Consider the following 72,089-nt stretch of genomic DNA (forward strand, 5'->3'; position numbering starts at 1 on the left):
CGCACCATACGAAAAACGATAAACCGTACCCTGAAAGATGACGCACTTCTGTTCCAGCTTATTTCTTTAAAAAAAGGATAAAATCTTTGAGTTTACATTAATTTTACAACCTTTAATTATCGTGTAGCTATAAATGTTAGGGGTTATATAAGCAAATATTCTTCGATAGAACCGAACATCAACAATTCTACAGACTTATAACGCTTCGATTCCCTGCAGCTCATTGTGGATCAGCCTTACATAGAAAAACAACAACCCAGCAATCAATGAATTTAAGCAAAATTAAGTGAGTAAGACGAAAACAAATAGTTTTAATATCATCAATCTAAACTTTTTTATATCAGAATTTTATTCTAATGTATTTCTCTATAAATCAGTGCAAAACTGCTGGTGGATGTATTGTTTAGCGTGAGAGTAGCTTATCGATGTATTAGACACAACAATGAAAACAAAAATCTTTGAAAAGTAGATTGTTTTCGCTTATCTACTATACAGTAGCTGAGTCAGTTTTCCAAGAAACATTGTTGAATTTAATTTCGATGAACTGGATCTCTACAATTTGTGCACGTTTCAGTTTTTACCTAACTTTTTTATTTTTACATACAGTTCTAAAGGTAACGTCATGCACTAATGACGTCAGAATTATATGTAGCAAATTTTCAACTTTTGTTTTTAAATCTGAAAGACAATAAAATAATAAATTAAGGTATGAATTTTAAAAATATAATTGAGAAAAACTTCTTTCAAGTTAACCATATAAAGAGTATCTAAATATCAAAAACAACCAATATTTTATGTGGTCAGTTATCTCGTTTGTGATCCTATAAAGATTTTACTGGTATTAATTACAGTGACATCACTAGCAAACCCTTCATGTTCCACCTACGATCTATTATTGTTTTAGTGATAAAGATAAGATAGAAAATTTTAGTTTTGTTGCTGTTAATCGAACGCTGCACAATGACGTATTTGTGTTCTGCTCACCACCGATATTAAAAACCGATTCTAGCATTTTAAGTCTGCAAACTGACTGCTAAGCTACAGGGCAGGAGGAAGGTGGTGGCTAAGATAAAAAAGCACAAGCAATAAACCTGGGGGAATCTCCAGAGGAAAGATTCTGCCGTGAAAACATAGTTGTTATTAGTGATGTCGAGAAAACCACTTGTAGAGAAATATATATGTAAAAACGACTCGTTTGGGTTGAGAAAATATTTTACGTTGTTCGCTCCTCTACGTAAAATATTTTCTCAACCCAAACGAGCAGTTTTTACATATATAATTGTTATTACATGCGTTATTTGTGGAAAAAAGACTGTTGTAAAAGTTGACGAAACTGACCTTAATAGAAAAAGAAACAATTCTAGTCTGCACCAAAATATCAAATGATGATGTATACAATCGACTAATTACGTTAGGTGTCATATAGGAAGAGCTTCATAGAATCTTTACGATATCGTTCCGAATGCTATCACAGTTATATGATACTACAAGTAAAGGAAACGTTTCGTACACACAGGATACTTCCACTAGTGACTGCAGTATCATGTCAAGGTAATCGTCACTTATGACAGGAATTAGAAACTTTTCATCAACACGGATGTTTTATAAAGTTACTTCAGAGCATAAAACTGCTGGTAACTTTTAAAGGAAAGAAGATAGTAAAACTTGTCAAGTGACAACATTTTGAGCACAAGAAACTCTGGAATCAGACGTAAAATTTATCAATGACGAAGAGCTGCTCCATGAAATTGTGGATCAGAATGTCATAGATAAATATCGTGGTAATTGTAGGTGCGTTAAATTTGAAAAGATGTTTTCACCAAATTTTAGTTTTAAGCTTCTCCCAGGTGATAGTTGGTGTGGGAAAATTGAAACATGTTAGGTTTAACTAAGAAACTCATGTTGCATTTGTTATCTATAGTTTTAAGCTTATGATAACTGTGGATACTTTAGAAATGACATTATATATGAGTATTATTTTTAAAAAATAGATTTTATAAAGACAAGTAAGGATTGATGTATACGTAAACTGAGTAGCTATTGTAGAACAGAAAGTTTTAATGCTAAAAAAATATTGAAGCAAGAAAGTCAAAGCTAAAAAAACAGAGTTACTTAAAATTTAAAAAAAATGTCTCTAGTTTGGCAAATTACTGTAATTGTGTCAGTTTGAGCCAAAGTAGGGATAATGTGTTTTTTTTTAATTTTAAGTAACTCGTTTGTTTGTCTTATAATTAAGTACAAAGCTACACAATGAATTATCTGTGCTCTGCTCACCATGAGAATCGAAACCATGGTTTTAGCGTTGTAAGCCCGCTGTGCAACTAGGGGACAAGTAACTGAGTTTTCGTAGTTTTGACTTTCGTGTTTCAATAATATTATATTATTAAAGATTTCTATATTACTATAACTGCCTGGGTTACGTATATATCAGCTTAGCATGGCCAGGTGGTTAAGACACTGGACTCGTAATCCGAGAGTCGCGAGTTCGAATGCCTGTCACACCAAACATGCTCGCCCTTTTAGCCGTGGAAGCGTTATAATGTAACGTACAATCCCACTATTTGTTGGTAAAAGAGTAGCATGAAAGTTGACGGTGGATAATGAAGACTAGCTTCCTTCCCGCTAGTCTTATACTGTTAAATTAGGGACGGCTAGCGCAGATAGCCCTCGTGTAGCTTTACGCGAAATAAAAAAAAACAACCAAACGTGAGTATAAATTCCTACTTGTCTTTATAAAATGTAATGCTTTATATTATACATGTTTGTCTTCTTTTTTATTAGTAATATTTTTGTGGGCCTGCAATACCGCAGAACCCCAGCTCGTATACTCAGCTCCAATTTCGTATGAAACGAATAGTAAGTGAAAGGCTAACAACAAAGAAATGGAAAATTAGTTTTTATGAAGATATATTTCAGTAAAACTACATTGTTAATACTGTTAACAGCCCACTAATTATTTGAATGAGGAAATGATAAGGTACTTTCTACAAAGAGAAAGAAATACCCTAACATATGTGAAAAGTGTGTAAAAGAAAGTCAGAGTAATAGGTATCTTCTTTAATCTTTTTAATCTAAGCTAGACCTTTTAGATATATCTCTCAATGTCTCATATTCTATAGATGGCAAAGTTCAAGTTTACATTTAATAACAGTGGTAGTATTATGCCTAGTTTGATTTTCCATTCCATTGAAACAACTTACTGAGAAATATTACTTTGATAACGACTATATCTGTGTTATTTTATATTTGTGGACACAATTTGTTCATTATCGATTTTCACCTGAGTTCATCCATTTATATAGGTACTTGAAAACGTATCGACTTTTTTTTTTTTTTTCGTCTTCATCAGGTCTGCGTCTCTTTCTCATCATGACTGTTATTGGAGTACCGTAGCCAGAATCCACAAAAGGAATCATTTTACCTCAAAATCCCAGATCACTGTATTTTTTAAGTAGCTTTTTTTTGTATCCTCCAAGGCATTTCTCTTTGTTTCTCATTTACGGGAATAAAACTAGAAATAGCGTAACCATCTTTTATAAATGGACATTTTCTGTATTTGTTAGAGAACTTAACCTAGACACGCTTGCAACAAAACAGTAAGGAAGGTTTTTATTTTGTCATCGAAACAGTTTCTCTGCATTTATTAATTAAATTAATATGGAGCATACTTTGTGTTGCACTCTTATGACAAGTTTGTCTAACTGTCAAGCTGATGTGGTGTGACAAAAAAAAAGAGGAATTCGATAAATTATTACTACACTTACACAAACTCGTGTGACATATTAAAACACATTGTACCAAAAACAGAACATTAAAACAATTAATGACTCCAAAACAAGAAAACAGCTATGCAGCAGTGGCTCAGTTTTTGCACCTATTATGGCGTTTCCTCACAAAATTCATTGCTGAAAGACAACTTATAAAACCTGTTGAACGAAATTAATGCAACTAATGGAATATGTAAATTCCTGATTCATATAATTTCTCCCTTTAAGGAGTGTGTGTGTTTTCTTATAGCAAGGCCACATCAAGCTAACTGCTGAGCCCACCGATGGGAATCGAACCGCTGATTTTAACGTTGTAAATCCGTAGACTTACAACTGTACTAGCGAGGGGCTTCTCTCCCTTTAAGTATTATTTTATTATACTTGAGAAAGTTCAACTTCTTTTTTTTTGTGACATGTGTTATAATTTACAGGAAATTCATAACAAGACTATGTTTTATTTTTTATTAGCTTTCACATTCAAAGTAACTCCTGCTATAAGTCATTTCCAAATAGAATATTTCAGACTTCACTATCAATTTTCTCACTGGAACAGCGGTAAGTCTACGGATTTACAACGCTAAAATCAGGGGTTTGATTACCCTCAGTGGACTCAGCAGATAGCCCGATGTGTCTTTGCTATATAAAATCACACACACACACTTTACTGTCAAACAGAAACAAGTGTAACTGTTGTACAAAATATATTAATACACGGTATTAAATTGAAATAAATGAATACGAATTTTAGTTATTTATAGTATTAGCGGTAGTAATATATTTGTTATTAAATGTATTAAATAGTAATAACTACAATAGCCATATGTGACAGGAATGGTATATGAAGAGTTACATGTGGCAGTTCTACTTCAGTGCTTGATAATTACGCTAAGAAAACCAGATTTCGTCAGTTGTTCTTGGGTTAAGGGCCGAAAACACCGCTAGCAACTTGATTATCCAGTTGATGACTTTAGATAGAATGGTTATAGAACCTTGTTATAACTTGCCTGTTACTTATGATTAAGATTATTTACTCTAAATTGTTATTATTATTTAAGAATATTAGCAACGTTTTTGCTAAAAGCTATTACTTAATAATATTCTTGCGCGAATTTACCGTTGTAAGTTAAAATTCATAGTAACTTTGAAATATTTGAAATAATACGTTTCGTATTATAATTTATCTCGATCGAGTCTCCGATTTATCACGTTACGTATTACGATTTCAAATAGCCTGTTATTTGAATTTATGAGTTAATTGTATGTCCATATGTGTCAGATTTAAGGTATTTTCCAACAAGGTTGATACATACAATTTTCTTTCTTAATACATATTTATTTTAATATACCAACAACAATACAATTTATAATAATGGTTATTACAAATAATTATTTATATACAAAAGTTTTACAAACTCACACCTCCTTCCTTAGCTAATTGAAAATTAGGATTAGATCATTTTAACTAAGATATATATATAAATAAAATTGTATTAAATATAATACTTTGTTAAAAATTATACAATTTTAATAATCATCACAGTATATAACACAATCAATACAAATAACCTTATGATAACAAAATTATACAGTACGTGAAAGTGCATCAACACAACTCATATCTTTTTTGGTAAAGACTCAATACAATCAACACTCACACAACTGAAGGATTCTTATAAAAATGGGATACATTTCAAAGGAGCAACAGAAAATTTCTGGTTAGGTTTTCCAACTAATTTACAAGTATCTCAGGTTTTACAAAATTGAGAAACATTTTGCCTAATTTTTGTCCAAAAGACATGTCTCATAATTTTGTCACATCTTGTTGACACCTAAATGACTTCCAATGGGAAGTTCATGAGCAACTTTCAATATTTCATAACGATATGCTTTGGGAACAATGTTCTGATAAACTACGGCACAGTTCTCTGAAGCTGGTGCATCTAGTGGTCTCCATTTCCTCATAAGCACACAATTTTGGAAAAAATAACCATTCGGAACGTTCTCCAGATCATCTTTTGGAGTGGATATTTAAATAGTGAAGAGATCTGTGGATCTTTTTCTTGTTCGGCGATCAGTTTACTTCTAGCAAATGGATCTTCATCAACTGAACCAGATTCTGCACGTCCACCATTGGTATTTATCAATTGATTGTTAATAAGACAGTTATTCACAAGATCCCCATCGGATCCAAAAAATTTCTAAGACGAATTTATAAGATTATTCTCTGAACAAGTGTCTATAATTTGTTTTTGGCTTAGTTTCTTCATCTAAGCTCGAATCACAGCACACGAGGAAAACACGTCTGGATTCTCCTAAACAACAAAATCATCCTTAAATGAAACAGTAGTCAGCTCGCTAACCATTTTATATTCAGCAACAACCTCTTTCTCAGCTGAATCGCTTCCCAACAATTATAATGGTAGACACTTAATTGGCAGAAAAGGTCTTACTGCAACTACAACTGGTCCTAAAAACTAGGTCTGATGTTAAACAAATGTTATGAAGAGGAAAATTAGCAAAGCCACTCTCAATACCTTGAGCAATAACAGACTCACTAGTGACAGAATTTGAGCCTAAATACAGTATATCTTGTAACTATAATACAATGATTGAGTCACGATAGTACAGATAGAATCGTACTGGTATGGGATTAGCAGTGTCATTTGTCAATAGTACAGAACCAACAATCTAAATTCCTCACTAACTACATCAGTCTTTTTAACAGTGGCCAAATCAAGAACATCAGATGATCTGGTAAAACTGCGTCCATATGTGAACTGGATGTTGCCTCCTTTTCTTTTTCGAACTCCAACAATTAGACATAACATGATCAGTTTTTTACAAAAATGGCAAACAGGTCTTGATGAAATTATGTCCTCTCTGTAAGTGACTTTGAACTAGAGAAAGTGGATTTTTAAAACATTTCTCAACCTTAGTGGATTGGTTAGATACAGGTTTGTGTGGAAATGGTAGGAATTTCTTTTGATGAGAAGTGGTTTTATGTGTTAAAGTGTAATTATTGAAAGAAGCAGCTGCTTCCTGCAGCGTTTCAACTTTTTTTTCGCTCAAATAAGTTTTGAGTCTTCACTTGTACAGCGTTTAATTTCCGCAATGAGACATAATTGCCTTAGTTTGTCAAAACATGGAATTCTCACAATCGATCAAAATAAATCTCCTTTTCATGGGCGAATTCCATATATGTTTCATTATATTGTTTGAGACAGCCTGGAAACTTTTGGCGATAAGCCTCAGGTACTAATTCGTGGGCCCGGCATGGCCAGGTGGGTTAAGGCTTTCGTCTCGTAATCTGAGGGTCGCGGGTTCGCATCGCAGTCGCACCAAACACGCTCACCTTTTCAGCCGTAGGAGTGCTATAATGTTACAGTCAATTCTACCATTTGTTGGTAAAAGAGTAGCCAAAAAGCTGGTGGTGGGTGGTGATGACTAGCTGCTTTCCCTCTAGTCTTACACTGCTAAAGTAGGGACGGCTAGCGCAGATAACCCTCGAGTAGCTTTGCGCGAAATTCAAAAACAAACAAACTAACTAACTAATTTGTAAGCTTTAAGAATACCTGCTTTAACCTTATTATAATTCGTACAGTCTTCTAGAGAGAAAGTGGCATAAGCTTTTTGTGCTATACCAGTTAAAACACTTTGTAACAATAATGTCCATTTTTCGATGGGTCATTCCATGGTTTAGTCAACTTTTTCACAATGTTGGAAGTATTTATCAACTTAATTTTCATAAAATGATGGTACTTTAACATATTGTCACTTGGCCTTGGTCATTCGTAATTTTCATTTTTTTAGCCTAATTTCTTTCTCGACTTTGATATGGGCTTGTTAGGTTTCGAGACGTTTACTCTTTCCATTTCGATACGGGCTTGCTCTTCCTCTTTTTCGACTTCCATACGGACTTGGTAAAGCTCGATTTGTTTGAGTTGTAGCTGGATCTCTAACTTATCTCTATCCCTCAGTTTTGATTGGCTAGTGGAGACACTAGGGTATTCCTCTAAAGTTTCCTTACACAACAAATTATAATCGACTAATATTTCAATAATTCGCTAGCTGCGTCACTGAGCATACGTAGGTTTCTCACCGACAAAAATATCTAATGAACTTGTAGAAATAATAATGTCCAAATTTAATTCACTTAAACTGAACGGGTGGTAATGTTCGAAATCTATAAATGTTCCTGTTCAAATATCTGTAGTTTTCTGATTAATAAACGTTTGTCATATCTATTATTTTCTGAGACTTACAGTAAACTAACTGTAGCAAGCAAATAATATAACACTGTTTCCCCACGTGTTGCGATTTATAAACTTTAAGGCGAGCTTTTCGAAAGTTTAGTCAGCAATAATGTGAAACATATTTTGTTGATTCTTACAATCGAGAATCTTCTACAAATTTAGCGAACGGACGGGACTTTCGTAATACACGTTTAACAATATTCATGCATTCCTAAATGTATAAACTGAAACAAAGGTAGATACTAAAATAAATATCAAATCCGATAGAAATACCTGGTGAAGCATTTCACTGAAATATGTTGCACTTTAAAGAGGACCCTAACTTAGTACTTTTTATTTTATTATCATGTTTAGTATATCAAAATGAGTATTCAACGCAAAAGTTAAGTGATTATCATAAAACAAATTTTCAGGTAGTATTTACTAATGAGTATTCGGATATCATTTATTACTGCTTGGCAGTTTATTCTAAATGTTTGACCATTCTGTACGTTTCTCGAATAATAATTGTTATTTTTTAAATTTAGAAATTGATATGCGTCTCATGTTATTAAAGTAAAAACAAAGCGTTTGACAGTTGTACTTGCAATGATTAAATTGTTTAAAATATAAAAATATAACTGATATCTAATAAAATAAAGTTTGTTCGTAAATATCCCCCTTAGTAATGATACTTATATCTAGTGTGAACAGTAAAACGCACCTTTTTTTGTTCGCTCCTTCGAAGGAACAGCTGTAAGTTTATTGACTTGCAACGCTAAAATCAGTGGTTCAGTTCCCAATGCTATACATAGAATGGATAGCCCTGTCAAGTAGCTTTCTGTTGTCTGCAGACACATTCACGTTTCTGAATAAACAGACTAGAGAGAGAAGTCAGTTCGTCAACAACGTTTACTGTTTGAGCTAATATTTTCTGATTTATGTAGTGTCGACAGCTTGAAAGTAAGGAGGGCGATTTTACAACAACGGGATAAGAACCTTGAATTCTAGGATTCAGAGTTCGAGTACACTAACCGTTAGCCAACACCCAGTCCATACGAGTTGGGACGAATGATGTAATGTACATTATTGTTTTATTTCAAACAGTGTAATCTGCTAAAACAAGTAAAGGAACTCTTTAAAAAATTACCATAGTTTAAAGTACGAAAGTGGTCCAACTGGTGCCTTATTATACAAAATAAGTGTAAGTTGTTTATTTGACTAAAATCATTACTTATTCCTTTAATATCAGCATAGGTTTTATTTGACGATGATATAAATTTTTAAAACTGGAATGACATATTAAAGGTAAGTAATAATATTATTTTTTATTTCAAATCGATAAAACCAATGAAGCTTTGCTCCCCAGTGGCATGAGGGGTTATTGACATATCTATTGCATGAGATGATAATTTCGATCAATACCAATCAATGATATTCATGCAGTAGATTAGATACACTATTACTAAAACTTAAAAAAAAAAAAAAAAAACATTCTGTATAAATAATAAACGTCATCGTTTCCATTATTCCACTGATATTATTCTGGTCACTTGTTTCATGGATACCCTATAAGAACTAGTTAAGTTTCCTAAAATCAGCAGGTAGGCTTCTAGGTTTCCCTCAGTATTTTGCACTGTAGCGGTGTCCAAGTTGATCGTTACTTAACTTACTACCTAGTTCCTGTCGCCCTTCCGTTCAGTGTGGAGTTTTTGTTACTTCTCGTATTTTTTTTCAACTTTTTTATAAGATGTGCACGAGACAACGTGGGAAATTTTGGCTTCAATATAAGCATGAAATTACTGTACTTTTTATTTCATCATATACAGCCGCTGTCTATTTCATCATATACAGCCGCTTGTATCAATTTCTCTGTCTATTGTGTGTGTCCTCTTTCATAAGCTACAAGAGAGTTGTATATCAAATCACGTAGAAAATCGAGATCCTAAGTTATTTTCATATGACAACTCACAAGGTTTCGCATTTTAAATAATTTGATAAACATTTCCATGTAATTATTACAATTACCCACGCCCACATCTGGCAAGCGTGTTGTCATATATCAGCGTCATTGACCAAAGAGTAATGTTTTATGCACTGAATACTGACTTTTAAGCTTTTTGTCTTCTTGAGTCATCTTCTCTAAAACAGCCAGGATCCATTCGATTCTGTCTGATATCTTATCACATTTATTCAGTTCTTTCTTTAGTTATCACAGCAAACAAAAGTACATTAGGAAAAGAAGAGGACAGACGGATAGAAAAAAAACCTGTTCTGTTATTGATGGACGCAAATAACGAAGTTGACATGTTGAATAGTTTCCTTTGGACAATTTCTGTTTTGTATCTGGTATAGAGATGACATTATGTTTTGTATCTGGTATAGAGATGGCATTACGTTTTGTATCTGGTATAGAGATGACATTATGTCTTGTATCTGGTATAGAGATGACATTACGTTTTGTATCTGGTATAGAGATGGCATTACGTTTTGTATCTGGTATAGAGATGACATTATGTCTTGTATCTGGTATAGAGATGACATTATGTTTTGTATCTGGTATAGAGATGACATTATGTTTTGTATCTGGTATAGAGATGGCATTATGTTTTGTATCTGGTATAGAGATGACATTATGTTTTGTATCTGGTATAGAGATGGCATTACGTTTTGTATCTGGTATAGAGATGACATTATGTCTTGTATCTGGTATAGAGATGACATTATGTTTTGTATCTGGTATAGAGATGACATTATGTTTTGTATCTGGTATAGAGATGACATTATGTTTTGTATCTCGTAACGAGATGACATTATGTTTTGTATCTGGTATAGAGATGACATTATGTTTTGTATCTGGTATAGAGATGGCATTACGTTTTGTATCTGATATAGAGATGACATTATGTCTTGTATCTGGTATAGAGATGACATTATGTTTTGTATCTCGTAACGAGATGACATTATGTTTTGTATCTGGTATAGAGATGACATTATGTTTTGTATCTGGTATAGAGATGACATTACGTTTTGTATCTGGTATAGAGATGACATTATGTCTTGTATCTGGTATAGAGATGACATTATGTTTTGTATCTGGTATAGAGATGGCATTACGTTTTGTATCTGATATAGAGATGACATTATGTCTTTATCTGGTATAGAGATGACATTATGTTTTGTATCTCGTAACGAGATGACATTATGTTTTGTATCTGGTATAGAGATGACATTATGTTTTGTATCTGGTATAGAGATGGCATTACGTTTTGTATCTGGTATAGAGATGACATTACGTCTTGTATCTGGTATAGAGATGACATTATGTCTTGTATCTGGTATAGAGATGGCATTACGTTTTGTATCTGATATAGAGATGACATTATGTCTAGTATCTGGTATAGAGATGACATTATGTTTTGTATCTGGTATAGAGATGACATTATGTCTTGTATCTGGTATAGAGATGACATTATGTCTTGTATCTGGTATAGAGATGGCATTACGTTTTGTATCTGATATAGAGATGACATTATGTCTAGTATCTGGTATAGAGATGGCATTATGTTTTGTATCTCGTAACGAGATGACATTATGTTTTGTATCTGGTATAGAGATGACATTATGTTTTGTATCTCGTAACGAGATGACATTATGTTTTGTATCTGGTATAGAGATGACATTATGTCTTGTATCTGGTATAGAGATGACATTATGTTTTGTATCTCGTAACGAGATGACATTATGTTTTGTATCTCATAACGAGATGACATTATGTTTTGTATCTGGTATAGAGATGACATTATGTTTTGTATCTCGTAACGAGATGACATTATGTTTTGTATCTGGTATAGAGATGACATTATGTCTTGTATCTGGTATAGAGATGACATTATGTTTTGTATCTGGTATAGAGATGGCATTACGTTTTGTATCTGGTATAGAGATGACATTATGTTTTGTATCTGGTATAGAGATGACATTATGTTTTGTATCTGGTATAGAGATGGCATTACGTTTTGTATCTGATATAGAGATGACATTATGTCTAGTATCTGGTATAGAGATGACATTATGTTTTGTATCTGGTATAGAGATGACATTATGTCTTGTATCTGGTATAGAGATGACATTATGTCTTGTATCTGGTATAGAGATGGCATTACGTTTCGTATCTGATATAGAGATGACATTATGTCTAGTATCTGGTATAGAGATGACATTATGTTTTGTATCTCGTAACGAGATGACATTATGTTTTGTATCTGGTATAGAGATGACATTATGTTTTGTATCTCGTAACGAGATGACATTATGTCTTGTATCTGGCATAGAGATGACATTATGTCTTGTATCTGGTATAGAGATGACATTATGTTTTGTATCTCGTAACGAGATGACATTATGTTTTGTATCTCATAACGAGATGACATTATGTTTTGTATCTGGTATAGAGATGACATTATGTTTTGTATCTCGTAACGAGATGACATTATGTTTTGTATCTGGTATAGAGATGACATTATGTCTTGTATCTGGTATAGAGATAACATTATGTTTTGTATCTGGTATAGAGATGGCATTACGTTTTGTATCTGGTATAGAGATGACATTATGTTTTGTATCTGGTATAGAGATGACATTATGTCTTGTATCTGGTATAGAGATGGCATTACGTTTTGTATCTGATATAGAGATGACATTATGTCTAGTATCTGGTATAGAGATGACATTATGTTTTGTATCTGGTATAGAGATGACATTATGTCTTGTATCTGGTATAGAGATGGCATTACGTTTTGTATCTGATATAGAGATGACATTATGTCTAGTATCTGGTATAGAGATGACATTATGTTTTGTATCTGGTATAGAGATGACATTATGTTTTGTATCTCGTAACGAGATGACATTATGTTTTGTATCTGGTATAGAGATGACATTATGTCTTGTATCTGGTATAGAGATGACATTATGTTTTGTATCTCGTAACGAGATGACATTATGTTTTGTATCTCATAACGAGATGACATTATGTTTTGTATCTGGTATAGAGATGACATTATGTTTTGTATCTCGTAACGAGATGACATTATGTCTTGTATCTGGTATAGAGATGACATTATGTCTTGTATCTGGTATAGAGATGACATTATGTTTTGTATCTGGTATAGAGATGGCATTACGTTTTGTATCTGGTATAGAGATGACATTATGTTTTGTATCTGGTATAGAGATGACATTATGTTTTGTATCTGGTATAGAGATGACATTATGTTTTGTATCTGGTATAGAGATGGCATTACGTTTTGTATCTGGTATAGAGATGACATTATGTCTTGTATCTGGTATAGAGATGACATTATGTTTTGTATCTGGTAACGAAATGACATTAGGTTTTGTATCTGGTATAGAGATGACATTATGTTTTGTATCTGGTATAGAGATGACATTTTGGATCCCGTTCTTAATTCTTCATCGGATATTTTTCTATTATATTAAAAATAATTTCATTTTGAGTATAATTTGTATTAAATGTTTTTGTGTCTTCGACAACACAATTTATATTTTGCCAGCACTCAATGGAAAAAACGTAAAAACTAATATTAGGTTAAAAGAATAGCCTGGGAGAGGCTTTGTGGTTAGTTGTTTAGTTGTGAATCAAGGGGTTCAGAGTTCGAGACGTTATGTTGGTGAATATTTTTCCAAATTTTGAGCTGCAGGAGAGTTCTAAAAGTGACAGTCAATTCTGTTATTCATTTCGCAGAACCAGACACAGTCCTTGTGGTTCAAGATGTTGTTAGTTACTTTTCATTTTTTTAGTCATCGAAACTCAGGAGTGACTGACCAAACTCTTGTACTTTTTCTTCTGGTCGTTTAATCTGTATGTTAGTAAGATTTTGTTTAGGCTCATAAAAAATAATTCCGACAAAAATCCGTTTTGTTATTCGATAAATGAACGTAATATATTTGAATATCCTTAGATGAAACTTATAACTCTATTGAATTTACTCTTCTAAATAACTTTCTAATGAGATTACTTTTATTACCTGGGTTTATTCATGATTTTGTTTCGTAAAGTCACAATGTATAAAATAATCATTATTTGAACTAATCACTTGACTAGATGAACCTTAGCGCGCATTATTGTAATGTTATTCTTCCATTTTAAAACTAACTATATAAATGTCAACATCCAGTTCGAATACTAGAGGAAGATGCGTAACGGTTAATGTCCGGTATGACCAGATGGTTAGGGCGCTCGAGTTGCAATCTAGGAGTCGCAGATTTCATTCCTCGTTCCACCAAACATGTTCATCCTTTCAGTCGTGGGGCATTATAATGTTACTGTTAATCTCACTATTCGTTGGTAAAAGAGTACCCCGGGTGATGATAACTAGTTATCTTCCCTCTACTCTTTTACTGATGAATTAGGAGCGGCTAGGCAAACAGACAAACCCTGGTGTAGTTTTGTTCGAAGTTAAAAAAACAGACATGACAGTTAGTTAATAATATGGGATGAAATTCATTAATATATTTTTTTTTATATCTAATAGAGTTAATTTATTGTGTTTGGCTGTATTCATTAATATAGTTTGAGTCTTCTAAACAAAATAAGATGTGTGGCTAGCAAAAATTGTATCCATTGTAAGAACTCAATATTTTATAGTGGAAAGGTAATTAAAAGTACTATCTAAGGTCCAAATTATTTTATTAATTAGTGTTTTACCATTTCTGATAACAATATCATGCAAAGTATTGAAAGAGATATGAAATATATCACAAAAAATAATGCTATTGGTTATTCAGGGAAGTTGTTCACTATTAGAAGTGTATAATACACTAACAAAAACTTTGGTGTTATTTTCATGAAGATAATTGACGATTTTAAGGAAAATCCTCATAAAGAGTCTTTGATCATGAAATGTTGCTTGTAAATCTTCTTTTTCTCATTGCTGTGCTTCTTTATGATTATTTTAAGTTACCGACGGAGGATTTGACATTAATAAACACGACTAGGGGGTTATTTCTAAGACAATCCTTAATCAAATCAAGCAGTAGACGAATAGCCATCTCCGATATCCAAGATGTCCCGAGGAAAGTCTTCCAAATGGAAAGGTTTTAGTGGTGATCATTTAGAAATAATCCCAGTTGACTACTGATCGACTTTAGCTTGAAGGTGTGGCTATAGTTTTTTGTTCTCTCCACTCTCAGTGTGGTTCTTATAAACTCTAATCTATTCTCAGAGCCCTCGAGAGTGCAATACGTTAGTATACATAAATATATTTGAGTGTGTGTGCTGATTTCTTGTTATAATTGAAGTTAGCAAATCAGAAACGTTTTTTGCAATTAACCACAGACAGTACTAATAAAAATCAGTGTTTGTCATACAACTCTCTTTTTTTTTTTGAGGGGGGGGTCTTAAGTTTCAACCATCTGTCTAACCTAGTATTCTTCTTTCTTCTTGTTTGTGTTTTGTTATCCCGTCTTTCTAGAAAAGTTGCATTCCTAGAACTTTCCATCCGACTTTTCTTAGATTCAAGTATCTATGGCTACATTACATTGTACTAAGTACATCTTGCAACACTAAGTTATTTGTAAATTATTTATCCAAATTTCTTGCATAATTTTGTTCATTGCTAAAGTTAACAAGAATTTTCTAAGTCTTGAAGTTGCCGCATTCTCTAGGTGTGCGATCCAATTTTGACCATCCGCCATTGTTTATTAAACCCACGGTGGATTAGAGATCAGTTTAAACTCATACCACTAAAGCTTGTAGTTCGATTCCCGAGGTGAACAGAGTGCATATTATCCACTGTGTAGCCTTGCACTGAGAAGCAAGTTATTTATTATTAGAAAATACATTAAGCATTTCCCACTTTCGGAACGTCCTCTGGAGGGACAACAGTAAGTCAAAGGACTTACACTAGTAAATCTGTGTTTCAATCTCTTGCAGTAAATATAGCAGATACCTTAAAATAGCTTTGCTCTAAATCTTACAAACAAAGTAACTTTTAGAACAACACCTAGAACATTTCAAGCTTTTGCAATTTAATACAATTTTTTTTTATCTTTCTAATAATTTCCTGAAAAAAACTTTCTTTCCAAAGAATTACCTGCAAACCATTAATTGTTAATCAAGCTGTTTCGCTGAGATTGAAAACTGTTAATTTTCCGAGGTTTTACAGTTTTAACTCGTAATCATTTTAACCCGTGGTTTCGGTTGTCTAACTCTTTTCCTCTGTTTCACTGCTTGAGATCTGGCACTTAAACGATTAAGGTTTAATAGATAAAAGGTTATTTTTGTCGTCTATATTTATAATAGGCTATCTGTGCTCTGCCCACCACGGGTATCGAAACCTGGTTTATAGCGTTATAAGTCCATAGACATTTAACAGAGACTTTTTATTATTTTGGATCTTGACGTCAATTTCAATCTGCGTTAGAATTAATTATCGTGTTTTTGACCTTCCTCTTTGTATTTCCTAATACCACAAGACTGATTAAAATCAGTCTATTTATTCTGTTTGGAATAAAATAAATAATATCAGTATTTTTAAACTAGATTACTTTTTCAACAAAAATATGTGGTAAAATTAATTATAACAGACAGTTTAACATGAAGTTGTAAGTGTTTAAAGGGCCTACATTGTAGAAAAATCGCGAGATGCATTTACATTTTAAACATTCAGACAATTCAGAGGTATTGTACATGACATATATCCTGGTACTTTGTGAAATAATTTTACTTGAGCCAATTACATTTTACTCCAAAAATAATATGTTCTCGATATCATATGTGTAGGATCAACTATAAAGATAAGTTGGGATACAGTATTTCAGAAAAAAATCCGCGCAGTTATCGTAACATACGTTTAGTGTTTATTAAATTTCTAAACAAGTGGTGTATATATATTTCGTCTCTGAACGTTTCACTATTTTAACTCTGATATTTATAGCGTACGGTTTTAAGGTACTAATATCTTGTCACTAAATAGAAATTACAAACTTCGTTCGTTAAGTTGTATACTCAAAGACTATTTATTTATACACACCAAAAACAGGGCAGAGAACAAAAAATATATTACTGTAATTTATTTAGTATTTTATAATCAGCCATAAGCAGTACAAAACAAAGGATACTTGCTGTACCTAACAAATATAAGTACTTGAGGAAATCAATCACGCAGGTAAACTTTAGAAGTGTTTCTCAGAAACAGTGGTTTTTTTTTTAATTCAGAGTCTATAAAACTTCTGTGACGTAGCACAAATTAAATTTCAGAAAACTAATAGATACACACTTTGACAAGACGAAGCATCTTTGGTAATGCGCTCAAATGATTTGAAATCAATTTATCAAGAAGAATAGAACAGAAATATTCACGTAGAGTACTCTTCCTTTTTGATTGTTGTGTTAACTTCTGTTTAAACATTATTTTCCTCTCTGGTCTTCATTCTTTTCGTTACGCTGTTTTTTCTTTCCTAAATTCTAACGATACTTTCTAGTAGACCGTTCTGTGTTGCGTTCGATAAGACTTGGGAACTAAACACAGGATATAAAAATTCTTAATAAGCAGCAGTTATTCGTTATGCTTAGAAAAGTATTTGTATCTACTGCGTGATGTTATTTTTAATTATCATTATTCTTACTAAACATTCATTGACAGGACAGACTGGCAACAGGCTCACCGAGAGAGGGGGAGGCGAGTATATTTCCCTGTGGACTATTCCCCACCAGGGGGCTTATGAGAGTGGTGAAAGAACGTGTATTGAATTTGTCCAATCAGTACGGAACGTTTAAGAAAATATTAATCCGCGTCTTCAATCTCTCACGGCCTGGCATGGCCAGGTGATTAAGGCGCTTGACTGGTAATCTGAGGGTTGCGGTTTTGAATCCCCACCACACATGTTCGCTCTTTTACCCGTATGGGCGTTATAAGTTACAGTTAATCACACTATTCGGTGGTAAAAGAGTAGCTCAAGAGTTGGAGATGGATGATAATGACTAGCTACCTTCCCTCTAGCCTTACGCTGGTAAATTAGGAACGGCTAGCGCAGATAGCCTTCGAGTAGCTTTACGCGAAATTCAAACCAATTCCACCCCCTTTTGTCTTGAAAGTGATGTCTAACTGTATACATTTTTATTTGTCATTCTAATCCATAGCCTAGCCTGCCAAACTGTATCTGATGTAATAGAATTTTTTTTAAATTAGAAATGTTTGACAGACGAAAAGATTGACAAATGTTAAATGTACAGTTTAAAAAATAGATGATCCTTGATTAAGATTAATTATTTAAATTTAGTAAAAGAAAAACGATGCAAAATCGTTTAGTATTTGAACTCTCGTAGAAATAATTATTTGTATTTCGTTTATCAGATCAGTTCTCCTACTTTGATATTTAACTACTTTTGGTGAATACCAGGTAATTCTGTACGTTTTTGTTATTTTTTATGTACAGGAATGACAAGAACAAACATCTTTACTGAAATAACAACACGTATTTTTAGCAACTCGTTATAAAATAACAAACTTATTATTTAAAAAATAAATATTTTCGAAAAGAATATTGGATTTTCCTCTTCTTTAATGTATAAGTTAAAACTGACTCTAATACTTATTTCCTTTGTACGTTTTAATGACCGTTTACTTTGAAAGTATCATATATCTCACTACATTTACCAATTATTAAATCACCAACATTGTTAACAAACAACATGCCATATCATTTATTGTTATTCATTATCTAATGGCGTAAGGTATTTATAGTATACAAAGAAATAATGCTTACGTTTCCATTTCACGCCACCAACTGAAGAAGTGATAGCGATATAATTAAAAGAGCCATATTCACACTCACAGCAACATCGTGTCCACCAGTAGCATCTATAATATAAAAAAACAGGCATATATTTATTACTGTCTTAAGAAGACCTAAACTGGTTGCTTTCATTGAACAATTTGTACCCGAGACATATCCAGAGTGGATGTATGATAAAAAACTTATGTGAATGCTTCGAAGTTGTACATTGATGTGCGTTCTAACTTCAAATCAATTAGTATTGTTCATCCTAAAACAATAAAATATTAATGGATATACCAATAACACAAAAAGGGGAAAACGAATATTTTGCCCCCGGAAATAGTCACCAGAGGGCGATACATCTTCTTAGTGCAACAATTATTCATGTCAATGACGGTCTACGTTCTCGTTTTAAAAGCAACTAAAGGAAGTTATTAGATAATGTTACATGCTGTCGAATGAACAGCTTGATTAGTATATATTGACTGTGTAGATACCTACAGTCAGCTGTGTGTTGTGGAACGCCTTCTGTGATGAGAGACTTAACAGATTACAACCGACAGCATCTGTCCACATTGAATATTGGGCAGCATTATACTAAACTGATTTTTCTATTGGTTATACCGAAACAAAACCAAGATAATTAGAATTCAACGTCTCTCTCATTATTGTCTATTGGAATACTTACTAAAGACACTTTATATTTGATAATATAAAAATGTTATTTATTCCACTCCAACTTCAAACAAGTTTAGGTTTTCGTATGATTATAACAGTTTCCAGGTAGCTAGGTATGACCAGATGATTAGGGCGATCGACTCGTTATCTGAGGGTCGCGGGTTCGAATCTCTGTCACACCAAATATGCTCTCTCTTTCAGCTGTGGGGGTGTTATATAGTAACGGTTAATCCCACTATTCGTTGGTAAAAGAGGAGCCCAATAGTTAGCGATGGGTGGTCATGACTGGCTGCCTTCTTTCTAGTCTTACACTGTTAAATTAGGGGCGGCAGATAACCCTCCAGTACAAAAAATGAAATTGCCACCATGACCTCAAATTTTAATGGACATGAAACTTTAATATTTTCCGCTGTCTCAGAGTTTGCTTTGTCAATTTGATTGTAACCTTTAATGCAAGTCTTTGAATAGGTTTTACTGACTCGTTTAAGCTTGGTTTAAGAATATTGTAAGAAACCCACTTACATATATAAGTTCATATATTCCTAGCTTGGTTATTGACTTTATCTTCTCCAGTTCTTGTATTCTTCTATAAATCTAATTACAACTACGTTGGTAAAACTGTTGAAGATGTAAGTGATATAGACAGAAGAATAGGAGATAATTAACTGAAACACACAATCACATGATTTGACAACAATCTATTCCCGTGTAATAAATGTAGAAATGGCTACATAGAAGTGCCATTTCACACTATCCACTGTTCGGAATTATTATAAAATTTGTGTGTATGGTGGTAAACCAAACAACTGTGTAATAAATTCCTGTTCAACTTGGAGTTTAAATGTTTGTTTGTTTGGAATTGCATAGGATTTCAAATGCAGTAGTCTTTCAGATCTCCAGTTATATACATTTCACTAGATGGCGCCAGGGTAGGTAATATAATCTTTGCGCCGGGTACAAATGTATTATTTCAGTGAATATCTTTCTAACTGGTATAAGTGTTTCACTCAAAATTTGGTATTTAAGAAAATATCTTTTTAAAAATCGATCAAGACATTAAAAACAAAAAGAAACAGGAGGGACACAATCAAAAATCTTTTTTTTTTAAGTAACGTCACAATGGGCTATCTCTTAAATCCACCGGAACGGAATCAATCCCCGTATTTTAGGGGTTGTAAACTCTTTGACTTATCATTTACACATCAGGCCACAACAAGACACAATCGAAGAACTCCAATGAAACACCTGGGCGTTTTGGATAAGTGAATCAGTATTCCTCAGGCTTATTTGTTTGTTTTCTTGTTTAAAGTCAAGCAACTACACAATGGGCTATCTGTGCTCTGCTCATTACGGTCATCGAAACCTAGTTTCTAGCGTTGTAAGTTCGCAGACTTACCGCTATGCTACTGGGAGGTGGGTCTAATGCGTACAAAACAAACGAGTTCACCTGTCGAAAGCACTTGGTTTTCGTCGGATATCATGAGGAACTGTATTGTCCATTTGTTTATATTATAATACAAAACTATATTGTCCATTTGTTTACATTATAATGGGGAACTGTATAAAAACCCCAAGAAAACCTTACTTTATTGTTTTACATTTCGATGTAGGCTATTTTTATATGAAAAATTTCCCATGAAAAACATTTAAAGAATATTTTATAATGAAAGATATAAGTTGATTCTCTATGTTGTTATTCTCATAATGTTAAGTTTTTTTTATATCATGTTCTGCAGAGTGTGATAGTTTTTAAAATCATGGCAAGATTCAGCGAATTTACTATAAATAAATTACCAATTATACATTTATTATCGTGCTGTTTGTTCTGTAGATCTAAGTGGAGATTTTTATGGACTGCATTTGGTTGTCGAGTAGAAGACGAAGTTTCGGAAATGCTAGCAGTTCAAAATGTCTTCTCAACTCAACAGGCAGATGTCACTCCCTAAATGTTTCCAATCGAGTACAGCCTAGTCAACCTAAACTTTCTTTAAATAAACCAAATCTGTACATTAATATTGTGAAGAAGCTACTTTCAAGAATTTTCAGTTAAACTCTGACGATACAAAGGATTTACAGAAAGAAATGTTGGTAATGCTTCTATTAATTTAAAAATATCTAAATACAAACAACTTACATCTTAATGTTATTACAAACACACTCATAGATATGTGTGTTTCTAGCTTTAAGAGAAAGCCAACCTATGAGTTGATGCAGTATGTTAAGCGTCTAGTTACAGACTTACATCATATTTTTAAATATACTATCATATCCCCAACCCCTAGTGACTTAATGGTACGTCTGAAGGTTTATAACGCTAAAAAAACGTGTGTGTTTTTTATACCCGTGATGGGCATAGCACAGATAACCCACTCCGTAGCTTTAGGCTTAACTATAAACGATTATCACATATAGATAGGAGCAGAATAACGTTCTTATTGCGTCTTTTTTGTTGATGTAATTGTATAAATAATTAAAAGAACTGACATGAAATGGGCGAATATAAATTGTTGTTTCTTATTAATTTTAAGCTATTCTTAATACTTTCCTTAATCAAAATCACAATTTAGACATCCGCGAAGTTTCATATGTGGCGTAAAATACCGGATAGTTAATGTCAAATGTAGCTGATGTAAAAATTAAAATGGCTTCGAGGCCTAGAAAAAGTAATTTAAATTTTGAATGTGATACTCACTTCGTGAAATCAGTTTGATATCTGAATGAATTCCATCTTCTTTTGATTTTAAATTCATGTTCAAATGAGCAAAATGTTTTTTTAGATAGAGATATATGTAAAAAATTGTTATCGATTCGTATTATACTAGTCACAGTTCGTTTCATCCATATCATCACTGAAATGTTTTCCTAGCCAGACCTAGTTGCTTTAGACCATTAAGACTTGTCTCGTTCTAGAAGTATAATATCTGTGCTTTGTTACTTTGTCACAAAAGTCGTTATCTACGTATTGATAGCACACGAACGGAGGACAACTAATGTCCTACTAGTGTTATTCCAACATCACAAATTTTATGTGTGCTTTAGGAGATGTGTCCTATCAAATATTTAATGCGTTTCAGTCCTTTCATCTTGTAAAAACTGCAGTTTATCTTATTTAGCTATTTTGCCTTGACACTACACTGTAAGATAACGACCACTTCAATACTCAGTGAAATATTATTTTCCTGTTTGATATTTACATCGTCGAGAAAACGTTTAGGTAATAAGAGACATTGTAAGTTCTGATTACGTTAATGTGGAGGTGTGTTTTGCCGTTCATTATTTTCATCTGAGAAAAAAACAAACAAAAAGAGATCAATATCTACACAAATACATAGTCGCCCAATTAAACAGGTAATTTCACTTTATGTCTTCTTACCACATATAAATAAGAAAGAAGTTTATTCTACTTGAATGATCTTATGACAAATGTACATATTGAGCTTGAATTCTCTCCTTTTCATTCATAAAAAATGTGTTAAGTTGGGGTTTTGATACTTGTAAGTTACATATTTTTAATATTGGGATCAATCATTTTGAGATTGCATCAGCAAGTTGAAGTAATTTTCGTTTATAAGAGTATTATTTCTGTTTCAAATAAAAGCATAAGAAATAAAAATAAACAAGCGTATCTGTGAACCAGCAGACTACTGTGATTTCGCAAAACCCTATCATCCTATATGTTCATGCTATATGTGAACTTCTTTGTTTGTTTATGATTTCTTTCCACTGTTTAGAGCTAGAAAGAGCAAAATTGGTACGTGGGTTCGTGAATGGAAACTTGTCTTATCAATATGGCGTAACCTCTTACACGGGAGACTGAAATTAGTTGGTAACGTTACCTAGACATGGTGAGAATTTATAAGCACGTTTTTATGATTGCTAACTCTAATCTGGTATCGTATTTTGAATCTCGGAGTGCCATGCTTGAAACTAAGTTCTTACTCCCGTTCACACCCTATCGGAATCAAACTCAATACACTTTCTCACTTGCTGAAGTACCACAGGCCCTCGTCCTAACTTTTTATCAGGTACAGAATTTCTCGCCTTTAAGGTAGCAATAAACGTAACTGAGGATAATGTTGAAACTTGGCTAGTACACTGAGAGCCACTAAAAATCATTATGGGCTAATAATGCCTAGAAGGAAATGTGAATATTTTATGCTAGTTATACTAAAGCTAATTAATTATTATTATTTTCTTATGGACAACTTGATATGGACTGCAACAACTTATTTTCCCATTTGTTGGGGAATTTTCTTAAAATATTCAAATTATATAGTTACCGAAACGATGGTGTTGAGTTTGTTGTAATCCCAATGAATCTGCATACTAATAATTCAATGAAAATGTTCACACAGACTACAGGTTAAGCTTTTTAATTCTACGGTACCCCAGCGTGTCAGTGGTAAGTTTAATGACTTATGATAAATTCTGGATTCGATTGTCCGTTGTGGACAGAGTGCAGATAACTTATTGCAAGGCTTTGCTTTAAAACAAACGCTTCTTATCCTAAGAATAACTATTTGGATAGTTGAGCCAAACACTGTTAAAGTACAGAACTCTTCAAGTATATAACTTGGGGCTTCCACAGACGCCAATTTTAGGGAACCGGAGGGACAACCTTCTCTCAAAGAAAGTTAAACTAATCTAAAAACAATATACCATTTCTACGTTTTCACTGGGCCTGGCATTGCCAGGTGGGTTAAGGGGTTCTACTTGTAAGCTGAGGGTCGCGAGTTCGAATCCCCGTTGCACCAAACATGCTCGCCCTTTCAGCCGTGGAGGTTTTAAAATATGACGGTCAATCCCACTATTCGTTGCTAAAAGAGTAGCCCAAGAATTGGCGGTGGGTGGTGATGACTAGCTGCCTTCTTTCTAGTTTAACACTGCTAAATTAGGAACAGCTAGCGAAGATAGCCCTTGAGTAGCTTTGTATATTATTATATTGGTTTTCTCTTTAACAGAATTCAAGAGCTTTTAGAAGCTTAGCTGTCCCTACATATCCATAATCATTTGTTCTCTAAAATAAATCTTAACTAGCTTTGATCATATAAAATTTTAAGTTGTATTAAAATAACTATTAAAAGGTATAAAGTGCCATGGAACAAAACAATTAATCTATAATAGGCAGTTGATGAAAATAAACAAATACCCAAAGACCAGTCGATGACAGTGATTATTTTGTTTAACGTATGGGTTTAAGTCTTTCGTAAGAAAAAAAAAAAACTCTTCTATCAGCTTATGTATCAAACGTTGATTAATACAGCACCACCTGCCGCTTGAGTGCTTATTTATTTTCATCAAGCTCTTTTTATATAAACTACTTAACTCCTTACCGAGATAGATTTACTGTTTGCTGCTTCAAGTGTCAACTCACGAGACAGATGACTCGTTTTTGTTACAAAATGTGCTGCAAAAAACACCTTAAACGTAAGACTTAGTCAAATATTCGAATACTTCCCCAGAGAAAAGCACTCATAGTGCCATATTATTGACGCAAACAAATCTGATTGTTTTCTCCTTGCAACTATGGACAGTGAAGGTTTGATAAAGAAGGGTATCACGATATAAATTTAAGGAAGCCAAAAGCATTAAACATAAAAGGATTAGTTCAACCGTAAATATAAGAAAGAAGAGAAAGATGTCACGAGTATGACAAGCTCGGGTAAAGATGGGACAAAAAGGAAAATGAAAGAAATACTTTTAGAAGAGTCTAAAATAATACCCACATTGAAGAGGCGAAATATATAAAGTACGTTAGATATAAAGAAAAGAGAATTTTACCGAAAGGACAAAATATATTATAAACTAGAACATATTTTACAATAAATTAAATAATAAAGAAAATGAAGTAAATAAAATAATAAACAAAGTGCAAATAATACTGAAACAACAGAAGGATGACAGCAAGTTAGAGAGGGTTGAATTCGATGCAGAAAGTAGAGTTTTAGGCAAAAAATATTAAAATGCTAAATAAAAAATGATGAATTAGAGAATCAGAGTAGAAGGCGGCGTTTATTATTTTATGTAGTTCAGTTGAACGGGGGAATCTTGGGAAAAGGCTGAAGAGAAAGTGGAAAAATAAGTTTCGTCCCAAAGCGGAATGTCTCAAGTTTTCAAACAGGTTTCAGAAAAGTTAGTAACCAAGACCATTATCAGTTACAGTTATAGTTGAACACAAAGAAATCAAACTTTGAAGAAAACAAAATGTTTAAACGTAAAGATATATGTGTTGAAGAGAAATATTTAGTATGGATGATAGGTATAAGAAAGAAATAGTTCGAAGAGGCCAAAAGAGAAAGAGAGGATAAGAGGTTTATTTGTTTGTTGTTAAGCACAAAGCTACACAATGAACTACTTGTTCTGTAAAATGTGATAGTAAATATGACTAGAAAGTAAACTGGGAGAGAAAAGAAGAAAAAAAAGCAAATCGTTATCTGATAGTATGAATTAAAAACTTTCGAAATGGAAAGAAAGAAAGGAGGAGCAAAATATAGAAATATCACTTGTGTACATACAACAAAATAAGATATTTTTTCAGTGTATTATTGTAATAATAAAGGAATTGAACAGATAATAGAGAAAGTATTTATTAAAGAAAGTAGAGGAAAACTTGAGGAAGAAAAACATATAATGTCAATAGGAAATCTGAATTCAAGAGTTAAAAAAGAACAGAATGTGATACTGAAGAAGAAAGAATAAGGGACGGAATATCTATGGAAAGAAAGAATAAAATTACAGAATTGAATAATAGAGGGAATTATTATCTGAATTTTGTCGAGCTTTGGAATTGTTGTGCTGAAGGGAAAAGTGGAAGAAAACAAGGAATGAAACTGAAATCACATAGAGCAAGAGGTGCTTCAGTGGAAGATCATACAGGGTAATTATAAAAAAAAATATTTCCCTCTGTTCAGCGAGTCATGTCTTACAAATGGTATGGCGTAGAGAATGAAATGGCATAGGATTGTTAAGGATAGCATCCCGATACAAATGCCACAAATGTTACATGTTTCCATGAAGGAATTACTTCAACACATTTTCGCGAGTATACATTGCTTTGTCGACACCACTGCAACTCATTCAATAAATACAAAACTGGAAAGTTTGCAGAGAGGTAAATTTATGAAGCAGCTCTCAGAAAATATGCAGAGTTCATAAAACTCGCAGAAAGTCTTATTCTAGTGTTGCCTTTTGCCCATTTATTAAAAAAAACAGAATTGAGAAGACAACGTAACCTGTAATACGCTACGTACAGATAGACCATCGAAATCTACTAAACCTACTGCTGACATCAGCAATATGTTAGAAGAACACGCCAGCAGTAATTGTTCTCTCCACTGGCCAAGTTAAATTGCTCCTTAGTTTAGTGGATGTTACTTTATAAGCTGTATCATGTTCAACTACTGAAAGAAATGGATGATGTTACATTGCAATTCTCGACGTAAATGGAAATCGATAACCCAAGATTTGCGAATACCTAAGGAACTATGAAGCATATTTCACCATTTATGAACATTGGAGCACGCGCAACTGCTTTATTTGGTCATAAACTTATCCATCTATAACATTTTTTACACACTTTCATGATGATAAGGTGACAATGTGGTGTGGTTTCCCATCCAAATTCGTTATAGGATTTCATATTTTTAAAGGACCATCAGCATGGAGACTACAAATATGCACAACCTATGCTACACTACACCATGCAATCCTTGCAATTAATTATATTTCTAATGTTATAGCAATAAAATATGATAGGCATTACTGATTTCATGCAGGATTTCAGTCGCATTGGTAACCAAAAGAAATGCATCTTGTGGGAGCACTCTTAGGACATAACCATCTAGTGATTTTTCCTTGTGAATGGTCACCTCATTCACTGGACGTAACATCACATAATTGCTGGTTGTGAGGGTATTTGAAATCACGCCCTTGCAGTGGGAAGTCTTGACAGATCCTGACCTCAATTATGCAGTTGTCAGAAAAGTTGCTACGAGGACATTAGATATCTTCCTCAGTAGAAGGTAAGTTTAAAAACCTTGTGTATCCAACCAAGAACAGAGCTAGCTAACTTTACCATCAAAAGGAGTGTAACAGTATCGATTCAGAATTAATTCGCTCGTTGTGGACCAGAACCATCGATAAAATATTCATTTCCAGACCAGATAAAAGACTGAATAGTGTTTGTAAATTTGTAAAATATTTGTATGTAAATAATTATTCGTAATAACTATTATTATGCATTGTATTATTGTTTGTTTATTAAAATACATTTGTGATGAGAAAGAAAATTGTGTGTATCAATCATGTTGGGAAATATAAATTTAATACACATCGACATTAACTTAACTTCTTAATCATAATAAAAATTTCCAGGTATCTGAAGTCGTAATACATAACATAATAAATCGAAGACTCGTCCGAGATAAATTACACCATGTTACAATTCAGAGGAAAGAAAATGGGAAAACAGTGAACGTGGAAGAACAGAGATAATAATTTAAATGTATTCTCGAGTACAGAGGATATAACGGAAAGTTACGAAAATGGAATGTTTGTGTTTTTTATAGCAAAGCCCACCGAAGGGAATCGAACCCCCTGATTATCGTGTTGTAAATCCGTAGATTTACCGCTGTACTAGCGAGAGAGAAGAAAATAGAAAATTAAATCATGGATAAAAATTAGATGGTTTGTGGATAGAAGAGAAATTCGAAGAGCAAGTGAAACGTTTAAGTAAAGAACAGATGGAAAGAATTCAGAACAAAATTGATGAGCAAAATAAGTATCATACAAATTTAATGCAAAAAAAAAACTATTTGTATTAGTAAATAATATTCATAAGATTTGGGATACAAAAACATTGTGAAAACATAGAGGGATGTTGCTATATTTCCAATTTAAAATTAAGAAACGGCGCAGATGTGAGGAATTACAGAAGGGTGTCATTGTTTAAGTTACCATACAAATTAATGATTGTTTGTTTTGAATTTCGCGCAAAAGCTACTCAAGGGCTATCTGCGCTAGCCGTCCCTAATTTAGCAGTGTAAGACTAGAGGGAAGGCAGCTAGTCATCACCACCCACCGCCAACTCTTGGACTACTCTTTTATCAACGAATAGTGAGATTGATCGTGACATTACAACGCCCTCACGGCTGAAAGGGCGAGCATGTTTGGTGCGACGTGGATTCGAACCCGTGACCCTCGGATTACGAGTCGAACGCCTTAACCCACCTAGCCATGCCGGGCCAAATAAATTAATGAATGGAAAGATGACAAGAAGAAAATAGTGTGGTTAGGTGAAACAGAAATCATAAGAGTGTCGTACAGGGTTTAAGAAAGGATGTACCACCAGGAATAATATTTCCACTTTAAGCACTTTAATAGAAGTAAAGTTACAAGAAGAAAAAAGTAAAAATTATGTTTTTCATAGTCTTGATAGAAAACAAAATTATTTGATATCATGGAAGGAAACAGAGATAATTGAGAGAATGTCAGGTATGGTAATATATATGGAGAAACGCTAACCAAAACGAAAAGAAAAAAGATCATAAAAAGCTTTGGACAAAGAAATTAGTTAGAGATGGATGCTCGTAAAATTCTAGAACATTTTCGAAAACATAAATGACTTAGAAAAGACGTGAGAAATAAAAATAACAGTGTAGCTGTAATTGGAAAAACCAAACTTTCTGCCTAATATATGTGAATTATACTGTGTTCTTTGAAAGTAGTTATAAAACATCCAGGAAATAGAAAAAAAATAAGTTTGTGATATTTAAGATGAAGAAAATGTTTGAAAACAGCCGGAATCTTGAAATTTGTGGAATGAAGGAAAACAACCTGAAAAACTGATAAGACGTTTAAAGAGGAAATAAGAAAGAAAGTTGAACAAGGTTTTCAGGATAATTGGAGAAGGATTAAACATTTGCAGTTTCCTATAAACATATAAAATAAAGGCTGTAAGGATATAAAACAATAAAAGAAGATATGGAAAACAGTGGAGACATAGCAAGAATAAAGTGTGGTAATGTTCAAAATGTATGAAGCAGGAAGATAGAATATTTAGGGTGTTTAAAGTAAGGCAGAAAAATATACCATTTATTTGGAGTTATATGGAAATGCAAAAAATGTATATATATTGTGATTTCTGTTTTTGATCACTTCTTTTATGTGTTTTTTTCGCATAGAAAGGTGCGCATGCGCGCGCACACACAAATAAGTATTTGTTTTGTTTGTTTATTTGTTTTTGAATTTCGCACAAAGCCACTCGAGGGTTATCTGTGCTAGCCGTCCCTAATTTAGCAGTATAAGACTAGAGGGAAGGCAGCTACTCATCACCACCCACCGCCAACTCTTGGGCTACTCTTTTACCAACGAATAGTGGGATTGACAGTAACATTATAACTCCCCCACGGCTGAAAGTGCGAGCATGTTTGGCGCGACCGGGATTCAAACCCGCGACCCTCGGATTACGAGTCGAACGCCTTAATACACTAGGCCATGCCGGGCCCATAAATAAGTAATAATACCCAGGTACAAACCCCGAGATCCATGAGTGTTATTTCTTATCTTATCCACGTGCATGCGCGTCCAAATCTTTTGAATGAAGTAAGCTGGCGAAAAACCACATAGAAAAGAAGTTGTTCCTTATATTACAAAATAACATATAAGAAACCACCTCTTTTTCTTTTCGTAGCCACTGCTTTTTGACGAAGAACAATGGATATGAAATAGGAGAGAATTGTGAGATGTTTGTCTATGGATTGATTCTAAAAAGGAAATAAAGCATGCATATAAATGTGTAAACACTCAGATAGTGTTCGTGTGATCAAGTAACAAATGAGAACTGAAGAAGAGATTGTATTAATAGTAAATAATTTTGTGTTAAAATATATTTTCATTATTATATATTATATTGTTGAGGACAATTCCATTTCCAAAAGGCCAGGGAATAATGAATAAATAAATTGGTTGATATTCATGATGAATTTACTGAATAATATTTCATATAGATTTTTTTCTGGTAATTTGACCCTGTGGTAAAACCTTAAAGCATTTTGAGTGTTACACTCGTATGAAGAAGTGGGTATGCAATGTTAATAATAAATATATTTATCATCTATTTATTCTCTGTTATAAAAACGTGTAAACTGCATTGACTAAAAACCTTATAGAAAAACAGTGTTAAGTGTACAATTTGTTGCAATTTTTTATTTTATTAGTTAAAGTACTATTATGTGAATGTATTACATTTTATTTTATTAGTTAAAGTACTATTATGTGAATGTATTACATTTTATTTTATTAGTTAAAGTACTATTATGTGAATGTATTACATTTTATTTTATTAGTTAAAGTACTATTATGTGAATGTATTACATTTTATTTTATTAGTTAAAGTACTATTATGTGAATGTATTACATATTTCAGGCTTATAATCTGTATTGAAATCTTCGAAATTTGACGAAATAATTGTTCTTCAAAATTAGTAAAATTTTGCTGTTTATTTACAATTAAAAAAAGTCCCAAAATGCAGATCATTTATTTAGCACAATTCAAATGGTTGAAAACGTACAGAGGATAATGTTTGAGGTCATAATAACCGTAATACGTAATAGATTTCATGCCATAACACTAAAAGCTTTATTGATATAAGTTACCTGTTTTATCAACTAAATTGTGCACTGATCAGAAGCTGTTAAAAATTCAAGATTAAAATTTAATTTTCTATTAAGATCTATCGTTTGTTAAACATGGTCAATTGCTTTACATATAATCTTTGTTTAATGTACCCTTTTGTTTTGCTTTTCTAACGGATTCTTGTTTACTGTATAAATTAGATAATTTATATTTTTAGCTCTTACTATGAATTACGTACCACTTCTCACTTATCTAATTTATAAATTGCAATACCTTAGTGGTGCGCTGGGAATGAGAAATACTTTGAACATATGTGGTTTTTGTGAATAAAAGAATGAAAATACGAAATTAAAAAAAAGAATGTTTTCAAGTAAGAATGTTATCGTAGCTGTCAACGTCAAGTTACGTATAAGTAATTGAAACACTTAAACAAACATTCAATAAACACCAAATGTCAGTTTTTAATTATACCAAAGTATTTTAATGGTTTATTAATAAATCCATTAAAGTTAGGGTTACCTAATTAAACATTAGGTCAATATCTCACCTATGTCTCAGTGTATTATCACAACGATTCATCTCTTTGTTTGAACGTTAGAGTGAAGCTGCTCAATATGTTATCTGCACTGTATCCTCCGTGAGGATTTAACCCCGAATTTAAAGTTATAAGTTCTAAGGATCACAGGATCCTGGGGAGCTACCAGAGGGGACAGTAATAAGTATCTGTTAACGACAAGATGGATTAGATTAACTTTTTCTACATTTAGTTATCCACGATAGAGAAACTCGAAATTGTGTTCATAGATTCGCAATATAGTTGTGTTATTTTAAAAACATAGTGAGACATTTCTTACATTTCTCACGTATTTTCAAAATTAAAGTAAGTACCCAATTATTTTTCGGAAATAATGATTATATTAGTTCTCACCTGGATAATAAACCACAGACCTTTCTGCTAGGTACTCAGTACCAGGTATAGTAAGTACACACTTAAAAACCCGGGGCTCATCTCCTTCTAATTCTTCCATGGTGAGGTCCTTCGAAACTTCCACGATGTAGGCACCCGTAAGGTCCAGCAGCTCATTTTCAAACAAATTAGTTGTCAGCTGACGAGACCTAGAGTGACTTGTCATCTCGTACAAGACTAAGTGAGGAAGTGGAAATACACCTTCAGCTTGGCATCGCAAGCGCTCCTTGTCACTTGATATGTACGTGTAGTTAAGCATGAAGACGGTTGGGGGAGCTGTAAAATTAATGTTTAAACGTTTTAACTATTCTTAAACAGCATTTGTAGAAACTCATAACAACATAACAGCAAAAACTTAGACGTTCATTACATAATAATTCTTTTTACGCTGGAAACTAACTCATTTATCAATAAAATCCAAAATGATAACAATTATTTTGTATTGAATGAAAATAAGTAATGAATTATTTTCTTAATATACACAATACTAATGAAATGACTGGTAATAACAGCACAATGTAGACAACAATGAGTCTGCTCTCAGTCAATAAAAATGTGAATCGCACGAGGTATTTGCTGCGAAGAGCTTATAAGGTTGATTAACTGTCAAGACCAGTATTCTAAGTGACGGGAGGACACCGTTTTTATTACTAAAATAAATAACTATCAGTTTAATTATCATTGTTCACAAAATAATAAGTTGGACAGTTTCGAGAGTATTTCTTCAATGAATGATTTAGTACTAGTAGAGACGTGTGTATACAGTTATTATTGTAGTGATTCTTTCTGTTGCCAAATATTGTCTTCATTAATCATTAGAAAAGTTTTTTATTTCTTTTAATCTTTCTATTGTTAATATCTTAAGTTTGCTCTAGTTAGTGACTAAACAATGAGGTAATTAAATTAACGGTATATTTACACATACAGAGTAAATGTCTTTCATTATAGGTATGAAATTCCTCTTGTTAAATGTCTTACAATTAGAGCACTTTCATCAACAGCCAGGTGAAATCAAACTCAATTGCATTAAAGAACTGGCCAGCTTTCAAATAATAATTATTACAGTATGAGTGTACGCTATGCTTCAGCTAATCAGGTAATTTTCAGATCCTCTGATGACGAGAAGAAATATCACTGGACGTGTTGTTTTGTAATGTAGGTCTGGCCGCTTAAAATTATCCAATTCTAAACATGATAATTATAACTTTCAGAAAAAAATAATCATACTGAAACACAAATTTTTAAAAGAAATTTCAATTATTACATAATCTTCAAGATGTATGGCAGAGGAGTAACTATAAATGAGACAGAATACCAAAAGGTTTGTTTATTTGTTCTTGAATTTTGAACAAAGCTACACGAGGGCTATCTGCTCTAGCCGTCCCTAATTTAGCAGTGAAGAGTAGAAAGAAGACAGTTAGTCATTACCACCCACCGTCAACTCTTGAGCTACTCTTTTATTAACGAATAGTGGGATTGACCGTAGAATTATAACGTCCCCACGGCTGAAAGGGCCAACATGTTTGGTGTGACAAGCTTTCGAACCCGCGACCCTCGGACTATGAGTCGAGTGCTTTAACTATTTGGCCATACCAAAAGGAAACGGTTTGTGTATTCAACATAAAAAAGATAAACTGGGTTAATTTCTGGCTTTTTTCAAAATAAGTAATTACAGTATTTTCAAAAATACTTAAATGTGCTTAATTATGAACTTTATATTAGACAATAAATGTGTTGGACTTCATTAGTATATTAACCAAAAGAAAATGCGCGTATATCTTTATACATATATATATATACAAAACCAAATCACAGATAAATTCAACCACTGTATACGAATAACAAAGCACTAGAAATATATATTTAATTTAGTTTATTTATGTTAGTTGAAAAACAGTATTTCTATTTTTTCATTATAGATTCTCTGTAACGCTATTTCCTGAACAGTGGCCTTTAAGTAAATTAAAGAAGAGAAGAAAACAGAATAGTATAGTATTTTTGTGTTTTGTTACATGAAAGTATATATATCTACATATATTTATAGTAAGTAATATGGTAGCCGAACACAAAAGGAGAGCAAAAGACAATTATATTTTATCTCTCTAAGTGACTTGTGAATCGGGATTTTCTGTGATGACGAGAAAAACCACATGTAGAGAAAATTATATATGTAAAAACGGCTGGTAGGGGTGGAGAAAGCACTATAAAGAGGAGCAAACAACGTCTACAAAGTGTTTTCTCTACCCATACCAGCCATTTTTACATATATAATTGAATCTGGATTTTGTTTTACAAAACTGTAAGCTTTTTTCACCCTTTCAAGGCCTGATTAAACATTTTATTTACACAAGTGTCAGAAAATAATATCTCATATCACTTAAGTCTTTTAAGAAGCTTTCTATAAACCAAGGAAGAGGTTACAGATAACGGAAATACTCCGTTTACCAAAGAAAAAAAATTAAAACATTAAAGTAAAGACAAAAGTTAGAATTTACAGAATTCTAAGTACAACACATTAAAAGATTAAGAACAAAATTAGAATTCACAAACTGAAACTACGACTAATTACAGTATTAGAACCAAAATCATAAATCACAGAATGCTAAGTACAACAAATTAAAATATTAGACTGAGGACCAAATTTAGAATCCACAGGAAGTCAAGTACAACAAGCTAAAATATTAGGACCAAAATGAGAAATCACAGAATGTCAAGTACAACAGACTACAACATTAGACTAATGACTGAAATTAGAATCCACAGGCGGCCAAGTACAACAAATTAACATATGCGCTACTGAGGACCTTTAGTCCAATTTGCGTTAAACAATGGTCGCTAACCTCTGCCGCCGTGCCGTTAACTTCTATCTCCTATCCATTTAGTACTATCCCGTTGTTCCTCATTGTAAAGACAAAAGGGCGAAAATGAAATAATTTATCAATTTTGCCAGTTTACTAAAATAGAGTAAAGGAATACTTACAAGCTCCACTAAATATTTCAACAAGATGGGATTCGGTTGCGCGCCTCCAAGTTACAATGGATATTACGATAGTTCCTCAGAAAAAAAGTAATAAAAAAGGTTCCAATTTCAAAAAACACGAGCCATTGAAGGATAAATTCTTTACTAGAAGCTTTGTAGATATTTTCGTGAACGTGTTAGGAAAAATGATAAAACCTTACAAGTGCGTAATTTTCAATTTTTCTTCGTTTTGATTTTGTACTGCAAAATTTTACGAAAGAATTTCACTGTTCGTTTAAAAGCTTTTTTTATTTTAAGGTGATGTAAAAAATTTAGAGCGTATATTGGATGATAAATATATTGTCACGGCCACTGTAAGAAACACCATCCTAAAGGATATATACGCGTGTTTGTGTTGTAAGACGTTTTATACATAGTTTAAAGGAAATATAGCGGATATATTTTTAAAGTTTTTATGATGTTTTTTAAGTAACACTGAATAGTAGCTCAGGAGCTACGAAACTGGTTCAGTTATAATACCGGGAATAAAATGTATTTACGTATCGTTTGTTTTATTTGTGGATTTGTAACGAATATTTCATTGAAAAGTTAAGAGATGCATTTATTATTTTCGTCTTTGTAAAAATATGTGAAGAACAGGTTGAAGTTAAGTCATAATAACAACAACAAAAATGCCTGCAAACCGTTAAAGGTCACACTTTTTAAGTGAAAATGAAATAACACACTAAACTGATAATTAACTGTTGTAAGTTAACGATATTTTATTGTTTGAAATAAAAAGTTTTTCAGGTATGGTTCTTAATCGAATTTACTTACAATATACTATCATCTGTTTATCTTTCGAGTCTGTTCCTGACAGCGATCCGACCGTACATGTGTACAAACCGCTCAGATCTATTGTAGGCCTGAAAATCTTTATAGCTCTGTATTTGGTGTATTCATCGGACGGAAACACTGTGTAGTTCAGGCTGACTCTGCCTTCTAAGCGGTAGGAAAAGTGTCTACTCTTCAACTCAGGAATCCACTGGTAAATAGGTTCAGGGTCGTTATTCAGGAACCATTTAACGACTAGTGATTTATCTTTTTCTGTAAGATCATACTCACAATCTAAAACTACTGACTCTTTGCTTCCGCTTTCAATCCAAGGGGGAACGGAGAGGTGTGTAATCCGGAGTGATGCTATTCCTATGAGAAAGATGAACGGAATGAACAGCTACTTCTGAAGAAGTACCTGATAAAAATACAATCTGATGACAAATTGTCATTCCCTATTACATTTTTGCAGAAGAATAACTATGAAAACTACAATTTATTTCTGTAAGAATTAAAGTAACACTTTTGAACATAATAATTGGTAGTTCTTATTAAAATGTAACAACGTTACCTTTAAAATTCAGAGTTTTGCAATTATTACTTTACGTGTAAAAGTTTCATATTAATTTCAAACTTAAATAAGTTATTTTTTTTTAAGGAAAATATCATATTTAATATGTTTTTGTGTATTATATGTGGACTAACATTTTCTAAACTAGGGATATGAGTAAATATATAGTTTTTCCTAAATTTAGATACTTTAACTGTATCATAAGCTTTACCTTTAATCATCTGGAATCTGAGAAGAAGATATAAATCTAATGACAAATACTCTGTTTACAGGTTTAAACCTGAATAGAAAACCTATCTTACTTTTGTTAACTTCGCTTTCGACAACACGACCTTTCGTAAACACTTGAAGATACATTAAAACTAAACCTGTATGTAATATTGAGTACTAAATGATATTATATTTAAACTAAGGAAAAAAATTACAGGCAATACAATTAAAGAAGTGTCCACATTTTAACAGAAAATATTTTGAGGAAACTCATTAGAAAAAAAAATTAAGGAAATTCTGCAAATTTGGAAATTTTTACAGATGTTATCAATAGGTATGGGTATAGCTGAAGTATACAGTAAGTTGAAGTAATATTATTTCTCATGTCCAGTAAAGACACGATTTCAGGTCCTCCGTGTACAAGTAAACATGAACCCTCCACTGATAGTGCATCATATTCAAACAATTAACCATTTTCAGAATCTTAATGCTGCTTGAGTGAAGACGGCCATTTATAGCTTAGTAGGTAAATACCGTAGTTTTAAAACATTAGATGGCCAAAAGTATGTGGACACTCCTTCTAATTAGTGGGTTCAGCTATTTCAGCCATACCCATTGCTGACAGGTGCGTAAAATCAAGCATACAGCCATACAGTCTCCACAGACAAACAATAGCAGTAGAATTGGTCGCACTGAAGAGCTCAGTGACTTTCAACGTGGTACTGTCATAGGATCCCACCTTTCCAACAAGTCAGTTCTTCAAATGTTTGTTCTGCTTTAGCTGCCCCGGTCAACTGTAAGTGCTGTTATTGTGAAGTGTAAACGTCTAGGAGCAACAACATCTCAGCTACGAAGCGGTAGATCACACAAGCTCTCAGAATCTGGACTGCCGAGTGCTGAAGCTCGTAGCGCGTAAAAATCGTCTGTCCATAGTTGCAACACTCACTACCGAGTTCCTAACTGCCTCTGGAAGCAACGACAGCACAAGAACTGTTCGTCGGGAGCTTCATGAAATGAGTTTCCATGGCCGGACACAGGCCTAAGATTACCATGCGCAATGGCAAACGCCGGCTGGAGTGATGTAAAGCACGCCGCCATTGAGCTCTGGAGCAGCGAAAACGCGTTTTCTGGAGTGAAGAATCACGCTTCACTATCTGGTAGTCTGACGGACGAATCTAGGTTTGTCGGATGCCAGAAGAACGCTACCTGCCTGAATGCATAGTGCTAACTGTAAAGTTTTGTGGAGGAGGAATAATGGTCTGGGGCTGTTTTTCATGGTTTGGGCTAGGCTCTTTAGTTCCAGTGAAAAGAAATCTTAATGCTACAGTATACAATGATATTCCAGAGTATTGTGTGCTTCCAACTTTCTGGCGACAGTTTGAGAAAGTCCCTTTTTTATTTCAGCATGACAATGCCCCCGTGCACAAAGCGAGATCCATAAAGACATGGTCTGCCAAGGTCGGTGGGAAAGAACTTGGCTGGCCTGCACGGAACCTTGCCTCAACCCCATCGAACACCTTTGGAATGAATTGAAATGCCGACTGCGAGCCAGGCCTTCTCGCCCGACATCAGTGCCCGACCTCACTAATGATCTTGTGAATGAATACGAGCGAATCCCTACAGCCATGTTCCAAAATCTAGTGAAAAGCCTTCCCAGAAGAGTGGAGGCTGTTATACCAATAAAGGGGGAAGACCAACTCCATATTCATGTCCATGGTTTTGGAACGAGATGTTCAACAAGCATATGGGTATAATGATCGGGTGTCCACAAAAACGTTTTGGAGATGTAACGTAAGTTAAATCGTCTGACTAAAATCACCAGTGGTCAAGCACGACCAGTTGCATTAATGAAACGAAAAAGCAACTGGCAGCTAAGTGACCAGTGGGCAAAAAAGTGGTTACTTGTGTACTATTCTCTCAAGACTATATTCAGAAGCTCGCAGGATCAACAAAAGAAAAAAAATTAAACCATTTATTCCTGATGAAGGAAAGCACTTGGGTTGTTGGAATTTTCATCTGATCCATTGGCAAAATACGATAATTATGTTGTTGTTTTTGTATTATGCATGTTTGTACTTTTCATTTCTTCTATTAACAATAAAGTCGGTTATTCATGACATCATGTAAAAGACAAAGGAGACAGAAACATTGTGAAGAAAAGAAAACATTTATTTGTTCAATTGTTTATTATCAGTTAAGCACAAAGCTACACGATGCGCTATCTGTGCTATGCCCACAACGGGTATCGAAACTTGGTTTTTAGCGCTATAAAACTTCATATTTACCGTCGAGCCACTGAACAGGTACAAGGCAGTATATATACGTACATAGAAATCTTGGTAAACAATAAAAGTCCTAACATGAAACAAATTGTAACAGTTTTTTTATCAACTATGTGGGACCGATGATATTATAGTTTATGTATGGGAAGCTTGGTTCCTTTTGAGTAATCCATATCCTTAGGTGAGCCTAGTTAGGATGGGCTAAATGACTCTTCATTGGAGTTAGAAGAATAAAAGGTAAGTGGAAACAAAAAATAAATATGATTAGCATGTTAAACTCTGGTGACGTGTAGATGATTTGGTAGTTTGTATTATCTTACATATATTTCTTTGTGTTTCTTTGGAGTCTTACTGTGTCTTTTGTCCACTGTCATTTTGTATTTTAATTTACAAAACGCCACTCAATGGCGTTTGTCATAATTGTCAGCAACCTCACAATGCTAGAAACCGGGTTTTGATGCCTATGGTTGGAAGAAAACAGTTAGCCTATTGTGTAGATTTGGGCTTAACTTAAAACAAACAAATCTGCTAATATGCTTGTATAGCCACCATGGAACTTGTCTTCTGGCTATCATAATTCTGTAATACAAAGGGAACGTTAGTCACTTAGTGGTTCTACAGACGCTGTTTTACAAACTCTTATTGAAAGTCATTAAGTTATATATTCGTTACAAATGAAGAAAAAAATATTTTATATAGCATAAATAACCGTTTTGATGTCATTGCGGTCTTTGCAAGACAAATTCTCTGGCTCTACGGTAAGTCTGAAGGTTCATAACACTTTCACTCCTCACTGGCTCTACTGTAAGTCTGAAAGTTTTAACACCTTCGCTCCACACTGGCTCTACTGTAAGTCTGAAGGTTTATAACACTACAATCGGCTTTCGGTACCCTTGACGGGCAGAGCACTTCGTATAGTACCACTTCATATCGTGATGACGATATTCAATCAAACTCTTAATGATCACAAAAGCGTGTAATATACTTTTATAGTAATCATTTCACCCAGAATGTGAAACATTTTCTTTCTATTTCAAAATAATTTTGTTTTTGTTAAGAATTTATTCCAAAGCTATTAAAGTTATCTGCCATCGCCTATAATTTTAAGCCATTGATCAGATTAAAGCTAACCACCCAGCAGCACCCACCTTACATGCTAAGAAATTGAATGTCACTCTTATAATGCACCCACAGTTTAAAATACGGGGAATATTTAGAGGTGTCGCACAGATTCTAACCTAGCTCGCTTGGTTCGAAATCCAGAACATTAACAGAAGGAAGCATCTAAAACATAGATTAATCACCCTCAGAGTACAACGACCTATAAGAATTGTCACGAAATAACAAATATAAAAACCAATAGCAATGCCATCGGAAGAATATGTCTGTATTTAGTAAATTAAACTGAAATCCTATAACCCGAGCGCTTTCGAAGGGTGGGCCTTTCTTCTTCAGGACAAATTATATTTACTGAAATATTCTTTGTTATAATATTTTGTTACTCCAAATTCAAACCCGGGTTTACATGTTTCTAGTTGATATATATATGTACATTTTTTTTTATGGATTGTGTGAAAGTTCAATTAGCAATAGTGTATGTTCGTAATTTAAAAAAAAAAAACTTTTATTTTCATGATATTTGGGTTTGCTGTGTATGATAGATGAAGTTATTTTTGCAGTATACCTTGTTGTCTTTGTTGTCGTTGATGTATAGCATGACCTTAGAGCATACGGTTTTATAGTTTATTGTCTATGACGTACAATAAGACTTTAAGGTTTATGATTTATTAGGTATGACAGATAATATGACATTAATATTTGTGACTGTTATGCATAATCTTGGTTTTACAGTTTATTGTATGTGAGAAATAATGATTTTAACGTTTATGATTTGTTGGTTATGATGTACAATATGACTTTAAGGTTTATGATTTGTTGTTTATAATATATCATATGATTTTAAGATTTATGATTTGTTGGTTATAATATATATGACTTTAAGGGATATGATTTGTTAGTTGTAATGTATAACATGATTTTAAGGTTTATTATTTGTTGGTTATAATCTATAATATGACTTGAGGTTTATGATTTGTTAGTTATAATGTATAATATGACTTTAAGGTTTATTATTTGTTAGTTATAATGTATAATATGGCTAAGGTATATGATTTGTTGTTTATAATATATAATATGACTTTAAGGTTTATGATTTGTTGGTTTTGATGTATAATATGACTTCATGGATGATCTGATTCTAAGGTTTATGATTTGTTGTAATGACTGATATGGTTTTAGGCGTACGGTTCGTCGTCTGTAACAGATAACATGACTTCACAATGTACATTTTGTTATGTATTACGGATAAATCAATATTATACGCTTTGTATATACAATATATGAAATCCATTGAACTATCGAAAAGTATTGATAGCATATTAGTTAGGTCCGGCATGGTCAGATGGTTAGGTGCTCGACTCATAATCTGAGGGTCGCGGGTTCAAATTCCCAGCATGCCAAACATGCTCGCCCTTTCAACGGTGGAGGCGTTAAAAAGTGACTGTCAATCCCACCATTCGTTGGTAAAATAGTTGCCCAAGAGTTGGTGTGGGTGGTGATGACTAGCTGGCTTCCCTCTAGTCTTACACTGCTAAATTAGACGGCTAGCGCAGATAACCCTCGTGTAGCTTCGTGCGAAACTCAAAAAACAAACAAACAAATAAGCTTACTACCATGAACATTTAAGATCATCCATGGTTTGAAACTGTGTTAAGGAATCTCATTAAAAAACGAAATATGTCCAACATCTGCCTAAAATTACAGAAAGTATTGTTTTTAATAAGTTCTCTTAAAATGTTTTCTCTAAAACATGAAATTATGTAAAACGTCCCTGATTACTGCCCCCTGCTAGTACAGCGGTATGTCTACGGATTTGTAACGCTAAAATCAGAGGTTCGATTCTCCTCGATGGGCTCAGCAGACAGCTCGATGTGGCTTTGCAATGAAAAAACACGTGTTACCTAGTTTTACGGATTTTTTTAAATGATATGTTTTGCACAACCGAGCACGTTCTTTTTTGTTCTTATCGCGTTTTCTTTTTACGAAAACTTTTCTTTGTTTGTTTTCTGATATTCGCCCAAAGTTATTCAAGAACTATATGCTCCAGTCGTCCCTAATTTTAAATTGATCAACCAGCTAGCCAACAGCACCCACTACCAACTTTAGGATAACTTCTGTCTGATAAAATAATAAGATATAAATCGTCACTATTACAGAAAACCCAAAGCTCCAAAGTATGGAGCGAGTTTTATTCTTTTGCCCCCTCCTCTCCAGTGGAACAGCAGTACATCTGCATACTTAGAACGTTAGAAACCGGGTTTCAAAATCCGTGGCTGGCAGAACACAAATAATCCTTTATATAACTTGTGCTAAATTACAAATAAACAAATTTATTATTATAATTTTGCGATAATAAGACACGAATGATCGACCCGCAGATCTGTAGTCCAGCATGCTAACTCTGGGCTACTCTCAACCTTACTGCGAAACAAACCAAGAAAAAACCAAACAACTTGTCATTATGGTAGTTGTTATTAAACTGGGTTATAATACTTGATACGAAACGCATTTCTTCTAAAAATCAAGAAGAATATGACAAACATGTCAAGAATCGACCACAAACACTTGTTGTTGTCCTAAACTGGCTTTAAATACTCGCGAAACAAACTGAAATATTTATAAATGCAGGCAAAGTTACTTTAAATATTTTTAGTATCGTATGTGGTCATTTAAAAAACCGAAAATGTGTTTTCGCCAAATCGAAATAAGTATTCATGTTATTGACATTCATTAAATGTTATTGTATACTAATGTTCATTCATAGAGAATATTTGAAGATATTATGTTAACTGACATAACACTGACTGTTAAGACTTACTATCACTGAAATAAGTTTATTCTTTAGTAAGTCCACTCTCCAAAAACAGTGACTCAAACACTATCTTATGCTGAGACATCTGAAGTTGCGTAGACCCTAAAAATAATAACCAAAACACTTATATTAAGATATTTGATGGTTTCCTTACATCATTATAAGGTTGTATTTTGGAAGTGTTTTCCAGTTGACAAATTCCCTCACATGTTAAACACCACCCTCCTGTTTCCTCATGTTTTAAAATGACCCTCACTCGTCCTCCTGTATTGTGTTTGTTGCTTTATTACCACTAGTCACTCAAATATCGATTTTTGCTTCAGTGAACAGAAACAGTGATTATTTTAAGGACTTATTAATTTTGTGTCTGTGGCAGAATAGAAAAACGTTTCTTGTCACGATAGCAATATTTTGTTTCAAATTCAAATGCAGTGATATTGAGCATTTAGTAATGTTTGTCTCAAAATTAATTAATTAACACGAGGGCTTTCAAGCTTCCTGCAGAGAAAAAGTACGTCGCCCAAAGCATGCTGACAACAGTATTGTCGTTACTGCTAATTAGGCACGAAGACATGAAACAAAGGTTGTATTATATTGATCGTAAATTTCCATTAAATAAACTGATTCGTTACACACGAGAGATCTTGACGTGTGTCTCACAGAGGAAGAGATGCGGGGGGGGGAGGTTGTGATTTCATGTTCCATCGTGTTTTTACACAGCTAGATTCACTGTTAAGTATAATATTGCTTAAGTTTTTTTCGTACAAAAATAATTGACAAAAGGAAATAAAAAAATGTGTCACTCATTACAGTTTTGTGTTTTTTGAATTTCGCTCAAAGCTACACGAGGGCTATCTGCGCTAGCCGTCCCTAATTTAGCAGTGTAAGACTAGAGGGAAGGCACCTAGTCATCACCACCCACCGCCAACTCTTGGGCAACTCTTTTACCAACGAATAGTGGTATTGACCGTCATATTATAACGCCCCCGCGGCTGGGTGGGCCAGCATGTTTGGCGCGACGCGGGCGCGAACCCGCGAATTACGAGTCGCACGCCTTATGCGCTTGGCCATGCCAGGCCATAACTACTTATAAGAAGTTGTTATTACAGTGTTATTATTACAGTGTTGTTATTGGTTCAAATGTTCGATTCGCTTAACACACTCTACACTATTAATTGTGTTGTAATATATAACTGTCATACTTATGCGCTTGGCCATGCCAGGCCATAACTACTTATAAGAAGTTGTTATTACAGTGTTGTTATTGGCTGTGGGTCAGCAGTTCAAATGTTCGATTCGCTTAACACACTCTACACTATTAATTGTGTTGTAATATATAACTGTCATACTCAATCACACTATTCGATTGAATAGTCACGGGGACCGGGTCCCGATAAATCCTGGCGACTAATGATTTTATCGTTGCGTCTAGTATTTTATTCCATTTTACTGGGGCGTAGGGCTGAGCTAGATAGAACTCGAATCTAGCACAGCTCTGGATTCTTGAAAACCTGGAACTATTTTTGCGTTCTTTGAGTCCTAAATCGATTTTTTAATGGTGGATTCAGCACTTCTACGTGTTGTTTTTTTTCAGGAATGAAGCGCTGCGATTCCACAACATGTTACTTATTTCGCACTATTTTGTTTTTCTTCTTTCTCTCAATTTAACCAATCAGTGCGATTGTTTAGACTCATGCGGGACCAAAGGCAGTTAGTTCGGGCAATACTATCAAGTGATTGTTGATACCATATGATCGTTAGCGTGCACTCGTCGCTTTGAAAGTAAATAAATATATACTGGTGCTTCTGTTATCCGCGCTGGTCCAGAGAAAGGAAAAAATTGCGGCTAATACAGGCACTAGTATATCTCAATAGTTAGCCCATTGTTTAATATAAATGCAATTTTTCGATATATTTAAGCTCCTTGTTTTAATCTTTTTACTGTCATTGAGAAATTATAAAAGCCAACACAGTCACCATAGTCATAAAAGCCAAGTGTCAGTCGGTCAGTCCAGAGTTTTCCGAATTTCGTGAGTTATATGAGTCCAGTTCCACCTGTTATCTTATAATTCTTCCTCTTTTGAGTACTAGTTCCCGTTTTAGTTCAATTTAATTGCTATCATAGGCGTAAATATCTCCTAAATTTCAGAATTTATTCTGCTATTGACAAAGAAATGTATTCGCACCCCATTAGCGGCTGTGAAAAATAAGCCAAAACGTAGCGCAAATCCATGTTTCGGGATTATTATTGAAAAGTCTCTGTTAAAACAGGCAGACTGAAGCGCAAATCCATGTTTCGGGATTATTATTGAAAAGTCTCTGTTAAAACAGGCAGACTGAAGCGCAAATCCATGTTTCGGGATTATTATTGAAAAGTCTCTGTTAAAACAGGCAGACTGAAGCGCAAATCCATGTTTCGGGATTATTATTGAAAAGTCTCTGTTAAAACAGGCAGACTGAAGCGCAAATCCATGTTTCGGGATTATTATTGAAAAGTCTCCGTTAAAACAGGCAGACTGAAGCGCAAATCCATGTTTCGGGATTATTATTGAAAAGTCTCTGTTAAAACAGGCAGACTGAAGCGCAAATCCATGTTTCGGGATTATTATTGAAAAGTCTCTGTTAAAACAGACAGACTGAAGCGCAAATCCATGTTTCGGGATTATTATTCAAAAGTCTCTGTTAAAACAGGCAGACTGAAGCGCAAATCCATGTTTCGGGATTATTATTGAAAAGTCTCTGTTAAAACAGGCAGACTGAAAGCAGCAAATTGCCTGTAGAGAGGAAAACAACACGTAATTGTGCAACATTATAACACAACTTAAAAGCGCATCTGTGGTTAAAGGATCCCCCCCTCTGTGCAGCATAGAACAGTGGACGACAACTATAGTTGAGTAAAATATTTAATAAATCTAAATGTGTACTCTTTGTGTTTTTAACCACTAGTCAAATAAAGGTAACTAAGTTACAGATATTTTGTATTCCTTTCTCTACAGTTGGCAATGAAAGAAGCAAGACTAGGCTTGAACCAGCCGACTTACGATTTGAGCCCACGCCAGATTCTTCACGCAAACTCCATACATTATGCAACACCTGAACATTTACAACCGAAATTAATTTCCAAGTGACAATTTTTCCAAAACATGTAAGTTGTTGTCTAGAATTGTAAAAAACCGCCGATAATCGAAGCACTGGTGTCGTCCACATTTTAACGACAATGAAGTTTGACTAGGTAAATCTGTTTCATATATCTGAAAATATTTGTCAAACTTGGCATAAACTGTAGGTTTTTCAAATTAGTTCCCTTCTTATGGTTACCAGTTCTATATGAGGTATGACTAAACGTTGTAGGTTTCTAATTGGACGATTTATTCTATATTCTACATAATGTGTTGTTCTGATTCAATACAGAACATCAAAAGTAATATTATGCTTGTGAAAAATATGTTTATTACGTAAAATAGAAAAAAGCTAGAACTGATTGAGTAAATAGGCTTTCGTGATTCAGCTTCGTTCGTTATTCTAGTAAGAGATTAAAGTACATTTAATATAATATCTTGAGTTGTTTCAGTAATTACAGGCTTAAAGTCTATCCCGTTTATAAAGGTTGCTCTGCAACTCAATGACATTTAATTATGGTTACTTAAAAAAAACTTAGTGTTCATAAGTTTCGTTTGTTTATTTTGCCATTTATCCCTGACAAAGAAAATCGCATTTCTTGAAAGCGGTTGGATTATTCGGTTTCTTTTTTGATGCTAAATTATAATATAAAACTTATTATTTTTTATTTTAATTTACTGTGACCTTAGTTGAGATATCCGCTGTTCTGTTAGATTGTTTTGAATGTCGCACGAAGCTACACGAAGGCTTTCTGCGCTAACCGTCCCTAATTTAACAGTGTAAGACCAGAAGGAAAGAAGCTAGTCATCACCACCCACCGCCAACTCTTGGGCTACTTTTTTACCAACGAATAGTAGGATTGACCGTCACATTATAACGCCTCCTCGGCTGAAAGGACGAGCATGTTTTGTGTGTCGGGGATTTGAACCCTCGACCCTCATATTACAAGTCAAACACCTTAACCCACCTAGCCATGCCGGGCCGGGTTCTGTTAGAATTCAATAAGTGAAATTAATGCAACAGTTTTCTAAATGTATATATAAAATTTTGACAAATAAAACAAAGAAAATAATTATATTCTAAAAAAGGTAGTCTTAAATAACTCAGCTGTGTTTTTTATCAATTCACTTGACTGTTTTAATCCATATTAGAATAACCAAATAGCGAGTTAGAAAGACTGTGTTCTGATTTCTTCTAAACGTTTTTTCTTTACATATTATTTTGGTTTAAACTGTCAGAACAAACTACTATTATACATATAATTAAGCAAACATATTATTCGAGAAAAAAAATTCAAAACCTCTAAAGTGTCTGACTCGCTACGCTAATATGGTTCAACACTCTGTTGTCGAAACGAAAATTCTCCATAGTGTATGTTTATTTCAACAGACAAATTAAATCTGGAAGTGATGGTTCACTTTTCTAGTGTTCTCGTTTTGGGCCACTTATGAAATTAGTGCAAAAAAGAAATTTTTTTACTTCTACAAAAATCTTGGCAGTAAGTCTACTTGTGACAGTTTACTGAGACTAAACATCAGTGAGAGTTTTTACTATATTCCATTCTCTTGTAACAAACATTGATGATGTAGTGTTTTCATATGTAGAAAGGAAAAGTATATTTTACAGGGGAATGTTTCTTTTTCTTTTTGGGATTTCATACAAAGACCATTGAATCTATATATTAATATGCATACGTTTTTATTATAAAATATGCTTTAGATACATTATAAGTATAGTCACCACATCTGCTTGCTTCGTTTCTCTGTATTAATTTCCTTCTGATGTAATTGGTCTGCTAACACTTAGTCGCAATAAAATAAATAAGAAACACACGTGCACAACATTTATGTTGAATTCTACACCTACAAACAACACTTATGTTGAATCCCACAAGTCATCAGTAATATAATACATCTGTACACAACTTTAATGTTGAATTCTACACATCATCAGTTCTATAACACGCACAACACAACGATAGAAAAATATGAAAAGTAAATTTCAGATTTTCAGTAGCAGCAACTACAACAGTAAACACAAGTGTAACAAGTCGTAGAAAGTAACAACTACAGCAGTAAACACAAGTGTAACAAGTCGTAGAAAGTAGCAACTACAACAGTAAACACAAGTGTAACAAGTCGTAGAAAGTAACAACTACAACAGTAAACACAAGTGTAACAAGTCGTAGAAAGTAGCAACTACAACAGTAAACACAAGTGTAACAAGTCGTAGAAAGTAGCAACTACAACAGTAAACACAAGTGTAACAAGTCGTAGAAAGTAGCAACTACAACAGTAAACACAAGTGTAACAAGTCGTAGCGTTCTTATTCCGTTAAGTTTGATATCTTAACATCATATCAGGAATTAATTTCTGTGTATTCTACTTATAAAACTAAACGGTATAGGAGTAAAGATTGAGTAGACTCACCGTTTCATATTTACTTTAAAACATAATTATTCAATTGAGTGTTATAAAAACGATAAAACGACTAATGATATATCATATTTGTGGTTTCTTACGTGTTATAATTAACAAGCTTTACGTCGATAAAGTATATATTCTATCATAAGTGAGTTCTCATTCTGTTCTTGCTTAAAATTTCAGTGAATTATGAAAAGTTTTTAGAAAGGTGCGCATTTTAATTAAATACTGAATTATCAGTTGAAATGCTTAATAATTAAAAAATAAATAATAGATTTAAACTTAGTAACCAACACTACCATGATAACATTTTCTTTGTAACACTTTTAGAAATTTATTTTATTTTTAAATAACAGTTTTCCAAATTGAAAATTTGACTCCAAACTAAAATATCAAAAAATTGTTTATGGTGAACACGAAAAACAAGTCTTTTACTCACCAGTAAGCCTTTCCCACAGAATCAAACCGAAGAAGAATCCGGTAAGTAAAGAACAGTAAGGTGAGAACTTCATATTAGGTATTAGTCAATTATGCTCGAGCTTTAGTTTAAAAGAAAGATTACATCGTCGCTCAGATGAAACGTAACTTATTTAGAGTGTCCACAGCCATACGGCTGCGTTTACCTCGCGTTCGCCTGAGTGACGTTCTGTAACAGTCAGAGGGAAGAATTTTCTGTCATATGTTCTTTCGCTCGCGTCTCAGAAAAGCAAGTGATTCTGGTTCTTGTTTAGTTCCACCACAAATTGGAGGTTTTCGATTATTACGCAGACTTCATAAACTTTGTTTTATAGCAGCGCCATCTACCGACTCTTTGATTAAACTTCCTACATATTTAATGGGCAATCAGCCGAGCAAATCGAATAGGTACAGAGTGTCGTGTATTACGTAAAATTATAGGTAATGTAACAATAAACGTTGTGTTTATCTCGGAAATACAAGTAAGTATTCATGAGATAAATTACAGTTGTGCAGTGTTTTGATTGGCTTGAACTTGGAATCCATTTCTATTTCAAGTTTTATAAATAATTCAAAGTGATATTTAGATGACAATGGAAATGTCCTTATTTACAAGTGATCAAATTTTATGCTCTTCCTAAATAATAAAACCGTGTAACAGTTGGTAAAAAATTAAAGAAATCAGAGAAGACAGCTGATAAAAATGATAACCCTAACTTATTGAAACTAGCCTATAGATGAGACTATATATTTTTTCCTTTATTGAGACCAAAGGAACGTAAAAAAATCAGTTGGAAAGGAGATTAAAACTAGTTGTAATCGAGAAAATATATAATAACAACTACAACAGAGAAAGTTAAGATTTTTTATATTTAGAGTAGGTTCATCATTTTAGATTGGAAATAATCAAGACAAACATTTTTACTAGCCTATTATTACCATTGAGATTAGTATTGGCATTTAAAGCACTTCTCTGAAAGTAATTAAATACGGTTTACTATATAGAATAAAACAATACGTTGAACATTTAGCATCTAAGTTATTAATGAGTTGTAAGTTTGACATTTAGGGCTGCAACCGTAAGAAAAATACGTTATTTTTAAGTCTATCACATGCAATTTATTGACGTCAGCTATTTATGGGAGAGTTTAATAAAAACATTTTTAATCGTTTTAGTTTCTGCTAATAGGGATACAATATTTTAAATATATTTTTTACAGAGATTTAAGTTTCTTAAATGCATTGTTAAATTATTAAGTAGGTTCTGTTGTGTTTGTTCAGTAATCAAAACACTGTTCATACTTCACACACACACACAAGTAACTACTTGCATGTTGCTCGAACTCACGTGATTTAACTGTGGTCTTCTAGGCCTGACATGGCGGCCAGACCGTTAAGGCGCTTGATTCGCAATTTGAGGGTCGCGGGCTCGAATCCCTGTCACACCAAACATGCTCGCCCTTTCAGCTAAGGGGGCATTATAATATTACGGTGAATCCAACTTTTCTTTGGTAAAAGAGCAGCCCAAGAGTTGGCAGTGGGTGGTGGTAACTTGCTGCCTTCCCTTTAGTCTTACACTGCTAAATTATGGACGGCTAGCGCAGATAGTCTTTGTGTAGCTTTGCGCGAAATTCCAAACAAACCAAACTGTCGGACTTACGATACGGATATTGCTTTCGTCATCGCATTTGTTTAATATCTCAAAATAATTTGAATGGCGAACTGAACTACGTCACGTTCACCTGAAACGTATTCTTATGAACTCGATTTCATGGGTGCTTTGATATTTGCGTATTTTATCAAGTGAATTTCTGCAAACTCTGCTCTTAAGAAAACAAAAGAAACTGACCTGCTTCGTAAACGCCACAGAGTGTGTGACAGTAAAGAAAAATCTGATATATGCAAAGCATTTTTATGGTTTCATATCTACGTGCAATATCAAATGTTTTTGTTAAAACTAAGAAGTGATGACGTCTACGCACCAGGAATATACCAGTGAGATATCACAGTGGACGCTTACCTTACATAATCAGATATTATCTCAATGGTAGCCAAGTGCAGGCCTCGACTTGCCTAATAACAGATGGCATGATAGTTCCCGTATCCAAATATTTCATGCGTAGCGCTTTTATTTTTTTAATTTCCTGTAACCAGTTTCTAAGAATCTATAAATATTCTGCCCATCCATCCTAAACCTTCCCGTTAGGCTACACCACTGGGGTATCTAAATCATTTTCATTGTACAACCCAAGTAATGTTTCCAAGTTTCTTCAACTTATTTTACAGATACTGCTCGTATTGTCTTTTGACTGCATGAAACAAGTAATTGTTTACGTCACATACTTACTGCACTGAACAAAAAATTCAAATTAACAAGTGACTCTTACTTTGAGTATAAATCATCGGCATACATTAAACCACAATTAAGTGAAAAATGATTTCTATTAAAATTGTTCTATCATAGGCCTATCATAACAGCATATTACCTTTATGAATTATCTGGCATGGTAAGTAATAAAAAATCGTAAGTATTCCTTCCAAATTGCCCACCCCCCACAACTGGCACAGCTGTATGTCTGCGGACTCACAAAGCTATAAACCGGATTTTGATACCCGCGACAACCTAATGTGTTGCTTTGAGTTTAACTTCAAACAAATAAAGTCTTTTTAACTACAAACCTGATGTTCAGTTTGGGAATAAAATCACATTTGATTTTTAACATGGTAATATTAAATAAATTTATACTCTCACGTACAGCATTAATACAGTATATCAGGTGGTTATCTTTCCTTATTTGGTAATCTTAATCTTAATGAGTTGTACTTCCATTTAATAGCAAGAAATTACAAACATCAAGTGGAAATTACGATAGGGGAACGTATTGTATCAGTATGCACCGAGCGAAGAAACGAATCTGCTCAGTACAACATATTTGTACACACGTCCATAGAAGTAATCAAATTCGAAGTTTTTATTTTCAGAATCTTAAGATAAGTCATATAACTCCAATAATTAAACCCATTTCTAGTAGAAGTATTCATTATCCAAATTACTTCGTTCTTTAAGAGATAAAAGCCCATGCAATCCGTCAACAGGGAGGCGTGAAGTCAGACGAATGCTTTCAACTGACAACTCCTCGTGTGGAAACATTTACATTCAGATGCAATTATAGTTAGGAAGGATTAAATATTTAGAGCGCGTGCACCCTCTTCTTGAAAATTTATTGTCTAAATGGAGCTGACGACGGCGTAAATGCGCCCTTATTCACCGCATGTCGTTTATTCCCAAACATTCATTCCACAACGAATCTTGAGGAGCAAAGTGAATTTGTATTACAAACACGCGAAGAGATCTTACAATTCAATTTAAAATTCTGAAGAGGAGAAAAAAGTAATAATAAAAAACTATTCTATCAAATATATCAGTGAAAATGTTATATAATATTCAGAGGGAAAACCAATAATAAGAATTTAGAATATTAACGTCATGACAAATTGAAAAAAATTGCAATATCTTTTTCTCTCTGTATACATGTATGTAAGATTTGTTTTAAAGCAAAGCAACATTGAGCTCTTTCTTGTGTCTACCTTGGGGAACCGAACACTGGATTTTTAGCGTTTTAACTTTGTAAATTTATTGCTGTCTCACCGTAGGACTGTGAGGGTTATTAACATACAAGAGATATAAGAACAGTTCCAGGGAGGAAAGATTTCAACTAGTATACAAGGATTATTTTAATACAATTATTTGACGGTATGGTGGCACAGCGGTATGTCTCCGGATTTATGCTGCTAGAATGGCAAGGTGGTTAAGGTAAGGTAATCTGAGGGTCCCGGGTTCGAATCCCCGTCGCACCAAACATGCTCGCCCTTTCAGCTGTGGAAGCGATATAATATTAAGGTCAATCCCATTATTCGTTAGTAAAAGAGTATCCCAAGGATTAGCGGTGGGTGGTGATGACTAGTTGCCTTCCCTGTAGTATTACACTGCTAACTTAGGGACGGCTAGCGCAGATAGCCCTCGTGTAGCTTTGCGCGAAATTCAAAATAAGCCAATGTTGCTATAAACCGGATTTTGATACCGTGTTGGGAAGAGCAAAGGGCTAATAAACAACAACGAAAAATATTGAAATTCTTAAATTAATGGATCAAGTTAAAAATATGTTTTTATTTTTACGCATAAAATAAAGTACGCGTCTAAATATCTTATTGTCGTTTAAAAATGTAATTTTTTTTGGTCAACTGCTAACTTTCTTCATAGGATTAGTCCATACTGTGATAGAATATTCTGTAGTATTTATTAACTTGAATCAGTCACAGTTCGTATTGGACCATAAAACAAATGTTGGAAGCAGTGCTAATTATTTTTATATTCATTATCAACAAATTGAACAACATATTATACCAACACGGGTTGAAAGATGAGGTAAATGTCTCACAAGGTTCGCGCATAGCTCTCTCTAATGTAAAACTGTTTACTTCTGAGAGGATGACGAATCAGCAGGTTCCAGGCGCTTACTTCGAGTATAACAACTCTACATCTGCAAGTGCGAGGCACGTCAAGCAGCATAAACCAGTTTTTTAATATATGATTTTTATGAGAACTAGAAACAACGAGAAGTGTGTAAAACTAAACTTTGAGACTACTTTTGTTTCTTATATAAATGTTGCTTTGCCTCCAATGATGTTCTCACTTTCTTCTAAGCTGAATTTTTATACGATTTTAGGTGTTGAACTGAATAAAATGTTTCATATGTATGTTAGCATAAAAGAAAGAATGTGGTGAATAAAACTATAGGAAACATTGACATAAAACTATTGTAAAATCGAACATACTTTTTTTTCTAGTACAAAGGTAAGAAACTTATTTGTGAATTTAATGTTTAACATAATGCAGCTTTATGATAAAAATATATCTGTTATTAGAATAGTATCCGTATTTTCGGAAGATGGCAGAAAACAAAAGCCCCTCAAAACAGTATTAAAATCAAAACCTGAATATAATTTTAGAATAATTACGTAAACTTACAATTAATTAAACTTTTTTTTGTTATAATATTTCAAAGCATTTCTTTACCGAAAGACAGTAGTCTAAACAGCATAGTGATACCACAATAAGGATAGAAATTATGATTGATAGACGAGAAAATTGCATGAACATAGAGAGAATATTAGATGAAACCCTGAAACAGACATCATTCTGTGGGGTAAAAATAGTCTTTAATAAATTCTGTTTAGTGACGGTTCAAATATTCTGTTTTTATTTTTGTTTTGTTTTTGCTCCAAACGAAAGCTCATAATATTGAAATAATATTGTTTAGTTGTTGTAGTGTGGTAGTTTTGAATGTATATTACGTTACAATGTTCTACACTATTTAATTAAAAGGATATAGTGCCCGACCTAGCTAGGTGGTTTGGGCGCTAGACTCGTAATCTGGGGGTGCGGGTTCGAATTCCAATCACACCAAACGTGAACATGCTTGCCCTTTCAGCCGCGAGGGACGTTAAAATTGTGACGGTCAATCCCACTATTCGTTGTTAAAAGAGTAGCCCAAGAGTTGGAGGTGGGTGGTGATAACTAGCTGACTTTCCTCTAGTCTTACACTGCTAAATTAGGAACGGCTAGCGCAGGTAGCCCTCGTGTAGCTTTGCGCGAAATTCAAAAATAAACAAACAGTGATATAAAAGAATATAAACTTGTAAACGTCCGCATGTGCGAATATTTATTAATTGAAATGTTTTTATCTTTTATGACAAGAAGCGATACAGTATTCGTCATTATATGTATGGTTAGCACTAATCCAACAATCTGCTGTTTCTAAGCAGAATAAATTGCTTCTTTTGATGTTTAAAGTGAACATAAGAACGTTCATTCTGTACGTCTTCGCTAGATTCCTCTTTTTTTTTCTTTTTGATAAATTGTATTATTTTCTGAGTTTACCTATGATGTCTGTGTTTTTGATAAATTGTATTATTTTCTGAGTTTACCAATGATGTCTGTGGTTTTCTCATTCCTGCTTCATTATCCGATTGGCTTTGGAATTCAACTGGGTGTCAACATTGTTGTTGTCGATTGGACTTTATTCGAAAAAGAAAACTCAGAATTGATGTAACATTTTCTCAGTTAAAACTGGTTTCTATACATTGATATCAAAGGGTTCTTTTAAATGTTTTTGTTTTCGATGATTTTTGTAAGTAATGTTTATCCACTTGCGATTATGGCTACCCATTTCTTCTGCCTGTTTGGTAATTCGAGCTTCAGTTGTTTTATATTGCAGTGGACATTTTTATGTTTAAAAAACTTGGAAGCCCATTTAATAACTCCTGGACGTGGCATTTATTGAAACACGTAGTAACACTTTTACTGAGAATGCAATTTGTGCTTTCACTAAAACCCAAACACATAACCTATATGTTTACAAGGAAGGTAAGATCAAACGTAAGCCATATTTTTATTGAAAACATTTGTAGTTAGCACCGTATATTCTGTGAATTTAATTTAGTCACCATATAATGACTATTAAAGTAAACATCCACCGCATATCGGAAAATGGAAAATTATTTACACAGTTTTGCACAAAATACAAGAAAATCAACCTAGAACAAACTACATCTTAACATTTTTTCAAAATTTTTAACATGTTTCTGCCAAACTTCCTCTGTTAGGTTTATCCGTTAATGACCCCTCCCAGTAGGTCAATGGTAGACCTAAATCTGCGCTTCACTTCCTTCTCTTTGCTTTTTTCTTTAACGGGATTTTGGTCTTAATGACCAGGGAGGGTCAGATTCACTCGGACCTCTTCCTCCTGTCAGTGCTATCACTTTGTTTGCTGTAGGATATTGGTGTTGAAACTACATGCAGGTCGGAATATAGTGTACTTGCTTCGATCCCTTTCAGGGCGACAGTCCATGTATGTTTTAGTTCTTTACTTAATAGTAATTTTCAGATGGATAGCTTATTTTTATTTTAATGTGCTAAGATATCAGGGCTAAGTTAACATGAGTTTTTCGTAGTTTTGTAGTCTAGTGATCGGTGGCCTGATTATATTCTTATTTCTAAAATAGATATTAACGGGAGAGAGGTACTTAGGTCTACTTTCATCATGTATGTAGATTCGATTAAGCTCACATAATGAATTTCTTTTGCCAATTTTTATGAAAGTAATTTAGAAAATTATGCAAGAGTGTATCGGAAATGGTTTGAGTGTTTTCGTATTTGTGAATGAATTTTGATGAGGGCTTCGCTTCCTTGCTGTGTAGATAGCCTAAAACACACAAACTGTTTAACCGATATTGTTTAGCAGGTAAGCCTAAAGATGACTGCTGCTTCGATTAAAAAAAATAAGAGTTTTTGTTTGTTTGTTTTAAGTTAAGCAAAAAACTACATACTTGGCCACAACTGGTATCGAAACCCGGATTTTAGCGGTGTAAATCCGCAAACATACAGCTGTGTCACGGGAGCCAAAAACATAACAGAATACAGAAATTTCTTTTTGCTAATACTTTTGACCAAATATGTTTATTATATAATTTGTTGTTTTGTTTAATAGCAATAGTTATATAGTTTTCTCGCATATTTACCTAAACTGAAATATGCCTTAAAATTTCGATATTTAAGTATCTACTGAACGAAGTAATATAATGTAACAAGGCATAGAAAATGTGCTTTTATATAGAATAAACAATTTTGCCAACATATATAGAAATAGTTATGAATTTATTCCGTATTTTTCTCAAAACGAAGTGCTAACGCTAAAGCATACATGTCTTTTTTTTTGTAGCCATTGCCTTTTATTTAATACTATTTGAACTGTCGATAGGTTTATAAATCCAGGCCTTAATAATCTGTGCTATATAAAATGTTCTTGTGCAATCAAAATGTTTATTCTTGTTACTTGTAAAGTATACAATAAGTTAATCAAAGGTTAATAATAATATTATCTAGCGATGCAAGAACATCTCTGCTAGCTACAATATCTGATGAATGTATCGTCACAAAATAATTGAGTTCGTTTTACAATAAAATATATTGTTCATACGAAACGAACCACTTTCTTCTTCCTCTACTCACAATTAAACAAACCGATTTTGGTTCATCCAGTTTTAAAAACTGGAAATCACACCCAATATAAGCGAATTAACAAAGCGATGTAGGTTTGATGAAAAAACGTTTCGCAGAAACGACACTTGCTTATTTTGTTGTCAAGCGCAGAGCTACACAATGAGCTATTAGTACAATATCTAACTACGAGTATCAAAATCTGTATCGTTGTACGCCTTCACAGCACTAACGGGGTTGGGGGGTGGAGATAAAACTGATACAATAAACGACTGCCATGAGAAATCTGTCAGTAGTTACCGTTGGTCCAATAACCATAACGACATGAACTGTATTTCCCAGAGCTGTATTAGTACAGTTTCTCCCTTAATTCAACGACAACAGATTGGTTTAGTTTGACAGTTTAATAATTAGTTCTGCATTTTTATGTGCATTTCATATATTTTCATCTTTATATTTTAATGAGTCTCATTTTTACTACTGTAAATGGGATGTTCTGTGATATTGTTGTATGCTGCTTTAGCTGCGAAAATAAAAACAGTTTAGAAAGAATGGTAATAAACATTATTATAGAAAAAACTTAAATAGTTTAAACATCATATGTATAAATATATATATAATATAGAACTGCTGATATGTTGAATAGTAACCAGTTAACATCAGCAGCAGCCTACCAGCTACATTCAACAGAATAACAGAGCTCACTATAAAAATTATTATATCCCCATAGCTAAAAATGCGAAACGTCTTTGGCAGAATATCTCTCTCTGATCCTTAGATATTCCTATCTTCAGCTAGATACCTAATCACTAGAAGCCACACCCATCTCTTTAATTCTTTGAACATGTCGAGTTAGAGGTTTCTTTTATTTTGCTTTGGTATGGCTAGTCTGCTGGTCTGGCTGTTATAGTACAATATGTCCAAAAAACACTAAATGTAAAAGGTCAGTCTTGAACTTAAGAATTTTTCACCAAGTTTAATATTATCCAGTGAATACTGAAACAAACCAAAAGAGAGAATGTGCTTGTAACCATTTTATGATAATCAGATGAAACAATGTAAAGTATTTAATGTAAAAATGGTGAAACAATGTAAAGTATTTAATGTAAAAATGGTGAAACAATGTAAAATAATTAATGTAAAAATGGTGAAACAATGTAAAGTATTTAATGTAAAAATGGTGAAACAATGTAAAGTATTTAATGTAAAAATGGTGAAACAATGTAAAGTAATTAATGTAAAAATGGTGAAACAATGTAAAGTATTTAATGTAAAAATGGTGAAACAATGTAAAGTATTTAATGTAAAAATGGTGAAACAATGTAAAGTAATTAAAGCAAGAATTTGTTTAACGAATTTGGATGAATTAATTTTATCTTATCGCATCAAGGCTTTAAATCTATAATGCAAGATAACATTAATTGCCTACTAACTCTTTAGTTCATAAGTAAATGTTTTGAAAATTATTGTGTTTTTTTAGAATTCTTAGTTTGGATATAGCGACTCGTATAAACAATACTTTAACTTTCCCAGTTCTAAAGTTATGCAAAATTTAGTTTCCTTAATTGGCGATTAATCATTTTTATTGCAAGGAAAATAGCACATTATTTCCCAAAACAGAAAACTATATTTTTTGTAGCAAATCAGAAAATAATTATGGACAAATGTGCCCTAGACAGCAACTCTCAGTGAATATAGATCTTGGGTGTGAAGTACATATTGCGCAAACTGGGATTTTTAAGTGTAGTTTGCGTTTCTAATTAAAATCGGTTTTGCCTTGTGAGGCAGATTTTATGACAATGAAACATAATGATTTTATAACTACAGATTTATACGTTTAGAGTCTTAACTAGCTGTGTGTAAACTTTTACTTCTTTGAGAAATCCTTAAATGCACTATTTAGCTTATTCTTATTGTTTTTGTAACAGTAATTTGGATACTACTTTGGCTTGAGTTAAAATGTAAAGTTAAGTGGACGTTGTTCAGTTATTTTTTAACTTAGTGTTTGCTTAGAAGTAAACAGGTAGCTTTATTTAACTTGTTTTCTGGTTTAGTTATGTAGTATTGACTTTAGGATTTCATTTTTCTGTTAAAATTAGGAGGTCTTAATTTAAATTACACACGAAACTGATAAAAGTCTTAACATTTTTCTTATCAGTTCAACACACTCCACTAGACAGTTGTTCTTGTTTTGTTATTTGTGTGAATGAATGTTTGTGTATTTACAAATCTATTAGTATCGAGTATTTTTTAGACGATTCTGGTTCAGGTTGAAAAATAAATATTGTCTATAATCGGTGTTCACCAAACCTTTAGTAGCGAACTTAATCGACTACTCTGAGAAAAAATACTTTACCACGGAAAATAAGACAACACTCCAAGATACAGTACCCTACAAAATATAATCTAATGTTTGAGGTGTTTTTTTTTATCAGTGGCTCAATGTTTATTCGATTTTACTTTTGCCAGATAAATGTAGTTGCTTAAGAAGATATTGCGAAGAAAAGAATTTCAACGGTTTCTAACCAAGTCTCTCGTTACTGGGTATCTTTTCCAATATTAGTTACTAGTGTTTTGCCGAATTGACTTTTCAAATAACATTTCAGTGACAACAAAATGGTTAGAACATCCAAGTAGAAAATAGTTATATATTGCATTTGTGTTCACATAAATTCATCGCCATGAATTGGTAGGGAAAAAAAGGTAATTAGTTTGAATAAAGATATTTGTGTAAATATAAAACGATATAATATATAAATAACTTAGTAAAAGGGAGAGTTTAAAATCTCGATAACATCTAGTAGAAAGTAACATGTTAACTGTTGTACTCTGGTGCTAGTTCTGCCTTGGAACAGAATTTGAATTTTGATTTCTGACTAAACTAATGTAGATTGCACAGTGAAAAGGTTAGAATGTGTTGCAATGTAATGATACACAGTAAACAATATTGGAATCAAAACTGTTCCGAAACTGCTTTCAGTTTGCATTAACTTTAGTTTTTAGCAAGTTATTTATATATACCCAAAAATATCAAGAAGACACAGGATAACACTATTGTGAATACTACATGGAGAAGAACATTTTTGGATTTTGACAATTTGCTACATAAGGAATAGTTCACATTTCCCAGAAATTTTGGCAATGCTCTCTTTAATTTCCAGTGCTGCATGTTAAACAAAACAAGCGTTTTGTGATCACTAATAGTGATTCTTCGCTATAAAAGCTAGTGGAGAATGACGAATTCTAAATTCTTTGTCTGGGTCAAGCACAATAGTAATGTTCATTAGGTTTGATCTACAAGTTGAGTACGTTATGTTAAACACATTTGAAGCCTCACCACATCATTACAGTCCAGATAGTAGTGTCTGGTCATGTTCTGACTGACAACTGTGTTCGTGAAAACAGTCCTGCAGCGTAGTCTCATTGCAAAAGTCTCTGTTGCAAAACTGTCCTCTTTTATCAATGTTTTCCATGATTTACCTAGAATACGAGACCGACGGTTTACTAGCATGAATACCTATTTCATTCTCCTGCTATTTGAAACATGCAACGGTTAAATTGGAATCTATACCTCATACCTTGTTCTCTTCGTTATGGACGGAGATTCTTCTTGATTACCTTGTGTACTATTGCCTAGGCCAAGTGGACGGCTGTTGCCATTGGCATTTTCATTCATGGATTCCCATCTCTTATAAGACGTCGCATTTTGCTTACTATATAGATGGCATATAATTTGTTGCAAGTCTCTTTCTAGATGGTACTGGCGCTCTAAGTTGATCCATGTTCTTTTCTTTTCAAGTACAATATAGTACAAAGGATATTACTGTGTTAGAAATTTACATCACATTGTTTGTCTTGGCTTTGCCTAGTGGCTAAAGCACTACACTTACGACTTCAAGTCCGGTCACCGAATATACTCACTTCCTCAGCTGTGTAGACGTTATAATGTGACAGTTAATTCATATGTTCATTGTTAAAAAAGTAGTGTCATATTTGACGGTACCCTCCCTGTGTTCTATCTGTTCTCAATCATGGACGATCAGTGTAAATGGCACTCTAGCAGCTTTGAGCGAAATTAAACAGATAAAAAATGTTCTCCTCCTCTTTGGCTTTCTACTTTTTTATCTGAACACACTTCTCAAGAGCTTGCCAAAGCTTCCATGTTGTTCTCTAAACATATTTCCCGACGTGTATAACGATCGAGATTCTAACAGAATTTTGTAACCCTGTATATACGTATGGTAAATCATGACGTCCACTTACAGTGTATAAGGACACGTGCTACATTATATCAGTAACGATGAATTCATTATATGCGATATCGGTCTCGTACAGGGGCTGTATCAGACATTCAATACAATGTATTATCTAAGGTAAACATTCTTTATTATCTATTTACGTTGAATTTGGTGCAATCTTTTAACTGTAATTACTCTAAAAACGGAACGATAGTGTTCTCAAATGAATCAGAATTGTCTTAGAACATCTCAGATCGCCGTATTTCTAAACCTCCTATGTTAATCTACCATTTCCTAATGATGGCAGTAATACATTTAGCGGCAGTTTTGTGTATTTTTAAAGAATAAAAAATACTGGCTGACCATAATGCTGTGTAAATAAACACCTTGTATGGACTATGTTTGTTTGTTTCGTTTTTAAATTTGAAAAAACAGTTAAACAGGGTTAACTGCTATATTCGTCGGAAGGAATCGAACCTCTGACTTTAGCGTTTTAAATCTGTAGACTTGACGCTGCCTTGGTGGAGAATGAAATCAGTTCGAACCAAGTACGTGATGATGTTGTAACTCAGATAATTTCCTCAATCTTTGTCACATATATTAACCAGTTTTTTTATTTTTTTATTAATTCATTAAGTAAGGTATTGTGGTCTATTTAATAGTAATGCTATTGATGTAATTTACCGAGTCGGTGCATATTTTAATGGCAATGTGTTGGAAGGTTTAAAATATAACAAATTTAGATTTTATGAGTTAATCAAAGGTCTTCTCTTGTTTTCACGAGTTCCCTGTATTGAAATAATGCAAAGTTTTTAGCTCATTTTCTGCGTAACATACATTTGAATTATATGTATTTAACTTAAAGTAATAATAATTTAACGCAGAATTACAGACGTACTGCTTTGAGTAAAGCAATTTATATACATATATATATATTTGCTAACGTTGACTTTCTTTATAACTTAAGTGCTTAGAACATATGTACACATAAAAAAAAGCTTTCATAATACTGTTTTTCCTCAATATGAGTCTATTAAATGTCATGTTATTTTTACTTTCGCAAAACGTTTGACATGATCAGGTAGTTAGGGTGCTCGACTTTTAATCTAAGGGTCGCGGGTTCGAATCCCCTTTTACTCATGGGGTGTTATAATGTAACGGTCACTCCCACTGTTTGTTCGTAAAAGAGTAGCCCAAGAGTTGGCGGTGGGTGGTGATAACTACCTGTTTATCCTCTAGTCTTATACTGTTAAATTATGGACATCGAGCGCAAACAAACAAAAACACCTTTCGCCAAAGTTACATTATAAATATTTCTTAAGCATAAGACGTCGCTAGGCAAGAAAAATAGTTTCTCTTGTTATAAGTTCAGTAAATTTTTTACAATGCTTCTTATAGAGAAATTATGTAACTTATCTTCTACATTTTTGCTGATAGCGCTTCAGCCATTTGTAGTGTTACATCAGAGACCAAAGCCTGAATGGTCAACCAAACCAGAACTCAGAAGTTCGTCATAAATTAAATTATAGTTTGAAGTTTCATAGTTGTAAATCTGCATGATGACATGTCAGGATAAAATTAGCATTTGAGACATTTAATTCCCTTCTTCTTAAAGCTATCGCAATTATAAATATTTCGTATTGCAGTTTTACTTATCACATACATATATATGTAAAAACGGCTCATTTGGGTTGTGAAAATTTTTTACGTAGAGGAGCGAACAACGGAAACCGAATGAAAACCACATTCAAAGAACACAAAAATCACCTTCACACGTTTTCGAAGACTGCAAGTCAAATAAACACGACATAACCATAGAAAACACTCAAATACTAAACAAAGAAACAAACATAAACAAATGCAAAATTAAAGAAGCCTTACTTATACAACAACTTAAACCCAAAATAAACCAATACAAAGGAACACCTTTATACCTATATTAAAAATAATATAAAATTAAATACACAACATGGATCACAAATTACCCACAATTGGCTTAAAGCTCATTATGACATTTATTTGGTTGAGCCATACTTTTCAAATTCCCCAACTGAAACTTTTCATTGAATTTAACACAGTTAAATAACCAGATCACAAAAATTTGAACACTATAAAGAGGATTTGAACAAAAAGCAAAAGAAGAATACTGTGTACAATTTGTATTGATGAATGTTAAAAATAATTACTGTAAATATATGAATTTATCGTGGATGATTTACAAAGATGTAGAATACATAAATAGCATCAACAGTTTGTTTGTTTTGAATCTTCCGTGAAGCTACTTGAGGGCTACCTGCACTATCTGTCTCTAATTTAGCAGTGCTAGACAAGAGAGAAGGCAGCTAGTCATCACCATATAAAATATAAAATTATATATTCAAACATCTAAGAACGCCCTCTATATTCCGACATTCAGTTACACAACCCCTTTCAAACATGTGGTCAGCTTCTGGTCAGTTACCTCGTTCTTTCTTTGTGAACCTGACAATAACCGAAAAAGGTCGAAACGTTGTTCGCTCCTCTACGTAAAAAAATTTTCTCAACCCAAACGAGCCGTTTTTACATATATAGAGAGAATGTATATTTCCTGTATTGTCTGATATGCATTTCGTAATGCTAGTAAGGCTTTCACTGTAGATAAAGTAATACATAATTCCCGAAATTACTTAATAAATAACACTACAAGCATATTTGTAACCAGAATACCCCCCAGTAACACAGCGATATGACTGCGGACTCACACCGCTAGAAACTGGGTTTCGATACCCTTGGTTGACAGAGCACTTATTGCTCATTGTGTAGCTTTGCGCTTAATTCCAAACAACCTCTCCTCCAAAAATTCACCAGAGCATTAAAATTTCATAATGCTAGAAGATGTGTCCAACCTGAACAGTTTGTCCATCATTGGCAAGTCACATGTATTACTTCTAAACACTTTCATTATCACTGTCTGTATTGCTTTTAAATGATATTCCTTCCAATTTGTGGGGGCTTGTGCATCACGTTTCAATATACTTATAGGTAATTGAAAGATTCAATGAAGATACTTCCTGAGACATGAACTTTGGCTGCAGATTGTCGGGTGCATGGAGTATTTATTTAAAAACAAAAAAATATATGTATTGCTTTATCTTGTGGACATCAAGAAACACAGAATATATGTGCTCAATACACAGTATATATTCAACAACTAGAAAGAGACACTTTTGCATTTGATTTTAGAAGGAAGACACTTGAAAATCCTAAATGTCTGCCAACATGTTATTGAGATTTCAAGCTATAATTTAGTCTGTGATGGCCTTTATCATTTTTCCAGTTTTGGTTTGTTTGTTTGTTTGTTTGTTTTGAATTTCGCGCAAAGCTACACGAGGGCTATATGCTCTAGCCTCCCCTACTTTTGCAGTGAAAGACTAGTGGTAAAGCAACCAGTCATCACCACCCACCGCCAACTCTTGGGCTACTCTTTTACCAACGAATAGTGGGACTGACCGGCACATTATAGCGCCACCACGGTTGAAAGGGCGAGCATGTTTGGTGTGACGGAGATTCGAACCCGCAACCCTCGGATTACGAGTCGAGTGCCTTAACCACCTGAACATGCTGGGCCGTTTTGATTTGTCAAAATTTAGTAGATTTTTTTCAGTCTTTCCTGCTGTACTATTAGGATACTACGTTTGTTATGATAGACTTTGCTAAGAGGGTCATGGGTTACCTTAAGTCAAAGTACATAACACAAAAAATTACGAATATGGCTATATTTGGAAATTTCACAAAATCATCTTTGATTTAACAAATTAAAACATACTCCAATAATTCTAAAGAAAATGTATTTGCAATATCTTATGATTGTGTTCTTTTAACTAAAAAAAATGTTCACTTTTGTAATAGTAATGTGTAATAAACATCATAGCATAAACTTCTACCTCTCACCTGTTTTTAGTGATAATGACAAACTTATTATAGCTTTGCAAGTATTCTTCCTACATGTACTGCATGATACACCCATTCTCTAAAGAGAATCCAATTCAGTTCGATAGATTATTGTAATATTTAAAAGAAAACATAATTAAAGGCCGAGATAATCAGCTAAGAAATAAAGAAAATATTGTTATTTTTAATAATTATTATTATGCAGATATGTTTTTTCATAATCATTACATATGGTGAAATTTATTTGCAAACCATTACTGATTTGACAGTGTTAAGTGTGTTGTTGTTAATGGGAATAACGTAAATATATCCATATTTCGATTTAATCTTTTTTTTATTATGAATAAGCAACATGAAATAATTCAGTACTGTAAAGAACAATTTTAATTACTTGTGCACCAAATGTTTGTCTTAATTAAGTTTTATCTTCTCCCAAGTTTTATCATTTCCATCATTGAAAGATGTATGGCCTGATATATAAAAGATGAGATCTGAATATTAGAAAAATCGAAATAATTACTTTTATCTGAAAAACAAAGAGAATCATCCCAATAAGTTTTGAGAGACTAATTTTATAATAACTTTGTTTTGGTTTTGTTTTGGAATTTCGCACAAAGCTACTCGAGGGCTATCTGTGCTAGCCGTCCCTAATTTAGCAGTGTAAGACTAGAGGGAAGGCAGCTAGTCATCACCACCCACCGCCAACTCTTGGGCTACTCTTTTATCAACGAATAGTGGGATTGACCGTCACATTATACACCCCCACGGCTGGGAGGGCGAGCATGTTTAGCGCGACGCGGGCGCGAACCCGCGACCCTCGGATTACGAGTCGCACGCCTCACGCGCTTTGCCATGCCAGGCCTTTTTATAATAACAAGTTACTGTGTAGAGGTTGAAAAAATTATCTGAGAAAACGAACACTATTCCATCATTTATACCAAGTATAAATTTTGATACCAAAAAATAACGTAAATTGAAGATATGCTCCTCTTAATTGTCCATTTTCGATTCAAAATGTCACAAATAGCATCTCATATTTTTGCCTTTCACAAGTAATTGCAATAAGAGGCCTTTCGCTAAACACTAGAACTCATCAAAAGTTTCAGAGAATCTTTTGTATCTCATCATTCGGTCCAACTAGCGCCACTAATTCTAGAAAGTCACTATTTGATGATGACTATAGAAAGATCTCGCAGGTATTAATAAGTATGTCTTCAGCGTGGTTTGAATTGTTCTAAATACATGCACAAAAAGACGGGCTTGACACGTTTACGTTTAGCACTACAATCGTAATTTCACCAAAATAGTTTCATTAGCTTTTCTATTTACTAGGGAACCTATTGCAATTGTCTTGATCTTGGCTAATTAAACAATGTGTTCGAAGTTTTGTTTGCCCCCAGTGAGCCAGCGGTATGTTTGCGGACTTAAGACGCTATAAATCGGGTTTTGAGACCCATGGTGGGAAGAACACAGTGAGCCCATTGTGTAGCTTTTGAAACCTTTTGGCAATTGTTTCTTAACTTATGCTGAATAAACAAAATAAAAGTAGAGTCAGATGTAGGGATTCGTCGTCTGATAGCTATCAGACGTGACCTGTATTATCAAGCCTTATAAACAAAAAGACATTCGAATATGAATGTTCAACTATTCGAGGTCTGGCCTCACTTATCATGTACACTGCTTAGCCACAAAATACCGTCATAAGGTAACTGGACAAGGGGATACAGATGTAATATGTTATGACATTTCAAACGGTATAACTCAAAAAAGTAGGCAACGTTGACCACAAGTATAAAAAAGGCACGTGCGTCCTGTTTCATCAGGATCTACCAAACGTAGTTTTTTAAAACATTCCACAAAAACTGCAGGTATTAAGATACTTTCAGTGTGACTAAGAAGGAAAAGAGCGACTGCTTATAGTCACAACCTGCAGGTATTAAGATACTTTCAGTGTGACTAAGAAGAAAAAGAGCGACTGCTTATAGTCACAACCTGCAGGTATTAAGATACTTTCAGTGTGACTAAGAAGAAAAAGAGTGACTGCTTATAGTCACAACCTGACAAGTCATACTCCTATTCATTGTCTATAGTAGGCTTGGTAGTAATTCTTTTTAGTAAACCAATAGCACGTGAAAACAGATCTAATCAACACTTTATCGCACACTGTGAGGTCATCTTTCCGATCATTCTTACGATTTTAAAAATCCAGTTGTATGTATGTATTCATTGCCGTTTCATGTTGCTGGTTTTATTGCTCATTTACATAAGTGTCTGACACAACAAATATACTGTATTTGGTCCATGAATCCGAATAGAAATGTCAGTAACATTTAAAGATAATTATTTTTACTTCTTAATTAATCATTCGCTAATATATTTAATTATTGCTAGTTTTCAACGTCAAACTAATAATAATAATCTTATAACACTAAACATAACATAAATCAGTAGCGTGTGTAACTAACTGCATACTATTGTCACGCTTCTGCAAATAAATTAGCTGCAAATTTTACATTTTTGTGTGTTTATGGAAAAATTAATGACCTATTGAACTCTCACCTTTACCTCATATTCACTTTGATCCATTGAATGTTTTGTTTGCAAAACATAAATTAGTATCATATTGACTTGTAGAATACGTGATCTGCAGTTTTTACATTGTATTTTGACATTGCAAAATATGCTATCATCATGATGAAAACATGGTCCAGTTGTTGCATCTAGTAATTCGAGGATTATAAAACTGAGTGTAAAAAGTCAAGTAAGAAATGAGGATTCAAAACAACTTTTTTCACTTGGTTTCTGTAACACCACGTAAACAATATTTTTACTTTTTCTTGTTCCTGAGCAGGAAGTGTTATTTCCCAATTGCTTATACCTAAAGTAAATGGGAAAGACCTATTTTTCTCTTCAAACATTACTTTAATGGCCTGGGAAAGTATAACGAAAACATGATGGGAGACTATATTTGGAGGCTGATACGTGAAAGTGATCTACATTACAGTCGCTAATCTCGAAAAACCACTCACTTCTAAACATTTTTGTGTAACTTTAGTATAAATACATGTATATCTTGATTCATATGTTGTTTTATTCAGACCTTTTGTAAATGAAAATGTGCAAATTTGTCTATTTTTACATAGAAAATAGGTTCATTTCTATATAAAACGTATTCCAATTTATTATACAGGATTGTTTTCTTTACTATGTACTATATACCAAACTATTTTACTTCTCATCTGAAGAAGTAACTGGCTTTTCATCGGAAATTTTTAATAACGATTCGTTTCGCTATAAAATTAACAAAACTTACGAGAGAATATTTTCCGTGAAACTAACATGGAAAACGCTTTTTCGTCGTAAAACAGAATTTGCGATACAAAGTTACGTTATGTTTATCATATAACATGAGCATTGGTGAGATTAATCTTGAGTGACCATTTTCAGTCGAAATCTGTTATAAAATACTCACTAAAAATAGGTTAGTTCTTACGGTTGGAATGCATAAGTGGTATCTTAGTGATATTTTTCACGAGCGTTTTACAAGTTTAAAATGAATAGTAAAATATTCTGAAATAGTAGTTTTGAATGTTTCGGCTTCAAGCCTGCCATGTTAGCTCTAAAGAATCGTTTTTGTAAATCAAAAAGAAGCATACAGCAAGTACTTGAGACTAAAATGACTTGTTCAAGGATTTATGATCTGGACACTTAAAAGCAATAGAAGTTTTCAACGTCGTCGGTATCATCCTCTTCTTTAAATAAATTTAAAGACGACTAGCTGCCTTCCCTCTAGTCTTTCACTGCTAAATTAGGGACGGCTAACGCAGAAAGTCCTCGTGTAGCTTTGCGCGAAATTCAAAAACAAATAAAACAAAAATTTATATTTATGCTTAGAAATTTCAAACGACAATGGAAACCGACAAAATAGAAGAACGTTCATTTCTTTATACACCTCTTTACTGACACGTTAAATGAATTAATTATGTTAATTCGTAAAGTCGAAAACCTAACTTCTTACTGAAATGCCTTAAAACCCTCTATTAATTACTAACATACTATTTTACTAAACCATTTTCGCCAGAGCATTTCCATTTTATCCACACAAAATCAACTCTTACTTTTTTTTATGGTACAAATATATGCACCTCATTATTGTACACCAAGTCCTTGTTTTCGGTAAGTTTCCTTTTTTTACACCAAGTCCTTGTTTTCGGTAAGTTTCTTTTTTTTACACCGAGTCCTTGTTTTCGGTAAGATTCCTTTTTTTTTTTACACCAAATCCTTGTTTTGGATAAGTTTCCTTTTTTTACACCGAGTCCTTGTTTTGGATAAGTTTCCTTTTTTTTTACACCAAGTCCTTGTTTTCGGTAAGTTTCCTTTTTTTACACCGAGTCCTTGTTTTGGATGAGTTTCCTTTTTTACACCGAATCCTTGTTTTGGATAAGTTTCCTTTTTTTACACCGAGTCCTTGTTTTGGATAAGTTTCCTTTTTTTACACCGAGTCCTTGTTTTGGATAAGTTTCCTTTTTTACACCGAGTCCTTGTTTTGGATAAGTTTCCTTTTTTTTACACCGAGTCCTTGTTTTGGATAAGTTTCCTTTTTTTACACCGAGTCCTTGTTTTGGATAAGTTTCCTTTTTTACACCGAGTCCTTGTTTTGGATAAGTTTCCTTTTTTACACCGAATCCTTGTTTTGGATGAGTTTCTTCTTTATGCAAATTGAGAACACTTGATTTTTACATGTTCCTTCAATTTACTCTCTAGCCACAGCAACTTAAAATCGTACAGATATTTATGCTAGGTGTCTGACATTCTAAGGAAAACAACTAAATTTTCTTTTGTTTTGTTTTTTTACCAGGATTTACTCTGTATGAATAAGCAAGAGTGATGTATTCACAGAAGCCTGTTTATACACAGTTGGTACACTTTGGGCAAGTGTGGCATATATTGTTAAGAAGTTTTAACAAATTTAATTTTCTCAATATTATGGGCAAAACAATTGTATGTTTAGTACAACATGGTCCATAATTATATCATACCCATAAACAACAGTTCTTCCTTCATATTTTTTTCTTCCTACATATTAACTATTAATTATTATTATCACTTTCTAGACTATGAAAGCTTTCTATTTAGTAATTATTAAATATGACTATTAATTTTTCTAGGCCCTGGATATTAGCTATTTCTATAACATAGCTATAAATTATTTATTTATAATAAATATTAAGAATTCCTGTATCAAACTACTAGATATATTTACACGTATACGGTGACCTTTTTCCACACCTGTTTTCTGTATTTATTAACCAGTAAATCCTTCTTTTATTGTGTTTTTGTTTGCTTCACCATTAAAGAACACATTAAATAATTTGATATATTAAATACAACAGTTTTGTTACTTCTTTATATATCAATTAACTCTGTTTTTTTTGTTGTTATTCTTGTTTTGGGGCCCATTTGCTGCATGTCAATAACCAGTTATTTTCTAGCATTTTCCATTTCCCAGTATTATCGCTATGCATGAAAACTGAGCTAAGATTGATAGAAAACTCATGATTGATTGTTTGAATTTTGAGTTTCGTGCTTAGCTTCTCAAAGATTACCTGCACTACCCGTTTCTAACTTTGAAGTTTAGAAAGATTAGATGAAAAGCAACTAGTCAACACTATCCGCACGAACTTGTTTAGAAAAACATTGAAGTTTTAATTGTAAAACAAAATCAGAAAAAAGTTCAAATATTACAAACGTACTTTCTAATGTTTGTTTTGAAATTACCTTTATAATTTACTACAGTTCCAGGTTTCTCTAGATAATTCTTTCCAACCCTAACACACACATACATGTGCACATGTATACGTTATATTAGGTCTACTCAAGCCAAGGAACTTCAGTAATCTCTTTTAACTTGTCTTTGTTTTGTCCATTTGTTTTAAACATATATAATATACATGTATATATTAAATACATGATACAGCTAACTTATTTTGTTTTTAAGCTCTTTCCATTTTATTTGTAAGTGTAAAGTTACAGCACATTCTCTCAATGTTTATTAAAAGTGTGTGTGTGTTTTCTTATAGCAAAATCACATCGAGCTCTCTGCTAAGTCCACCGAGGGGAATCGAACCCTTGATTTTAGCGTTGTTAATCCGTAGGTTAACCTCTGTTTCAGCAGGATACTGTATTAAAAGCTAGTTTCTTTACTCACTAGCAGTTAAATTGGTTTTCATGTTATTTCAAGTTACAAACATTAATATTACCACCAGTTTTTAAGTATTGTGATCTGCATTTTCATTTTTACTAACTCATACTGAATGTTTTTTTCTAATCTCAAAAAGTTAATTGAGTGTTCCATATTCAACTTTACCCAGTTTCATGTATTGTAACAGAATATATTATAAATGCTACTTTCTACCATAATCCTAGTTCACTGAATCTTCCGCTGGGACATCGGTAAGTCTTCGGATTTATAACGCTAAAATCAGGGGTTCGTTTCCCCTCGGTGGAAGCTTGGCATGGCCAGGTGGTTAGAGCGCTCGACTCGTAATTCGAGAATCGCGGGTTCGAATCCTCGTCACACTAAACATGTTCCCCCTTTCAGCCGTGGGGGCATTATAATGTTCCGATCAATCGCACTATTCGTTTGTAAAAAAGTGGCCCAAGAGTTGGCGGTGGGTGGTGATCTCTAGTTGCCTTATTTTTAGTCTTACACTGCTAAATTAGGGATGGCTAACGCAGGTAGCCTTCTTGTAGCTTTGTGCGAAATTCAAAAGCAAACAAGCAAATGACACAGCAGATAACTCGATGTGGCTTCACTATAAGAAACAAACACACAAACTTTTACTGAAAATAACGTTTTCTAAAAGTGGACAAAAGAAATCCCAAACAAAGTTTAGACATATAAATGTATAATACATCTATATCTGACAAGTTGTATGTATACTCTTTTCTTCACCATTTTTTAAATAAAATTTACCCAACAGTTCACGCTGAG

The 72,089-nt window shown here is 33.4% G+C and overlaps 1 protein-coding gene across 1 annotated transcript; it reads right to left on the reverse strand.

Moving 5' to 3' along the window:
* Positions 1–17,083: 17,083 nt before the first annotated feature.
* LOC143239317 (V-set and immunoglobulin domain-containing protein 4-like) lies at positions 17,084–49,143 on the reverse strand. Its single transcript, XM_076480276.1, has 5 exons — positions 48,852–49,143; positions 35,879–36,247; positions 32,044–32,358; positions 18,791–18,885; positions 17,084–17,543 (listed from the first exon to the last, which is right to left on the reverse strand). The coding sequence occupies exons 1-4, from the start codon at positions 48,922–48,924 to the stop codon at positions 18,800–18,802; spliced, it is 843 nt and encodes a 280-aa protein (XP_076336391.1). The 5' UTR covers positions 48,925–49,143; the 3' UTR covers positions 17,084–17,543; positions 18,791–18,799.
* Between the last annotated feature and the right edge of the window lie 22,946 nt (positions 49,144–72,089).

Source organism: Tachypleus tridentatus, chromosome 13, assembly GCF_004210375.1.
Source record: "Tachypleus tridentatus isolate NWPU-2018 chromosome 13, ASM421037v1, whole genome shotgun sequence".
NCBI lineage: Eukaryota > Metazoa > Arthropoda > Merostomata > Xiphosura > Limulidae > Tachypleus > Tachypleus tridentatus.

Bases quoted from the DNA above. Each gene is read 5' to 3' on its own strand.
- LOC143239317 (XM_076480276.1), bottom strand. From the start codon at position 48,924: ATGAAGTTCTCACCTTACTGTTCTTTACTTACCGGATTCTTCTTCGGT. The intron at 36,248-48,851 runs GTGAGTAAAAGA...TCTTTCTCATAG, and splicing joins TCTGTGGGAAAGGCTTACTG to GAATAGCATCACTCCGGATT. The intron at 18,886-32,043 runs GTGAGAACTAAT...TTTATATTATAG, and splicing joins GTCTGTGGTTTATTATCCAG to ATGCTACTGGTGGACACGAT.